The 57196-nt window shown below is 40.2% G+C and overlaps 2 protein-coding genes and 1 pseudogene across 2 annotated transcripts; all 3 read left to right on the forward strand.

Annotated features, from left to right (window-relative positions):
- The first annotated feature begins 4643 nt into the window (after positions 1 to 4643).
- Positions 4644 to 5591, forward strand: LOC119050132 (olfactory receptor 52B2-like; annotated as a pseudogene).
- Positions 5592 to 19643: 14052 nt separating this feature from the next.
- LOC119050138 (olfactory receptor 52B6) lies at positions 19644 to 20648 on the forward strand. The gene has a single exon (XM_037146298.2). It carries the CDS (start codon positions 19668 to 19670, stop codon positions 20646 to 20648), a length of 981 nt encoding a protein of 326 aa, XP_037002193.2. The 5' UTR covers positions 19644 to 19667.
- An 8480-nt stretch (positions 20649 to 29128) lies between these two features.
- On the forward strand, positions 29129 to 47018 carry TRIM6 (tripartite motif containing 6). The gene is made up of 9 exons (XM_037146300.2): positions 29129 to 29175; positions 29549 to 29691; positions 39613 to 40095; positions 40590 to 40685; positions 41367 to 41597; positions 44091 to 44113; positions 45464 to 45564; positions 45848 to 45874; positions 46070 to 47018. The coding sequence occupies exons 3-9, from the start codon at positions 39664 to 39666 to the stop codon at positions 46630 to 46632; spliced, it is 1473 nt and encodes a 490-aa protein (XP_037002195.2). The 5' UTR covers positions 29129 to 29175; positions 29549 to 29691; positions 39613 to 39663; the 3' UTR covers positions 46633 to 47018.
- The last annotated feature ends 10178 nt before the right edge of the window (positions 47019 to 57196 follow it).

Raw genomic sequence — 57196 nt, forward strand, 5'->3', positions numbered from 1 at the left:
ACTCTCTGGATCTTAAGTGAGGCTTTAAATTTTGTTCCCTAAACACTTCTGTGGAACTTACCACTCAGTACACAAACAATCATGGTATTATTACCAATGTAGCAGAAAAGGAATTAAGTATTTTCTTGAATCATTTGTCCCTGTCTGCCATTTAGCTGGAGACAGAACCAGGGGCCAAGTCCCAGAGGTCACTCCTCTGGGACTTTCCAGGAGCAATAAGTGTTCCTGGGCTCCTTCTGTACAGTGGGGAGTATGCCTTCTGTGATTGAGGGAATGATTGCAGGTGAGTGACTTACGTTGCACATACAGCAAGTGCAACATTTCCAGGGAACTCAGACACCAGACAAGTAGCAGTTACTGAGCCACACAGACTGTAAAAGGGCCTTTCTGAGTCTGAGGACTGACCTCAGGAGGTAAAAGAGGTCAAGAGGTAAAATGTACTGTTTTGAATACTTTTCTCCATGCTTCTCATTCTCTGGACCTACATTTTACCGCTGTTCTCCCAGGAGTAATTCTTTCTCTAGTTCTGGGCTCAGCTTTCTTGTGGTCTTCCCCAGGAATAATTTCCACTCCTCTGCCTTGCTTTCTGAGCCTTCCTTGGTGATATTTTACAGCTGTGATAACTTTATTTCTACTTTTCATTCACTGAAACACATATGAGGAGAATGCCAGCAGCCGGGGGCCCATGGATGAAACAGGCTTTAAACAGGGTCTATTTCAAGAGACCCTCTAACCTTTTAACTCAAGATAGAACCCCAGATCTGAAATGTGCCTGGGTGGGTGGTCTGAGGAAAGGAAGTTTTTTGATAGGTTAGGGAAGTTAGGGATGCTATGGGTGCTTCTCAAATCTCATCTTTATGATTGGCTAAATCCTGACTTTGACTTCCTAGTTACCCATGAAGTCTGGGCTCACACATAAAACATTTTCTATTTGAAAAGCTGGAGACACCATTATCAGAGATGTTATTTTTTTCCAGCAAGTTAATGTTTGTAAGTGAAGAAATTGCCCTAGTTTTTAACATTAGGTAATATTAGGAAGATATCTTAATATAAAGTAAAGACAAGTATATATTGCTCCATACACATCTCTGCTCTTTAGTAAATGTAACTCCCTTTTCTTTGTGATGCTAACAGTCAATATCAGAGTTCACAAAGGACCAGAGTTAATTCAACAGAAAATTATAGTACTGTGGATTAGAGGAAATACTGGGTAAATTTCCTTAAGGTTTGAATATACGAATTTCTATATTTTTAAGACTATAAGATGCACCAGACCATAAGAGGCACCTAGGTTTTAGAGGAGGAAAATTTAAAAAAAAAATTGAAGCAAAAAATGTAAAATATTTAATAAACTGTGACCCTGCTCCACTGCCACCTCCCCCTCCCCCACAGCAAGCCAGGTAAGCTACACTTGGACTATAAGGTGCACCCCCATTTTCCTTCCAAATTTTGGGGGTGCATCTTATAGTCTGAAAAATTATATATGATACATATTATATTTAATAATCTGGGTAAACTTCAGTATAGAATCTCTGCTGAATTTCAGAAAAAGCACTCATCAAATGCTGTAACTGTAGCTCCACTCATTCTCAAGTACTACGGTCCCTAATTGTAGTGGTAGTACTTTATAATTCATTAAAACCTTCCACCACTGAAGCTTCAAAAACATCTGTACTCAATGGATAAACATTTATTAAATAGGCAAATAGAAAACACCCTATATTGACACCTTTGTTCATATAGATCACAACCCTAGGTGCGGGGTTTTTATTTAATAGGCTTTGAACTCCTTTTCCTCTTTGTGCACATGTTGATGTCTCTGTTCACATGGAAGGTGATCAGTAGATGCTTAGGTAATCAATAGATCAATAGTTGATTAGGCAATCATGAAAAATAAGATGGGAAAATTGCTAAAATTGGAGAGAGACCCACGAAAACTCATGTGCCTGAGTTTTCACAGACATGAAATATCGGTAGCAAGTTGCAGTGAGGTTTGCATGAGATCTGAATGAAAGTACCTTATAAATGATAAGATATTGGAAGTATTATTTATTATTACTTAAATTACTATTGTTGACTTTTTGCTCAAAAAGACATCTCTGAAAAACTTTCTATTTATGACCTATATAAATATTTAAGTTTAGCAAACTCAAGGCATTAGTTTTTTGACTATATTAAATGCTTAAAGATAAAAGAATACCAACAAAAAAGAAAATAAGAAAAAAGAACAATTAAAAAATAGTTGATTAGATAAATGTGTGTGCTAGATAACAAACCTGTTGTTTATTTCAACGAGAATAAAACTTTGTTTTTATTTTTACATTCTTTTTTAAAATATATTTTATTAATTATGCCATTACAGTTGTCCTATTCCCCCCTCCACCCTACACACCCCTCCCCCACCATTCCCCCCTTTTGTTTATGTCCATGTGTCACAAGTTCTTTAGATTCTATATTTCCCATACTATTCTTACCCTCCCCCTATCTATTTTCTACCTACCGTCTATGCTACTTATTCCCCGTACCTTCTACCCCCTTCTCCTCCTCCCACTCCCCTGCTGCTAACCCTCCATGTGATCTTCATTTCTATGTTTCCACTCCTGATCTAGCTGTCCTCTTAGTTTGCTTTTGCTTTAGGTGTGGTTGTTAATAACTGTGAGTTTGTTGTTCTTCCAATGTTCATATTTTTTATCTTCTTTTTCTTAGATAAGTCCCTTTAACATTTCATATAATAAGGGCTTGGTGATGATGAACTTCTTGAATTTGACCTTATCTGGGAAGCACTTTATCTGCCCTTCCATTCTAAATGAAAGTTTTGCTGGATAGATCAATCTTGATTGTAGGTCTTTGGATTTCACCACTTGAAATACTTCTTTCCAGCCCCTTCTTGCCTGTAAGGTCTCTTTTGAGAAATCAGCTGACAATCTGATGGGAACTCCTTTGTAGGTGACTGTCCCCTTATCTCTTGCTGCTTCTAGGATTCTCTCCTTCATTTTTATCTTGGCTAATGTAATGATGATGTGCCTTGGTATGTTCCTTCTTGGGTCCAACTTTTTTTGGAACTCTCTGAGTTTCCTGGATTTCCTGGAAGTCTATTGCCTTTGCCAGATTGGGGAAGTTCTCCTTTATTATTTGTTCAAATAAGTTTTCTACTCATGGTTGTTCCTCTTCCCCTTCTGGTACCCCTATAATTTGGATGTTGAAGCGTTTAAAGATGTCCTGGAGGTTCCTAAGGCTCTCCTCATTTTTTTGAATTCTTGTTTCTTCATCCTTTTCTGTTTGGTCATTTTTTTCTTCCTTCTGGCCTATTCCCTCGATTTGAGTCCCAGTTTCCTTTCCATCACTATTGGTTTCCTGTGCATTTCCCTTCATTTCAATTAGTTTAGCCTTCATTTGTTCCTCTAATTTGTGACTAAAATCAACCAGTTCTGTGAGCATCCTGATCACCAGTGCTTTGAACTGTGCATCTGAAAGTTTGGCTATCTCTTGGTCACTTAGAATAATTAGTTCTGGGGCTTTGAGCTGTGCTTGAGTCATAATGTTTTGGTCTGTTCACACCTGTTACGTATGAGGAGCAGAGCCTTAGGTGTTCACCAGGGTGGGGTGACCTAGTTGCTGGTTTGTGATACTGTATGTGGGGGCGGGGTTAGAGAGGGGCAATGGCATTTGTTCCACTCTCTCTCAGATTTCTGTCCCCTCTGCTGCTTCCCACAACCACATTGGGCACTTCTAGTGTTGGTTCCAGGTGTATGGGCTTGTGTACCCTCCAGGACACTGTGGGTCTCCAACAAACTCTCCCGGCACCTCAACCCCAAAAGTCTTTCCAATTGGTGCTTTCAGGCTCTAATTCCCCTCGCTGGGGCCCTAGCCTGAGCAGTCTGTCTCACTGTTCGCTCCTTCACTTGGTTTATCTGCACTGGAATGTGTGACTGAGGTCAGCCAGCCACACTGCACCCTCACTGGGTCCGTCTGTTGCTGCCCCGCACTTGGTATTTGCCAACCACCACTTGCGCTCCTGGGTCGGTCCACCAATCTTTTCTGCCTGACTTCGCTCTGCCACTGACTCTGCCCCTCTTACCAGTCTGGCTGAATGGCTCGTTGTTGTCGGACTTCCATACAGTTCAATTTTCTGTGTTTTGGCTGCATTTTTGTTACTAAAACTTAGTTGTTTTTAAACTCAGTTGTGCGAGGAGGCACAGTGTTTTCACCTACGCCTCCATCTTAGCCAGAAGTCTATTTTTACATTCTTTATAAATAGGCTTAAAATGCTTAATCAGAGAATAAAATTAATTATGATAGATTTTAAAAATTTGTGGACCATCATGTTAAGTTATATCAATTGTGTAAGAAAATAGTGCCCGCTGCAGGGTTTTCCCTGGGAGTATCTTTTAAGATTTCTTTGATCCCACTTAGAATCTTTGAAATCCTTCTCTGCAAAACCGATTGCTGCACACATTTAGGACCATAATTAAAACCTCTGAGTAGGTGGAAATTCATTAACTGAGATTTTTTTATAGCAGATGTGAGCCTACTGACAGTTAGTAAGTATACATATGCTAGTTGATTATGACAGACTCACTCTCTAACTCTCTTTCTCCTTATAGGTTAGTGATGAAAATTTAACTTCACACCATAATTCAGGCATGTCAGCTGACAACTATTCCACTGTCAATTATGGTATGTTTGTCCTCATTGGCATCCCTGGCCTGAGAGACTTACCAATGTTGATCTCCATCCCCTTCTGCCTGATGTACCTGGTGGCCATGGTGGGAAATGTTATCCTGATCTGTGTGGTGAGAGTGGAGCACGGTCTTCATGAACCCATGTACTCCTTCCTCTCCTTGCTGGCATTTTGGGATCTCATTGTATCCTCATCCACAGTACCCAAAGCCCTGAGCATCTTCTGGTTTGATGACATGGACATCTCCTTTGGTGGTTGTGTAACCCAGCTCTTCTTTATGTGTTTCACCTTTGTAGTAGAGTCAGGCATTCTTTTGACCATGGCTTTTGATTGCTATGTGGCTATCTGCTACCCATTGACATAAACCACCATTCTTAACCATGATGCCATTGGAAAAATTGGGGGTGCTGTAGTGATCAGGAGTTTTGCAGCTGTTTTCCCCATTGTCTTTCTTGTGAAACACCTACCCTTCTGCCGGACAAACATTGCCCACACATTCTGTGAACACATAGGACTGGCAAAGCAGGCTTGTGCTGATATCACCATCAATATTTGGTATGGAACCTCTGTGCCATTACTCAGTGTTATGCTAAATATGGTGACAATAGTCATCTCCTATGGGCTCATTCTGTGGGCAGTCTTCAAGCTGCCTTCTTATGATTCTCAGATGAAAGCACTCAGCACCTGTGGTTCCCGTGTCTGTGTCATCCTCATGTTCTACCTTCCAGGGGTTTTCACTGTCATCATTCAGCGCTTTGGCCGAAAAATTCCCAAGCATGTCCACATCCTGCTGGCCAATCTCTTTGTTCTTGTTCCCCCCAGGATGAACCCAATTATCTACGGAGTAAAGACCAAACAGATTCGTGAATGAGTGGCTCTTTTGTTTTCTACAAAAGGGAAGTATTGCTGAGGTTGACTGGATCACACTGTGGTTATTTATAGGCAAGAAGGAAAAGTTCTATTAGAAAAGAAGAGACAGTTGCCAATTAAGGTAGGCTGTATCTGCTATGAAATCAGTCTTTTTTTGTTAAATAGGGATGATCTAAATTGTAAGAGTCCCGTATTTCAGAGGTACTGTAAGTAGGTTCTTGAAAATCGGTATTTATGAAATGTTATTTTTGTATGTCCATAGGGTTCTATTGTATTTAATAGTATAACATCTCTATTTCTATCAAACAAAAAAAATTATGAAATATAAGTACTTCTTCATCTACTACATAAATTTTAGATCTCTAAGTGCCCTCCCCAGCTATGATGAATACAAATTAGAAAGAGTGAACACAAACACTGCATACAAATAGGAGAAACATAAGAGTCTCCTCCCACCCCAACTTCTAGCTCATTTTATTCACAAAAGACCTTAACAATATTGTAACACAAATGGGAATACCAAATGATACTAGATAATACCATTTACACAAATGAAATGATATTTACTGCTGTAAGTACATGATTTGGGGGGATTTAAAAAAAAAGAACAAGATAATTAAGTGTTTGGAGATGAAACTTGCCTTGGATGCTGCGCGTTCTATGCAACCTTCCTAATTTGCATTTGAGCAGCCCTCTTTTTAAACTTCTTAGTGTCTATGTCCCAGGGTTGTTGTATGATGATCCAATTAGAATAAATGCTAAAACACTTTAGACACTATAGAATTTTGCACAAATGTGTTGTGCCACAGTGGTAAATGTTATTATGTTCCCTGGTGTGAGCCTTTACCCTTTTTATGGTCAAAGGTTAAAAATACAACAAAGGAAAAGCCCTGTCCTTTGTCTACAGCAAAGTCCCTTCTTTCTTCCTTTTCCCACAAGAATTCATCTACCTAGAGTGAAGCCGCCTCCCACAGCTTTTCCCTATCTTATGGCACCACCCACCTTAAACAGATGAATTAGGCCGAAATTCTGGCTTCTGCACTGCCCGCATCCAGGTAGTGTGGGCCAGCCCTGTCCTTCCATCCTTCAGAATTCCCTACGGGAATTTCAAAGGAAATTTTACCTAGGTCCATAACTATAGAACTTTTTTCTTCCAACTTGTCTGTTCAGATTTCTGGCATATTATGGGATGTAGAGAAAATATTTTTGTGTTTATTCTGAGTTGGGCTTTCTGAATAAATTTTGTCAAAATCTTGGGATCCTGGGCTGAGATCAAGTCTTGGGAAATTAATTAATAACTATAGTTAGTGAGATAATTATAGATAGGGTACTCCAAAGAGATTAACCTTACTCCAGAAGTCTGGAGATGTGGCTGGGTTTTAGAGATAAAGACAATGATCTTATCTTTTTCTCAAAGAGCATTATTTCCCATCAGTCTCCAAAGAAACTTTCTCAGAAGAAGGGAAGATAGAAAGAGGAGATATAGTCTCTCTGGATTTTATAGGCAGAGAAAATGTATTTTTCTTCGTTTTTTTACTTTATACATAGGACATTTGTATAGCCCTAGGGCTAACGATTGGGTGTGGAGGCCCACACAATAATTATTTGCTTTTTATGTGAATAATAATAAACTGTCCCTGATCCAGAACACTTGTGTGTGTTCAGGACAAAATTGATAGTACTAATATTTAAGAACCAACATGTGATCTGTACAAACTTCTAGTATAAATGATCTTCTCAACCCTTAAGTCCTGGATGGTTGCAGTCCCTATGTCTACCCTTGTCTTTCCTTCCTATTCTATTACTTGTAGCCACATAAATCTACATACCTAAAGGAACCTATCTAAATCACAATAAAATTACATGTCCCACCCCCATCGCAACAATACTACCAAATTTAGAACGTAAAGGTTCATTGGGGAAAACATGACCAATGGACATAAATTTGGAGGTCGGAATTAAAAAACACAATATTGGCTGAAGCTCAGGCTTTAAGCTAAGAAGTGAGGGTAGGGCCACACCAGGGCCTGTGAGTGGTTCAAAAGGACTGTAGTCAATGGTGTACTGGTGAATGCACAGTACCAGACATTCAGGAGTTTGATTTGTAGACGAGCTAATTCACAAAGTGTAGACACTTCAACTATGGCAAATTTTAAGTGACCTCCTGGCCAAATTTCAAAAAATTTAAGACCTGGCTTTCATGAGCCTGTATGGACAGTCTTCAGCACACTATTGATTGTAGCTCTTTTTTTTTAAGATTTTTATTTATTTATCTTTAAAGGGGAAGGGAAGGAAAGAGGGAGAGAAACATCAATGTATGGTTGCCTCTAGTGAGTCCCCTGCTGGGAACTGGCCTGCAACCCAGGCATGTGCCCTGACTGGTAATCGAACCACAGTCCTTTGGTTCACAGGTCTGCACTCAATCCACTGAGCTACAACAGCCAGAGTTGATTGTAGCTCTTATTAGGCCTGACATATTGGGATTAGAATGAGCCCGCAAATTGCAGCTTTGATTTAACTCAGAAAAGATGTGAGAGGGTGAGGTCACTGTGCTAGAGAAATCCTACCTCAGAGAAAGGTAAGAAAATGAATTGATAAGAACAAATACTTTGGAATTAGGCATATTTACTTACTATATGCTAATCATATGCAATTTGTATGACAATGAGCATAGTTTTAACTTCCTTATTTAGATAAAATTCAAATCACATAAAATTTGCCATTTCAACCATTTTACAACGTGCACTTTAGTGGCTTTTAGTATGTTTACAAGGTTGTACAATTATTACCACTATCTAATTCTACAACATTTTTTTAGAAATAGAAATAATTCATATTTACTTTTATTCAATTTTTTATTTTTTATTTTTATTGTTGACACTATCATAGATGTCCCCCATTTCCTCCTCTCTGATCCCCTCCACCCAACCCCCATAACCACCACCCTTGACTTCACCACACTGTTGTCTGTGTCCATGGGCTATGTATACATGCATATATGTTATTTGGCTGATCTCTTCCACACCAAAAACAAATCCCACACTCACTAAGCAGTCAATACTTATTTCTCCTTCCCCCAATCACCTAGAAAATGCTAATTAACTTTTTGTCACTATGGATTTTCCTATTCTGAACTTTTGACAAAAATGAAATCATACAATAAGTCAGCTTTTTGTGAATGGCTTTTTCACTTAGCACCATGTTTTCAAGGTTCATTCATGCTATATCATGTATCAGAACTTTATTCCTGTTTTAAGGCTGGAAATATATCATTGTTTAGACTTAACGCATTGCTTTGTTCATTCATCAGTTGATACATGTTGACATGTGCTGTTCTCCCCTTTTTGGCTATTATAAATAATGTTACTATAAACATTTCTTTGGATTTGAATACCTGTTTTAAATTCTCTTTTGTGTACACCTAGCAGTAGAATTGATAGGTCATTTCATGAACCTATAATAAACCTCTTAAGGTATCATCAAACTGTTTCCCACAAAGGCTGCACCATTTTACATTCTCACTAGTAACATAGCAAGATCACAATCTGTCCACATCCTCACCAGTAAATGTAATTTTCTTTATTTAAAAGCCAATTATAGCAAGCTCAGTGGGTGTGAAATAGAACAATACAAAGGATTGAAAAAAAATTCTTTACTCTAATTTCTATTCAAGTTCAAGCTAAGTTTCAGATTCCAGAGGGAAAGTAGCTTGTGTGTGGGCTCAGAAGGAAAAGTGAACATAGTTTATCTGAAAAACCAAAAGAAGTACAGAGTGTTTTTTGCATAAACAGCATGCAAAGGAAAGAGCGAGAGGGATGGGGAAAGGAGGGTCAGTGGATACCAAGCAGTAAGTGGTCAGCACCAATCATACCATAAAAGGTTTTGAAGATTTTAGGATATTTGGGTTTTATTCCAAGCAAAATGTAACTGTTCAATGATTTTTAAGTAGAGGATTGACATGATCAAGTTGTAGTTTAACAAGCAAAATGAGTAACTGTTCAATGATTTTTAAGTAGAGGATTGACATGATCAAGTTGTAGTTTAATAATAGCACTCTAGTTTTTGTGTGAAAAAATAGATAGGAAAGAGAAAAATGAAAGTAGAAAATCCCCTCAATAAAACGGGTGAAAAAAAAATCAGGAGAGACCAAAAGTGGTGATCATATTTTAATGTAAAACATGAATAAATTTAAGGATATGCAGAAGACATAATAGATAGTAAATTAAGTTTGAAATAATTATAAACAAATAAATACATAAAGCAAACAGGTTTTGACATGAGAAACTAGTTGACTTTCACACCATTTAGTAAGATAGGGAATTCAAGAGCATGTGTTGATCATAAAGTAAGGAAGAGAAAAAGATCATATTTGTTTTCTTTCATGTTGATTTTGAAGTTTCAGAGGCATAGTCAAGAGAAGTTACCAAATAGAGACTTAACTATGTAGGACAGAAAAAGGATTGGGAGTAGATCTTTATACTTTGGAGTTTTTAGCATACTAATTATTATTGAATTTATGAGCTGACTGTTGCTATACATTTTTAACTTCACACAAGCTTATGAATTGAGTACTAGATTTTTTTTTGTTTGTTCATTTTAAGAGAAAATTGAAACAGGATAAAAGGACCAAAGGAAGAGTAAACATTTTGTGCATTTATGTTTTTGATGGTAGAAAGTGAGGATAATTTCATCTGATGCTTATCATTTTCTTGGAACTTGAAAAATCCTACCTCTTTTCCTCTAATTCCACCACTGATTTTCTCCTACAGAAATGAAGTCTTAAAATATATAGGCATTGGATTTATTATTGAAGGGTTTTCTGCTACTGATTTACATAAATTCTATTGTCGTGGTTTTTTATTTTATTTCTTTTCTTAAATATATTTTATTGATTATGCCATTACAGTTGTCCCATTTCCCCCCCTTCATTCCCCTCCACCCTGCACACCCCTCCCCCACCCCCTTTATTTCATGTCCATGTGTCACAAGTTCTTTAGCTTCTACATTTCCCATACTATTCTTGCCCCTCTCCCTTAATTTTATTTCTCAATTACAGTCAGCATTCAATATTATTTTATTTAAGTCTCAGGTGTACACCCTAGTGATTAGACAATTACATAATTTATAGTGATGCCCCCTACTATTCTAATAATCATGTGACATCATGCATAGTTATTACAACATTACTGACTGTACTCCCTAGGCTTACTTTACATCTGTATGACTATTTCATAACTACCAATTTTTACTTCTTAATCTTTCATTTTTTTAAACCCAGCACTCCAAACCCCCTTCCCATCTGGCAACCATCAATTTATTCTCTGTATCTGAATCTGATCTGTTCTCTTTGTTCATTTATTTGTTCCTTAAATATTCTTTTAAACATTTTCTTTTGTTCTTTAAATTCCACATAAAGTGAAATCATATGGCATTTGTTTTTCTTTAACAAATAAATTATATTAAATCAATATAATTACTTGACTTTCCATAATCTCTTCATGACCTCCTTTTGAGGTCTCAGCATTTCTTTAGGAAAATATTGAAGAATAACTTTGTTGCTGATCTGCTTTGTATTTGAACCATAAATGGTGGGATTGAGTGCAAGAGTGATTGACCCATAGGGGTCAGCAAAGATGATGTGAAAGATGCAAGAGATATTGCGGCCGAAGCAATGAGTAAGAACCAAGAACATGGCTGGTATGTCAAATATGAGAATGACGCTGACATGAAACCCACAGGCACTGAGGCCTTACTGGCTGGCATCTCTGGATGGAAGGTGGAAAACAGCATGAAGAATGAGAGTGTAGGAAATACCAGTAAGGATCAGGTCTGAGACAATAGTCATTACAGGCACAGCAAAGCCATTGCAGATATTGGTGAACATATTAGTACAAGAGAGCTGGGACACACCTATGCACTCACGGTACATGTGAGGGATGATAATTATCCTGCAGAAGGGCAAATGCTTCACCACGAAAACAATAGACAAAATGACACTAAAACTCTATCCAGCAATGCCCATCATGACCTTGACAATTGTTCTAGGTGTCGAACAATCCTGTGTTAATGATTGAGTGTTTATTCCTCTTGAGGAATAAAAACTCTGTCTTCATGTGTTTCTTTCAGAGTGGAAAAAGGCAAGATTTTACATAGTCAACTATTAATACAGTCTCAATAAAAAATTGATATTTCGAGTCTGTCATTATTTACTTTTTTTATAGTTTGCAAATAAACCCTTCTATTGTGTTCCACTTGAATAAAAAAATACCATATTTTTAGGAATATAAGACATATCAGACCATAAGATGTACCTAGGTTTTAGAGGAGGAAAATAAGAAAAAAAATTTTGGAGCAAAAAATGTGGTAAAATATTTAATAACCTGTGACCCTGCTCCACCACTCGTAGCAAGCCAAGTAAGCTACATTCGGACTATAAGATAGATGCACCCCCATTTTCTCCCAAATTGGGGTGGGGGTGCATCTTATATACATATACCATACCAAAAATATGGTATATGTATATTTCCTTGGCTTAGTGACTCTTCCTCCATCTTCAAAGCTAATAACAATAAGCTTAGTCTCCCTCATATCTTGTTCTGACCTCTATATGTTTTAGAAAATGTGACTTCCTATCTCTGACTCTAAACTTTTCTCTCTCCCTCCTCTGCCTTTAAAAATCATTGTGATTAAACTGAAATTCAGTATAATCCCTCTATTTTAAAGTCAGCTGATTATCAAGCATAAATTTTCTTTGACATATAACGACATGCACAGTTTCCAGGGATTAGAGGTTTTACATACCTTTGAGGAGCCATTCGTTATTCTGCCTAGCACAAGGTCTTTTTACACTGCCTGGTCTTTCTCATTCTGCCTCTGCAACACCCTTCCACCCTTACCTTACTAGATAATACTCACCGGCAACTAATTCTGAGGTTGGCGATTGGTTAGAAAGCCAGTAAGGGGCTTGAAGAGGATGGCTGCAGGATGAGAACAGAGGCATAGGAGGGAATACAGCACAGTTGGGGAGAACATATGAAAAGAAAGAAGGGAAGGGTACCCAGATAAGAAAGTGAGGAATGGGGAGACACAAATTTAATTTCAGCCAGAAAAGATAGACACACCTAAATAACATAACCTTTTTATCTCTTGGTTTTCTCAGGGGAGGGGGAGATTGAAAAGTGAGGGACCTAAAACCTAGTAGAACTCCAGTACTCCAGGCTCCAGTCAATAATGTTACTATTTTAATAAATGATTACATTAACATTTCCTTGATCTAGAAATGGAATCACATATTCATGGGACACAATTCAGGGTTTTAGACAGAGGAGAGAACCAGGATGTGCTGGGATTCTCAGAGCATGGATTGTGTAAACAATTTATAGAAACTCAAAATATAACTTTTAAAAGAATAAATGAATTAAGTAGGTAGTCTCCAGGTTCTGACTTGGAAGAATAGTGTGATCATGGTCCTTTAAATTTTGGGTCCCAGGAGACGTTTATGTGACTATTTGGAGAAAAGACAGTTGATTGGTTAGAGACACTGGCGAGTTCCATGTGATATGGCTGTTGGAGCGACGTGAGTATCAGGCCTTCAATGCCCTCCAATTGTGATGCATTCAGTTCCCCAGCCCCAGCTCCTCCATCAAGTGAGGTTTTTGTCTGGATTATTCTATTCTATTTCACTGAATGGGACTTTCTAGTCTTTTCTTGTAATGTATTGAGATACTTCTTGAACAGAAGAAACTCAGTGACTTCTGAAAAAGATGAGTTAAATTAAACCTTTACATAAGCCACTCCCCTTTGGTCGTATCGTGCTTAGCATATGATTGGAAATGTATCATTAATATCCAGCTGCTTATGGCAGAAACCTAAATTATTCTTGATACCACTTTTTCCTCACTTCCCATATTCTCTTTTCATTTTATTGATTCTGTTTATGTATTCCCCCCACAAAAAGTACCATAAACCTTAGTGTTTTACATCAGCCTTTCATTTGTGAATTGTCTTTCTAACCATGTAACAAATACATGGTGCAAAACAAGCTTTATATCTGCAGAAAGAGCTGAACGTACATTGTAATTTTGTGGTGTTAACTACTCTTTCCATTTTATTGAATCAGATATAAATATCAAGTCCAGAATACCTCAAAAAATAGACAAGGGCCCTGACTCCTGCCTGGACAGGCTTTTACTGCCTTTTTGGGAACAGTACATCGAGGATGGTCCTCATTTACTAAGCACAGGTTCACTATAGGTGATTACTTTTTACAGATAACAAAGGAGAGGAAGTTGGTAATTACTACAAAGAAAAAATACATTTGCAAATGCAAAGGAAAAAGTGGTTGAACTGGTTACACTCGTCCTTGGGAGGTTTAGCATAGATTTTAGGAAGTTACTTTAAAGATATGCAGTAAACATTTTCTGCCTCAATTCAGGGTGAGGGATTTCTAGCAAAAGCAAGCCTCATAGCAGCTTAGGTACAATGCAGGCCTGATTCCCCATGGGAGAGTCTATTTGTGGGCTTGGGTCCTATGTGCTGACTGGCTCCCCACTGGATTTTCCGAGTCAGGAGCTGGGCTACATTCCCCATACCACATGGAATGGTTCCCTATAGAATGACATACAAATATAATAGATTTTAGGGGCAGTGAAAGGGTGAAGAGAAAGCACTGAGGTAAAAAGGAAATAGGGGTTTGAAAACAGATACTAGATTGGTAATGAATGAAAAAAGCCTGAAGAGAAAATGCTGTAGGAAGGAAAATGGGAAATAAGAAGAAAGAGTAGGATTGAATGTGTGGAGGAGAGCTACTCTTGGAATAGAAAATGCAAAAGAAAATTTAAAGAAAACTTTCAGGCTAAGAGCCTCTGAGTTGGTGCTGACCACCTCCCTTAGAAGCTTGGAATATCAAACAGTAGATCTCTTCTATCTGGCTCCATGCCAAAGCATATCCCTAAGTGCCTTGCGGTCTCAGGTTGAACAGAGGCATATTGGCCCAAGTGGTGGAGGGGGAATTTGCAGCTGAGGACAGTAAAAAAAAAGAGGGAGGGAAATCTCTGCTCCCAAAGGAGAGGAGGGAATAAACACTATATAAAGTAAGACCTGAGATTCAATTTTATATATTAAGGAAGTTACACCGTGTATGAAATACTTAACAGAAACTGTGAGCCTGAGAAGGTGGCATGGATGAGGTAAGTCTGGGTCAGATATTTTCAGGATGGAGCAGAGGTTATAAATTTGGAGGAATACGTGGGAAATGAGCAAGAGATAAATAGACAGCTCTACAGCAGTCTTCGAAGAGGGGTGGAATGCCAAAGAGTAAAAATTATGTGGAGTGGCTGGTGTGAACTGTTTTCCTGGCAAGTAGGATGAGAGAAGGGCAGTTTGGAGGGTCACTTCCCAGAGGAGGAGGAAGAGATCGGTAAGTAGGGGTCCATGGCCCCTAAGGAGGATACAAAAATTATAAATGACACAAAGCTTCTATCCTCATACCCTGAGTAACAATAGAAAAAAAGTTATTCTACTGTATCTGGGGGACAGCCTAGGAAGGACAAAGTTTCTGGATGGTGCATCAGGTGAAGGATTCAAAAACAGGTAGGAAAATTAGTTCACTGGAATAGAAGAAATAGTTTTTTTTCTAGTAATTTTTCTAAAGACGACAGAAGCATGAACCAGTGGGCAAGGAAACTGGGCATATAAGGAGTGGAAGATCTGAACATGGGGGCTGCCAGAGAGACAAAGAGCTCTTGGGGGTGTTCACTAGTTTGGAAATACAGCAACATCAATGGGTGCCTGACTGGAGTAAAAACAGAAGTCCCATGTGGTAAATGATAGGGAGAAACTGTAGTCAAAGACTGCCTGGGAGGGTGATTACTTCGGAGACGGAAATTGGAGATGATAGGTGTATGCAGGCACTGGAGTGACTGACAAAGGTGGGAAGGTGCAGTGGAGGGTGAGCATGATGAGCGATGTTGTGGGAAGAGTGAGCTCAAGTGGCACAGGTGAGAGGACAATGCGGGGACAGATGATCTATGATTATAAACCTGTAATTTTCACCATATGAGTGTGAGTCCTTGACCGTGCTAACTTACATGGCTGTGTGGCTGAGAACTTAATCTGTCATTTTTAAAAAACATTCACTACAGGTCAGCTCTATCCCAGACAACAAGTGCTGACCCTTAGGGAGCTCATAATATATTGGGGCTGAAAATATTTCAGTGTGATAAATCCTACAGAAAGAAATAAATAACTGTAGAGGAATACAGGCATAACCCAGCTTTGGGAACTGAGGAAAGCCTTTCTGAGTGAGAAATATAAACTGGCTAGGTTAAAGGGAAGGACGGAGATAAAGGAAGTGGACTGTATACAAGACCACAGAGGAAGAAGAGCAAATTTAGAGACACAGTTTGTCCAGTATTGGTAGAGCAAGCAGATAACATGTGTATGTGAATCTACTAGGCAATGGGAAATTATTCTGTATTGTCTAGTAAGTAGCATCCTCAAAAATTAGCTCTTGAAAATATAATTTATATGGGGAAGGGCAAAAGTAGGTTTACAATTGTGAGTAGGTTAAACACAGTTTATTATTGTATTATTATTTACTGATTATTATAACCCTATTTTCTACCCACCCCATATATGGAGACGGGTTTAGAGATTAGGACTGCAGATCAGGAAATCAGTTGGGAGGTCTTTGGATCAGTGAATCTGAAGCTTGAAAAGCAATTTACTGTAGATGGCAAATAAAGATTTGGGAGGCATTAGTACAGGTGGGCTAAATGAAGCCAAGGCAGGTTACCAGATTGGCCAGGCAGAGTGAAGAGTAGGGAGAGCCTGGAGACAGACCAATGGGAAGCACCACAGGAAGCCATTCAGCAGGGACAGAGGAGTCCTTGATGCAGGGACGAGGCCTGGAAAGGAAGGTCGGAGACAAGGGAAGATTTAGAGCGGAGTAGAAAATCAAAGCCAAAACAAAAGTTTCACGAGAGGTGTGATTCTGAGGGAAGGAAGAGAGTCCGGAAGTAGTAACACAGGCTAACAGAATAGAATATTTTTTATTATAGCTGTTAATTTTGTGTTTGTTTTCAAGGTTAAAAATATTTGAATGTTCATAAATAATAAAGATAAAGATTCAGGAAATTAGAAAACATTGAAGATAAAGAAGAGGGGGATAATTGATGGGACAGAGTCCCTGAGGAGGTAGAAAAGAAAAAGGACTCAGAGAATAGGTGGGGAAATTATTTTTGAAGATATAGGCACATACAAATGCATATGCATGTGTACATGTGCATGTGTTTATGTGTGTATTGCATTTGCATGTGTGTGTGCCCAGCTTGTTTTAAAAATAATTTAAAGAAGGAAATCTTACGTTTTGTGACAGTGTGGATGGACCTGGAGAACATTTTGCTAAGTAAAAAAAGCCTGTCAGAGAAAGACAAATACCATATAATTTCACTCATGTGGAATCCAATGAATAAAATGAAAACAAGCAAAATAGAGACAGGTTCATAGATAGAGAACAGGCTGGCAACTGGGGGGATGTGGGGGAGGCTGGGCCATTAGAGGAATTGAGCAAAAAAAGAAAAAGCAAGAGAAAAGTCATGAACATGGATAACAGTGTAGCAATTGCTGGGAGAGAGTGGGTGGCGGGAGGTGAAGGAGGGTATAAAGGTGTTGGAAGGAGGCTTGAGTTGGGGTGGTAAACACACAATACAGTGTACGGATGATGTATCTTACGATGGTGCACCTGAAAACTCTGTCATTTTGTTAACCAGTTTAAATTTTGGGCAATTGTTAAAAGTAGAATAAATAAGTGAAATAATTTAAGGCCACAAAAATGGTAACTATGTGACATGATGGATGTGTTAATTAACTTGAGTGTGGTCATCATTCTGCAAGGTACTCATATATTAAATTATCATATTATACACCTTGTAGAGACACAATTTTTATATATCAATTTTGCCTCAATAAGGCCAGATATTTTTAATTAAATTTAAAAACTAACTACAAAGCTATTCTGAGAAAGTTGATGTGTTAACAATCAATGGGTCTTCCACTTTGTGTGCATGGTATATGTCTCCATTTATTCACACTTAAAAAAAAATCTCCTAGCAATATTTATAATTCTCAGTGTAGAGGCTTGGCAAATTTGAGTTTAATTTATTTTTAAGTATGTTATGTTTTTAACATACATCTTATGTGCTTGTACCTTTGTATTACAATTGGAACTTTTAAACTGACTGTGTAGCTGTTTGCTGCTAGGAAAGAAAAATACAATTGATTCATATTGTCTTTGTACTATCTAAATAAACAACGACATAAATAACTTCAGGGAGCTTCCTTGTTTCCAGGTAAAGTAAAATGTAGCTATAACAAAGAAAACACTGAAAGGCATAATGACATTAGTAGTAATAACACTACTTTTTCTGAGAGTGGAGGCAATGAGGGAAAGATGGGTTCAGAGATAAGATAAATCTACAAGAGTGGAATAATAATACTTGCAGTTGTCTCCTGATAGTCTATTCTTGCTCCTCCCTTTCAACAGAATTTTTCTTCTACATAACTGAGACTTCTAGACTATCAGGAGACAACTCAGTTATGTAGAAGAAAAATTCTGTTGAAAGGGAAGAGCAAGAATTTGGTCAGTGATAAAGCTGTATACTTATTTTGAGAATAATTTAATAGGACTGAGGAAGAGTCGACAGGCCTAAAGGGTAGTCAAGGCTGTATGGCTGCATCACCACCTTCGCGTCCTAAGAGGGCTGAGGAAAACACTGGCTAGATTTAGTTGAAGCTTGAATGTTTTCAAGGAGAATGATGCAGAAACCAACTGGGGCTGAGGCATTATTGGTCATGGCAGAAGAGATGGATGTGTAGATCAGAATGGGGAAAAAAGAAAAAGACTTCTCACACCATCAGCTCACAAACCTTAGCATGAATCAGAACCACCTCATGGCCTTGCTAAAACAGATTGTTGCCTCCAGCCCCATAGCTCCTGATTCATTAGGAGAGTGGTAGGGTCCAAGAAATTTGTAAGTTCCCCGATGATGCTGGTCTGGGCTCCACACCTTCCTTCTGGGTGGTAGCCCACACTTCAGGATCACAGAGGTGACTCCGTTTAATTAATAAGGTTTCCACAGACAAAATTAAATTTGACACACTAAGACCACCACTATGCTCACTTCAAAGACCAGAAAATTATTACTCAGAAGACAGTGACTTGTCCAAAATCACACAATCTGACAGCAGATCTCTGACCTGGGGTTTTTCACACTTTGTGCAGTGTTATTTCTAAATGATGCAGCTGCCTTCGCTGCCTCTGTGCTTGTCAGAACGTCTGTGACGGGGGGAAAGATACGCAGGGTCTGCATTGCCCACTGGCCCCAATCCTCCTCTTCCACAGCCTGCTAATCAGAGGAGATTGTTTTTGGATTCGGACAGCAGCCCTTCTGTGCACAGACTGGGGCTTTTGCAGTTTATTACAATGTACATACCTATAGAGATTATAATTTTATTTATATGTATTTTTAAACTTTATTTACTTGTCTTTAGAAAGGAAGGGAAGGAGAGAGGGAGAGAAATATCAATGTATGGTTGCTTCTCATGTGTCCCCTGCTGGGAACTGGCCCCTGCTGGGAACTGGCCTGCAACCCAGGCATGTGCCCTGACTGGGAATCAAACCGCAGTCTTTTGGTTTTGCAGACCCGTGCTCAATCCACTAAGCTACACCAGCCAGGGCCATACCTATAGAGATTATACAGACTGTTTTTTATTTTCTAGCTATTCCTGCTCTTCTCAGAACCTGTGACACTGAGTCTGGCAATGTTTCTGAGCCTTGTGCTGCCAGGAAGTCTTCTAGCTGTATGGAGACCCTCCAAATAAGGACACAGAGCCTGTCTGCGGTAGGGCCTGTAACTGTGCACTTTATGCAGAGCTTGTGTGACTGTCTATAGGGAAGATGCCTGTGTGCAGAGTCCATAATAGTTGGAGAATCTGTGTGTGTGTGCGCGTGCAGACCTTGGAGTTGTTTGCAAGCTTTCATATTCACTCTCCTAATGTTTACTAAGTCTGAAGCTATTTCTCTCCTGTGTCACAGGAGAGGATCCTGCAGAAAATCATGACTCCCTTACCTGCCAGCAGCTCTGCTGTCATGAACAGCTCTGACACTCGCATGGAAGGCTGCCTCCTCACTGGCATCCCTGGGCTGCAGCACCTACACATCTGGCTCTCCATCCCCTTCTGCACCATGTATGTAGCTGCTCTGGCAGGCAATGGCATTTTAATTTGTGTCATTCTTTCCCAGCCAAGCCTGCATGAGCCCATGTACATATTCCTGTCCATGTTGGCCAATACTGATGTCTTGCTCTCCACTGCCACAATGCCCAAAACACTAGCCAACTTCTGGCTAGGTTCTAGACACATTTCCTTTGATGGCTGCCTCACCCAGATGTTCTTTATCCACTACCTCTTTGTGGCTGACTCCGCAGTCCTACTGGCCATGGCCTTTGACCGCTATGTGGCCATCTGCTATCCTCTGCAATATGCCACCATCCTCACAAGCACAGTCATCAGGAAGATTGCTGCTGCCATCGTGACCCGCAGCTTCATCATCATATTTCCATGCATCTTTCTCCTCAAGCGCCTGCACTATTGCCGGCTCAACGTCATTGGGCACACATTTTGTGAGCACATAGGCATCGCTCGTCTGTCCTGCTCTGATATCTCCATCAATATCTGGTATGGGTTGGCAGTTGCTCTACTCTCCATTGGCCTGGACATCATCCTTATCACTGTTTCCTACACTCACATACTCCAAGCTGTCTTCCACCTCTCTTCTCGAGATGCCAGGTTCAAAGCCCTGAGCACTTGTGGCTCTCACATCTCTGTTATCCTACTCTTCTATATTCCTGCCCTTTTTTCTGCCTTTGCCTATAGGTTTGGCGGGAGACACATACCACGCTATGTCCACATCATTATGGCTAATCTCTATGTGGTCATCCCACCGATGCTCAATCCCATTATTTATGGAGTGAGGACCAAACCAATTTTGGAAGGGGCTAAACAGATGTTTTCAAACCTTGTCAAGGAATCTAACTAGAGGCTTTCAACTTGAGCTCAATGTAATCCCTTTTTATAGCTATTCATTGTTCTATATTCTCCCAATTGTCTCTATATCTTCCAGTTATCTTGTGTCACTCCCACCCATGTCCTAACTTATTTAAATAAATGTTATACTCAAATTGGTGCTCATTGGATTGCAGAGGGGTTAGGAGAGGATGGGTGAAAAAGGTGAAAGAGATTAAGGAGTACAAATTTCCAGTTATTAAAATCATCACAAGAATGCAAAGTACAGCATAAGGAATACAGTCAATAACATAATAATTCTGTGTGGTGTCAGATGGGTACTAGATTTATTGGGGGATCACTTGTAAGGTACATAAATGTCTAATCACTATGTTGTACATGTGATACTAATATAATATGTCCACTCTAACTGAAAAATAAATTAAAAATCAACCCATCATGGAGTGATTTAGCTCAGGCAGTGTCACTGAGACTAGACAGCTCCCTACGACTACACTGGAGGGAGGCATTTTAAATCTCCTAGTGCCGACTGTAATTGGCTGTTTTCATCTTCATGATTATTTACTGAAATAAAATAATGTCCACTTCTATATAGCTCTTACCAACTCACAATATAGATTAGTGGACATTTTTTATACTCTTTGTTCACTAACAGTAATGTAATAATAGTCTAAAAAATCTACAATCAACAAAGATTACAATCTTTGTAATCTCACTCTAGAGGTGGTTTCTCATATATATTACATTCTTACAATAAAAATACGTCTGTAGTATCATGTGGAATTTAGCAATATGCATCAAATGCCTCAACAATGTTCACTCCCTTTGACCTACTAATTTCTTTTCCTGGAATATGGCTCTAGAAAATAGTCAGAAATGAGCACAAAGATTTATGCAAAAGTCATTAACACCAGAATTATTTACAATAGCAAAAAACAAAAAGGGAAATAGGTTTAATAACCTGCATGAATAATAATAATTAAATAAATAATGCTATATAATATATACTTACTATCAAACATTGGTCAGTCATTAGAAGTAATGTTTATAAACAGTTTTTATTGATTTTCAGAAAAGTCTCTGGTAGAATATAGAATATAAAGGAGTGAATACAAATAAAATAAAATAAATGTTCTATTAAAATCCACATTTGACTTACTTTTTTAAATCTGTAGAATACCCGCCTCACTTTTTTCACCTATTATTCAAATGCTTTCTTTTTTTTTTTTTAAGATTTTATTTATTTATCTTTAGAGGGGAAGGGAAGGAGAGAGGGAGAGAAACATCAATGTATGGTTGCCTTTCATGCCTCCCCTACTGGGAAATGGCCTGCAGGGAACCAGCCTGCAACCCCGTATGTGCCCTGATTGGGAATCGAACTGCGATTGTCTGGTTTGCAGGCCCGCGCTCAGTCCACTGAGCTACACCAGGAAGGGCCCTCAAATGCCTTCTGACCCCTCATCATTTCAAGAAAAACTAACTCACGAAATGTGATAACTTCCCTGGTATCTGCCATCCAGATAAGACTTTTCTCAGTATTCACTTGCATTTTCTCCTTAATGAGTTACCTAATTCCTTACATATAATTTTGACATTTAAATTTGCCAGTTGAACATCACTATGTGTACCCCAAAGAACTCTCATGTCTAAAAATTCATAATCTCATAAAATGATACTTATTTTTATTACTAGCTACACATGTCCATAGTCACATGTGTGTATACACCCAAGTTCAGAGATGCTAACACACAGCAACATATGTCACTGGGCACATCAGTTTATTAAAATGTAAATAATTGTATAGGGATAGAGAACTCTCTTCCATCTAATTATGCTTTGTATATAAAAATTATATTCTTCATTAAAATGAGAAGTCAAAATACCTACTTATATCTAACAGATGTTGATTTGTGTATTCTTTAATGATTTTAAAAGAAATATAAACTTCTCTACGTAATTTGGTAGCTTGTTCACTAATTAATTATTCACACCAGAGATTATGTTAGCCTAATGTACTCTGTGATTGAGAAGAGCTACTCAGCTGGAAGTTTAGTCCAAAATCAACTCATCCTTGAGAACCTAGTTCACATCTCAACTCTGTCCACTGCCATACCCTGCCTGCAATGAAAGATCCATTGTGTTGGGTACTGAGCATACCGGCTCTTGTTTTATCAGAGATCTTTTTATGTTTATTCCTTTAAGCCTTGTCTAGACAGCATTCCTTAAATGAAGGGGTAATTTTCAAACACTTATTCTCTCTATTGTCCCAAAGCATAAGAACCTGCTCACAGCAGATATGCATATCCAATATTTTCAAACGATGTTACAAGTCACTAATTTTTCCCACTATAAAAGGGGTCTTAAAATGCTAGAAAAGATAATCACAACTTTGATGAAAAAGAAGACAGGCATAATTAGAGTATGCTTAATTATTAACAAGAGAAATACAATTAAGACTACACTAATATAAAAATTCTCACCTGCCTAACTAGCAAACATTAGAAGGATTAACATTGTGTTGGCAGTGTTGTGAGAAAACAGACTCTTTCACAGACTGCTCATGAATATGCAATATAATTTGTGAGATTTATCATTTAATTTAGTGTTGTGGACCACTCTGCCTGGTTCTAGGAATTGTAACTCTCTACCCTCTGTGGCTAAGGATGAGTGAGCGACAACCCCTGGAATGTGAGCACAGGAGACAAGGCTTGTCCCTGGTAGCAAATGCTGTCTCAGTTTCTTCCCTGCCCCCAAAGCATGGTCGATGTCCATGGCCGGTACAACCCCTCAGAGGAGAGGCAACCTAGGCCAGACGTGATCATGTGGGAGGACATCATGGAAGGACTTGGGGGGGGCTGCAACAAAGAGAAATGGACTCTTGCTCCGCGGCTTTGAGATAGCCTGAGTCCCCAGGTCTTCGAGAAGAAGCACTTCCTGGCTCTTAAGAATCCCCTTAAGCCTGAATACCTGATGGGGAGGGGTGCAGCTCCTTGCCTTGCTAGAGCTTGTCCTGGGGGAAAATCTGGCATCACAAAGACTTCCTGATAAACCTGTGAAATCTGCTCTGCTAAGAGTGCTTTCATTCATATGATAAGGGTTTGAGCAGGAAACCCTAAAACTCTGTTCCTGACAGACTCTGACTCAGACTGAACCCTTGGCTTTCTTTGAAATGTTATCTACTGTTTGATCCTTGCTGCCCTGTATTCCTGTGTATTACAACCCAATAAAATCTCTTGGAGGAAGGGGCTCAATGCCTTTTTCCCCTGAGAAACTGGCCACTGCTCAAGGCCTTTTTCCTCTAGGAAAGTGGCCACCTCTCCTCCCCAAGCAGATCATGTCTCAGTCATGTTTGCTCTCATCTGTGGCACATGGGGGACTTGCAAGGAAAGTCGCCCCCACAATCTAAAAATCACATTTTAGGAAATTACCTTTCAAATATATTGTCACAGTACAAAACAACATCTACGTAGGACTAGTCATTATGGCAAAATTTTTGTAACTAAAATGTTTAAACTTCGTTTAATCCACACCCTTATGCTTTACCAGGAGTGCAACTGTTCCCAAGTTACCCAAAGGCTTTAGAGTCAAATTCCCTTGCGTGGAAGTTGCAGTCACCATATTCAGTGCATACTAGTTATTTGTGGGGGAGCTGTACTTAACCTCTTAAAGCTTAATTTCCTTCTCTGTAAAACAAAAGGCAGTAACACCTATTTTACTGTTGTTTTAATTGTTATTAGCTAAATATAACAAACAATAAATGGTATATTAATGAACATTTCATTGCTTTCATTTTTTTTACTATTACAAAATAGCTGAAATATACTTACTGTGGGGTATATTTGTGTACACCTCTAGGAGAACTGTATTTTATAGGTTAAATGCCTAAAAGTGAAACATTTAGATCATAGATTATGCATATTAACTTTTGCTAATTTATTAGTTTGTTTTTTATTTCAAGATAAAACTTTTCCTCTATATCTTATTATATTTTTAATTATGTAATTAACACATCCTATTAGTAAATAATTTAAGAGAATGGACAGCAAGTTTTCTCTGATGTTATTTCTACAAATATTAACATGTTCTTGTCCAGAATTTAAGGGAGCATCTGCCCCATTTTCTTGTGTGTGTAATAAAAACCACCTCCATGAGGAAACAATGCAAAAAAGACTTGCCTTGTAGATCGAGGACTGAGAATCCGAGAGGGAGACTGAATAAGGAAGGTGTGATCAGGAAGGTGTAACGCAGTTTACACAGGGGTTTGAGAATTTCTTCCCACTGAGTCACTACTGCTCTCCTAGGTCTCCATCCAAGCCCATCCCTAATATTATCTATGTTCTTATCCACCCACTCTCGTTACCCTGAGACTGCCCAAACGAACCACGGCTTTAGCATTTCAATTTGACAAATTTTAAAGGAATTGAAATAGAAAAAACAGTGACAAAAAGAAAAGCTCAGTCTCTTCCCCACCCAGCTTGCATTTTTTCAAGCCTCACAGCCCTCAGTTTCCTTATTGTTTTAACCTTTAACCCTAGAACAAACATGCAAAGACCTCAGCTGAAAATTTTTTATGAGCTTCCAGGTGTCACTGCCTATTGATGATTTATTTATTTATTTATTTACTCTCTTTCTTTCTGCTAGTCATATTGAGAATTTTTTTAAAAACTCCTTTTTTGGCTTATGATCATATGAACTACTACATGGTATGTAGGTACATACAGGGACTCCGTAAAAATATGGGACCCCAGAACAGATTGGGCACTTAAGGTTTGAGCCAAGAAGAGGTAGGGGGAGGTTGTGGTTTGGCACTTGAAAGGAGAGGAAGGCAGTTCACACGAATAGAAGCTGGAAAAGCACATGTTTACTAAATCAACGTTTCTGAGCATCTTTAACAATGAGAGGACTTTGATGAAAGGAGCCTTCCTGGGCTCCTCTCTGTCTATCGCACCTAGTTCACATTAAGCTGCAGTGATCTATATGATAGCTTCCTTCCTGCAGCAGGTCCCCTATCACTCTTTTAGGCAGTTAGCGGGGAGGTCAAAGGTTTTTCCTGAGTCTTTTGTGTTTTAAAAATAACCAGTTTAAAATAATCCATAACCCACAGAGGCATATTTTAGTGGGGCAAACTTCTTCCCCTCACTCCCTTAAAAATCACACACATTTCTCTTCTCTCATTCTTCATCTCTTAATTCACATACCTATTCTTCTTAATGTCTTTCATTAAGATGTGAAAGTAAAAAACCTGGAGGCACACCTAGACCCGCTTATTCCTAATTCCCACATATGCATTGTTCCCAAAATGCAGGGAGAAAAAACCTTTTTTTTTAAAACAAATTTCCTTCCCTTTTATCTATACTTAATAGCATCTAGTTAAGCACCTTTTCCTCCACACTAAAGCAATAGCTAGACATTTACTCTCCCTGAATTTGGGCATTTTTGTTGCCTGCAGTCTTTTTGACCCTGCTCACTGCTGCTGGTGATTTTTTCTTACATAATTTAGTCATTCAGAACATGTCATCCCCCACCTGCCCCTACTGTCACAGGTGGGCACAGGTAACCAGGTTCTTGGTGATCAGGACATAGATTTGAACTGAACACCCAGAGTTTATAGCAGAGAACATGGACGCAGGCCAACTCCAGGAAGCAGGAACTGCTGAGGAAGCAGACCTCATGGGCTGGAGGGACTCTATTCTTAGGGTGGATCCTTCCTGGCTAGTTTTGGCAGGCTTTTACTATGACAGGTAGTTGTAAAGCTACTGCACATGTGGTCTCCCATGGTTTTCCCAGATTGGCCGCCAGGGAAGGGGGTCCCACAACGTTACCTAGTTGACCCCCCTTCTCCTGGGTTCCCCCTATACTAGGTTCACCTTTCCCTTCACCAGAGAATTATAGCTCTCCATGTTAGAGATTGGTGAAAAGGAAAGGAATTATTTATTCCAGTTATACAGGCTTAAGAGTAATGACTTAATGTCTTCATCAAAATCCCAAAGTCCCTTAAAACACCCACAAACACACACAGTCCTTCTTCCCCCCTTTTGCCTAGCCCAAGAGAAGAAATCTCAGGAAAAGAAATGGAAAGCCGCATGATGATTCTTCTCTTGGCTGGGGTGAGGGGTCCCCCACCCTGGCCAAAGCCACGTGGTTCTCTCTGCTAAAGCTACATGGTGATTCTCTCTCACATGGCTGCGAGAGTCCCCATTCTGGCCAGAAGCGCATGGTTCTCTCCCCAATGGCTGCCACGTCTGTGTTTAAATCCCGAGCCAATCTTCCTCTGCAGTCCCATTTCTGACCCCTCCCACAATCAGCTACACCGGCCAGGACTCCCATATCCTCCCAGCTTTATTGGGCTGCCATAGTGAGTCTGGGCAGGTGTGGCCCCATGGCTTAGAGCCAATTGTCTCCAAGGTCTCACACAGGCGCTGTAAGGAGGGCTGGGGAGTTGCCTCCCATTACATCTTGAGTGGAAGTCACTTTCTTCTCCCTGGCTCAAAGTATGGCCACAGCTATTTAACATATCTATGAAACTAGTTAAAGGGTGTAGACATGTTAAATGACCATTCTAGAGGTTATCTGTGAAACTGTTGTCATGCAAAACAACTCAGTGGCCCTGCTCCATGTATCCCACCTTCCCAGCTCAGACTTGTGGGGGTGAGGACATCCCATATTTTTAAAAATATTTCCTGGACACCCTGAGTTCTGGACACCATTGCAAGTTCTCCTTTTGGGCCCCCCCTGGCTGCACCCTCCTACACTACCATCACTCACACAGATGCACACACCAATTAAACTCTTTAGTGGCTTGCCACCAACGTCAAGACAATTAAATGGGAAAAGAAAATGGTCCTGAGACAATAGGACGGCTACATGCAGAAGAATAAAATTGGACCTCTATCTCGTGCAATAAAAATTAACACAAAATAGATCATAGACTTAAGTATAAGAGCTAAATTATAAAACTTATAGAAAAAAATATAGGAGCAAGTCTTCATGACCTTGATTAGGCAAAAAACATTCATACATATAACACCAAAAGTACAAGTAACCAAAAAAATTGAATATCATCAAAACTAAAAACTTGTTCTTCTAGGAATGCATTCAAGAAAATGAAAAGATAACTCCTAGAAGGGAAGAAGATATTTACAAACCATATAACTGATAAGGAACTTGTGCCTAGAATATAAAAAGAACTTTCAGTAACAAAAACACAAATAATCCAATTAAAAATTGGCAAAGGAGCTGATCAGTCTTTTCTCCAAAGATATGCAAATATTAGTAAAGCTTATTAAAAAAATGCTCACACCTTTAGTTGTTAGGAAAATGCTAAGATGTCAATGAGATACCACTCACATCTATTAAGATGACGACAATAGAAAAGACATTCATTAATAAATATTGGCACGGTTGTGGAGAAAATTAAGAACCCTCTAACTTTGCTGGTACGAACATAAAATGGTGCAGTCGCTTTGGAAAAGTCTGGAAGATCTTCAAAGCGGTAAAGACAGCAATTTTATTCTTAGGTATATACCCAAAAGAAATAAGACACCTATGTTTACCCCCCAAAAAAACCACAACTTGTGCAAGAAAATCCATAGCCACATTATTTATAATAATCCCAAAAGTAGAAAAAAATCAAATATCTAAAAATTAATGAATAATAGATATGCAAATGTGGGAAATACATACACTGTAATATTATTCAGCCATCAAAAGAATAAAGCACTCATACATGATACAAAATGAATGAACCTTGAAAATGTCATGCTAACAGAAAGAAATCAACTAGCCTGACCTTCTGGTTTGACTTGTCTGGATGCCCTCCTCTTGCTCCGTTCCCCTCCCCCAACCCACTTCTCCGACCAGGTTGGGGTTCTTATCTCAGTGTCCCTGCGGCGGGAAGTTTGGCCTACCTTTCTTTTCAGAGCCACTGTACCTTTGAAACCCTGTAGTCACAGTCCCTAGGCTTTATAAGCTTTGCCTGTGTTCATCATGATCTAAAACCAAACATTTAGTCTCTCAGTTATAGAGGTTGAATTAAATATTGAAATATAACTTTAAAATATGTCATTTTTAATTGATAATTTTCTTTCATTTTGCAAAACATGACATCACAAAGCCATCATTTTGCAAAACACGCCATCGTAATGCCTGATTCCCTCCTATAACTTTAGATATTCTTACTCACTTAGATATTTTAATTAATATATTCATATGGAGTATAGGTGTATTACCCATGTTATTGAACACTGACATGATGTCGGAAAGCCAAAGTAAAGTGAAGACATTTGAGAAATGTCACTTCTGACCTTCAGGCATTCTCCAAGGCCTCAGAATTTGCAGTCCAGTAGGAGAACACCTTCGGGCCTGTCGGGACCCTGACGACCACACCCCTGAGTTCAGGACCCAAGGCAACACTGGGCAAATCCACCCTATCAGCGACATCTCCTCCTCCCCTTTGAGGCCCCGCCTCTTTGAGTCTTTCGCTGTGGTCGGGGTGGTAGTAGCTGCAAATCTTCTGGTCTCATCCAGGCTGGAGTCTCCAGGTCAGTAATGAAGTCCATTTTCAGGCCAACACCAGTATCCCCACTAGTCCTGAGTGCTTGACCTGCCTTCCAGGTTTAGTTGAGGGGGGTCAAGGGTGGAGGAAGAATGAAGGAGACCACTGCAGGTTTGAGTTGACTCTAACTTGGGAAGGGAGCCCAGATAAGGTGCCTTTGGAGCTAGGAGTAGACTGTAAAGAGTAATGATAGTTAAACCCTGATTCTGGAAGCTAAAGAATGTGGGCAGGCAGCTCTTGGAAGGTCTAGTGGGGAATGAGAGCAAACGGGGCTTAGCGTGGATTCAGAGGTCAGCAGCCCCTCCCCCACCTCCCGCCGTTCTGCTCCAGGAAGTGAGCACCGTTTATCCTCCACCCAGGCAGCCCGGACCTCCCCTCGGAGGATTTGGGAGCTGAGCCACCAGCTCCAGCCAGATCTGCCGGCCGGAGGCGGAGCAGACCTGCTTCTCTCCGACGGGGGCGGGGCCACGCGTTGCGTGTGCTCCAGAAAAACACCGCAAAAGTGAGTGCCTTCTGTTTCTTGCAGAATGTATTTAAAACTCCTTGGCTTGCCCTGTAGTGCCTGATCACCTGGTGCTGCTCGCATCTGGAGCTCCCTGGTTTTTCATTCTCTCCATGTGCTCTTCACAGGGAGATGTCTGCCAGTCCCTGTGACTGGGCTGCTTAATGTGACTTGTGGCACAGGAGACAGCTGTGAAAGAAGTGAGGTCCCTTCCCCCAGGGAGCTCATGGTAGAGATAACTTTATCTCTTTTTTATACATACGGCAGATGAGCTTAGGGACATTTAACCAGTCATTCAATCAAGGCAGAAATGTGTGGGTTCAGACCGTGAGTGATGGGTGCTGGCTGCCGTCTGTGTTTCATTTCTAGCTCAGTTACTCAGACGCGGCTGTGTGACCCCCACGTGTTCTTGAGCTTCATTTTTTTCCAGTCTATAAGGTGGACAGTTATACTTCTATCCTAGAGTGTTGGTAAGGAGTGAGGCAAAGACTTAAATGCGTAGGAGACCGCCTGCCAAATAGATAATGCTATTGCTGTTACTCAAATTATTAAGTTGTTAGGGACAAACTCAATGCCTTCCTTTTAAAAATGCACACGTTTTGAAATAGCACAGAGAATAAAATAGGGTAAAATGCACGATGATCAAGGAAAATATGACTACTGACATCTAAACAGGTTAAAATACAGCATTACAAGTGGAATTTCACAGATGCAGGGGAAAAGTCATATATTATAATTTATCCTTAAAAAAATCTCAGGTAATGGATTATCTAATAGTCAGGGAGAAGAAACCTGTTTAGGACAATATTGTAAGAATTTGCAGAGTTAATAAAAATGTTTTTGAAATGAATGGGGTAGTGATTTCTTTTGAGGTGAGTTTAAAATATTTGGAGCTGATTATGTGCCCATTCAAATACTTGTGGAGCGCCACTTGTTAGATAATCTAACCCTACATGGAGATGAAATTATTGTTATCCTGTAAACACAAGAAACCCAATTTATTTTATAAGTGCAGTTGCCACCTGTTTGGATGTTTACTTCACTTTCACTAGAGCTCCTAGGTGAGGGGCAGCTCTGTCCTTGTTATTCCCAATTTATATTCTGAGCCCCAGTCCCTGCTTCCATCCTGGTCCAACCTTTAATAGCTCCTGCCCAGTCACTGACTTTATTATGAAAGCCATTTTGATACTGAATTTTAATCTGTTCTAATAGATCTCAATATCAGTCCATTCTCTGCCCTGCCCCAGCCCCACCCTTTTCTGGCTATTTTGCACCCTAAATCCCATCTACTGGGGAAGGAGGCTGCCTTACCTGAGGCACTGCTTCTGAAGCTTTAAAGTGCATGTGAATCACTGAAGATGTTCAAGTGCAGAGACTGAACTGGTTCTGGTAAATGCCTAGAGATCCTGTACAGATAGCTCTACTAGATGCCAGTGCTTCTGGTTAGCAGACCACTTGACTTTAATTCAGGCTTTTCTGATTTAACTGTTCCCACTTGGTCAGGAATTGGCCTCTTTCATTTGCTAATTTGACCATTAGCAAAAGGATCTCAGGCTGTGGGTTCTGCGCTCCTCACTGAGCCAGACGCATCTGTCCATTCACGCTGCTTTTGGGACCTGACCTCAGTCCAAGACTCGGCCTTCCATGTCTCCAGTGGGCTGCACTCATCCACAGCTGGTGGTCAAGGGCCTGGTATGAGGAACAGGGTTACTCAAACGGTGTTAACTGCATTCGCTAACTGTCGCCCACCTCCACCATTTCTTTTCTCCACCCTCAATTTTATTATACCCTTTGACAAGAGACCACAGCTCTTACATCATCTTTTTTCTTCAAGAATCCTGTCTTGACTATCCAAAGTGGTGCATTAGCTAGTAAAGAAATAAAGAAATATAATAGGGCCACATATATAATTTTAAACTTTCTAGGGGCCTCATTAAATAGTAAGAGGAAATAGGTAAAATTGATTTTATTATATTTAACTGAATGTACCAGAATATTATTAGGACTGTATCAGTATAAAACCCTTAATGAGGTATTTTAGATTATTTTCTCTTACTAAACCTTTGAATCCAGTGCCTATTCTATATTTGTATCTCATTTCCAGCTAGCCACATTTCAAATGCTCCATAGCCACATGTAACTACCATCATGTTGGACAACACAGTTCTAATTGTTGTTTAGAAGCTCAGGAAGCCAAGCTTTCAATTTTTCTCATTGCATTTCTTCTTTTATTTTTGTCAGCTCTAATGAGTTATGATTTACATCTACTAAGTTATCAGCTTTAAGTTTTGAGTTCCAGGAGTTTTGACATATATATAGTTGTGTGACCACCAACATTATGATGCATAAAGGGCATTTCCATCATCCCCCATGTTTCCTTGTGTCTCTGCACAGTTAGTTCATCCCCTTCTCATATACCTGGGCCCTGGAATCCACTAATCTACTTTCAAATGGTATAGTTTTGTCTTAACTACAATTTTTGTAAATGGAATTATACAGTAACTTTGCTGTCTAGTTTCTTTCACTTTGGATGATGCTTTTGAGATGTATCAGTAGTTCCATATTATTGTTTTGTAATATGCCATTGTTTGGATATACCACAATTTGTTTATTTACCAGTTAACAGTTTTATGGATTATTTCAAGTTTTTGGTGATTCCTGCATTGTATTTATGAAACAAACTCACCCCTAAAAGATTCGTGTATACCAGGTACACTTTTGCTTGAAATAAATGTATGTGTATATATTTTTGTCGGGGACTTGTAGTGGACCTTCACTTAAAATAGTATGGTATCACCAAAAATTTCTTAAGAGTGGTTTTATATTCCCAGCAAAATTGAGGGGACAAGTAAAGAGATATTCCATATACCCTCTGCCCTCACACATGCATGTTACCATCCCCCACCAGAGTACTACATTTGTTACAATTAATGCCCCTGCACTGATCCAGCATAATCATCCATAGTCTGGTTTACATGTTCTGTACCTTCTGTGGGTTTGGACAAGTGCATAATGACATTTATCTGTCATCGTAGTCTCAAACAGAGTAGTTTCGGTGCCCGACAAATCCTTGGTGCTCTACCTGTTCATGTCCTCACCCCAACCCCTGGCAACCACTGATCATTTCCTTGTCTCCATCATTTTGCCTTTTCCAGAATATCATATAGTTGGAACTTTGCAGTATGTAGTATTTTTAGATTGATTTTTTTTCACGTAGTAATATGAATTTAAGTTTACTCCATGCTTCTTCATGGTTTCATGGCTTATTTATTTTTAGAGCTGAATAATATTGTGTCTGGATATACCACAGTGTACTTATCTATTCATCTATGAGGGGCATCACGGTTGCTTCCAAGTTTTGACAGTTATGAGTAAAGCTGCTATATACATCTGTGTTCAGGTTTTTGTGTAGCCATAAGTTTCATCTCCTTCAGGGATGAATACCGAGGAGCGTGGTGACTGGATCACATGGTAAGAAGTTTTACAAGAAACTACAAAGCTCTCTTTCAAAGTGGCTGCATGATTTTGCAGTTGCACCAGCAGTGAATGAGCCCCCCCCCCCCCATGGCTCCACGTGCTCGCCAGCATTTGGAGCTGTGTGCATTCCTGGGTTTGGTCATTCCAGCAGGTGTGTAATGTCTCTCGTTGCTGTTTTAATGTGCATTTCCCTGATGACATGATGACATGTGAGGTGGAACATCTTTTCATGTGCTTATTTGTCATCTGTATATCTTTTGTGAGGTGCCCTTTAAGGTCTTTGGCTCATTTTTTAATTTAGTTTGTTTTCTTATTGTCAGGTTTAAATAGTTCCATGTATATTAGGATGACAGTCCTTCATCCGATGCACCTTTTGCAAATATATTCTCTTGGTCTGTAGCATATCTTCTTATTCTTTTGACATTATCTTTTGCAGAGTGGAAGTCTTTAATTTTAGTGAAGTCCAAATTCTTGTTATTTATTTCATGGATTGTGTCTTTGGTGTTATTATTTTATATCTAAGAAGGTATCACCATACCAAAGGTCATCTAGACTTTTTTCTGTGCTAACTTCCAGGAGTTTTAGTTTTGTTTTATACATTTAGGTCAATGATCTATCCATTTTGAGTTAATTTTGGTAAAGAGAATAAGGGTATATTTAAATGAATTTTTTTTCATATGGATGTCCAGTTGTTCCAGCCCTATTTGTTTAAGAAACTATCCTTGGTCTCATGTATCACCTTTGATCCTTTGCCAAGACTAGTGGACTGTATGGGGATATATTTCTGAACTTGTTTTATTTCATTTATCTATTTGTCTGTTCTTCTGCCAGTGCCACATTGCCTTAACTACTGTATCTTTACAGAAAGTCTTGACTTTGGATAGCATCAGTCCTCCAATTTTTTTCTTTTTTAAAAAATATATGTTGACTATTTTGGGTCTTTAGCCTAATCATATAAACTTTAGAATCAGTTTACTGATATCTGTTAAATACCTTGTGGGATTTTCAGTGGGATTGCATTAAACCTGTAGACCAAGTTGTAGTTGCTATATTGACATACATATGAAATAGCTCTCCACTTATGTAGTTCTTTGAGTTTGTTCATCAGAGTTTTGTCCTTTCTTTATATAGAGCCTATACATGTTTTGTAGATTTATACCCAAGTATTTCCTCTTGGGGGTACTAATGTAATGTGTTACATTTTTCATTTTAAATTGCACTGTTCATTGCTGGTATAGAGGAAAGCGATTGACTGCGATCTTACTGAAATCACTTATTGGTTCGAGGAGGGGTTTTTTTGTTGTTAATTGTTTCAGATGATTATGTCATTTGTGAACAAAAAGGTTTTTTTTCTTCCCAGTTTATATACCTTTATTTCTCTTTCGTATCCCACCCCATTAGCTAGCACATTTAGTATGATGTTGAAAAGGAGGGTGAGAGGTGGCATACTTGCTTTATACTCTATCTTAGTGGGAAAGCTTCATGTTCTCATCATTAAACACAGTGCTAGTTGTATGGTTTTTGTAGATGATATGCTTTATCAAGTTGAAAAAATTCCTTTTTAACTGAGATTTTATTATAAATGGGCATTGGAATTGTCAAATACTTTTTCTGCATCAACTGATATGATTATGTGATTTTTCTTTTTTAACATTAATTTATTTTTAAAATTTGAATCAGCCTTGCATGCCTGGGATAGATCCCTCTTGGTCATTGTGTATAATTCTTTTTATACATTGTTGGATTTGATTGGCACATATTTTGTTGAGGAATTTTGCATCTATGTTAATGAGAGATGCTGGTCTGTAGCCTTCTCGCAAATGTGCTTATTTCCATTTGCATTTCTCTGATAACATAAGATGCAGAGAATCTTTCCTGCTTATTTCCCATCTGTATACCTTCTTTGTTGGTGTCTGTTAAGGTCTGTGGCTCATTCTGTAACTAGAACTTTTTATTCTCTTATTGTTGAGTCTAATTTATATTCAAGATACTGGTATTAGGACTGCGCTGGCCTCAGAATATATAAGTTAAGCACTTCTACTTACCTTCCAAAAGAGATTGTAGAAAATTGGTGTTAATGTTAAATCTTTTCATAAAATTCACAGGTTAACCCATCTGGAACTGTTACTTTGTATATTGGAAGGTTAGTAATTATTGATTCAATTTCTTTAATAGAAATAGGCTTATAAAATTGTCTATTCTTTTTTTTAAAGATTTTATTTATTTGCCCTGGCTGGTGTAGCTCAGTGGATTGAGTGTGGGCTGTGAACCAAAGGGATACAGTTCAATTCCCAGTCAGGGCATATGCCTGGGTTGTGGGCCAGGTCCCCACTGTGAGCCATGTGAGAGGCAACCACACATTGATGTTTCTCTCCCTCTCTTTCTGCTTCCCTTCCACTCTCTCAAAAAAAAAAAAAAAAGAAGAAGAAGAAGAAGAAAAATATTTTTAAAAATTTTATTTTTTTCTCTTTTAAAAGAGAGAGGGAAAGGGAAGTGAAGGAGAAAGAGAGGGAGAGAAATATCAATGTGTGGTTGCCTCTTGCATGCCCCCTACTGGAGACCTGTCCCACAATCCAGGCATGTGTCCTGACTAGGAATAGAAAACCTGAAACCCTTTGGTTCACAGGCCAGTGCTCAGTCCACTGAGCCACACCAGCCAGGGTACAGCATTGTCTATTCTTACATGAGTTTTGGAAAATTATGTCTTTCAGGGAACTAGTCCTTTTTATTTAGGCTATCAAATTTGTGGACATAGAATTTTTTATATTAGTCCTTTATTATGCTTTTAGTGTCCATAGAATTTGTAGTGGTAAGTGATGTCTCTCCTTTCATTTCTATTATTAGCAATTTGTGTCCTCTCTTTTTTCTTATTTAGCCTGGCTGAAGATTTGTGTATTTTATTGACCTTTTCAAACAGTTATTTTTAACATTAAAATTTTATAAAATAGCAGTTTTGTTTCTTTTGTAACGCCCCAGTGCCAACATCAAGTTTATCTATGAACTCAGCAGGAAGTTATGATTTTAATCCCATTATAAAGTTAATTGTTCATCTGTTGGATTCATCTGCTAAGCTCTGGGAGATGCCCCCATAATCCCAATTCTGTAAAGGTGAAAAACCCTCATATTATGGTGTTCTAAGCGAGGCTATGTAGGTACGTAAGGAAATATTAAATCAACTAAGTGTCCATTGTCCATACATGTGACTAATTTGGTTAAACATTAGTATCTTAGATGATAGATAAATGCTGTGTGATACCAGTTAGTTGCTTGGTTTCCTTAATTTGTTAACAGTTTTATTCTGGAACCTTTATAGAAAAGAGGAATAGGGAGGAAAAGTAAGAACAATGGCTCTGTAGCCTGAGCACCTGCATTCAAATCCTGGATCTACCACTTGGACTAGCTTCCTAGCCTCTCTGTGCCTTAGTTTATGCAACTGTGAAATGGGATTAAAGGGAAACTTGGTGTTATAAGGAATTCTTGAGTTCTATTATGTATAATAATTAGATTATTGCCTGACACATAACAGACTTTTAATACTAACTCTTGGCATTGCTGTTAGTAAACTGGACAAAGCTAGTGAACAGGTCCAGGACCTGCAAGAGCACCAGCAGACACTAGGTGGAAGCACGAGGTTTTTGTTTTCAACTTGGCCTCCAGGCAGTGCCCTGTACTCACCCTGCACACCTGTGCATGCTGTGTTTCACAGAATGTTTTTCTTATTCTTGGACAGTTTCTTCAGCCCTTCCTTTTGTAACGGTGTGTTATTCTTGCAGGTAGTTTGAGGATGTTTATCCCCCATTTGGTACAAATGACAGGACCTTGTTATCTCAAATTATACCCACACGTACCATATTGTATATAAATGTATATCTGCATTTGTGAGGGGGCTAGACCAAGAAAAATTATGAAATTACACTTGCTCTCAGCCCTCCTGTGTCCTCTCCTGCACACGAGGGTCACAGTTGGGACCAGGGCACTAACAGTGTGCCTTCAACTATGTGGTGTGTTTGTGAGCGGGCTCTTCTTAAACAGCCCAAACAAGGCTTCAGTTAGGCAAGCAGAACAAATGGCTTCCAATGAAAGTGATTCATTGCCGGAATGGTAAAAAGAAAGAGAGAACTAAAAAAATTCTCAATGTCTTGCAAGGCAACAGTAATATAATGTAACTATTGAAAACTTCCAAGAATGAGACTAAAGATGCTTTTTAATAAGGACATTTATCTTAACGTCCTCAATACAGACAAAAAATAAAGTTAGAATAAACTCTAGCACCTTGAGTTGTCTACTTAGGCAAGCTTCTAGATTTCTTGTTCCAAAGCTAGACACTGTTATATTCAGGATTCGGACCTGAAAGAATTATTGTGGGGTTATAGTATATAATGCCTATAAAGAATTCAGCCATTGCCTAGCACATAAAAAGTAATCAGAAAATGGCATCTATGATTATTTTCTGCCTTTCTTCCACTCTTCCTTAACACAAACATTTTCATGCATACATACTTGTCTGAATTAATCATGATTGTTTTTGTCTAATGTCTTCGAAAGCAGATCTGCCCCCTGTGGAAGTCTAAATGGTATACCTCCTTGTAGAGTGCTCTGTATTTCATTCATTGTTATTTTCCCAGGCCAGCTGTAGTACCAGGCTCGACTCTTAGGTTTTCTCCCTTGGCATGCCTGTGTAAACGCTGTGATTGGGGAGAATTCTGAACCAGAAGACACAAGCTAGCCTACCCCTCATTTTTTCTTTCCTCATTCATTTTTTGTTAATATATTATTCAAAAACCATAAAATTCACCCTTAAAAGATGTGCAAGCAATTTGATTTGGGGGGGTATAATCACCAAGCTGTTCAACCAGCACCACTATGTAATTCCAGAATATTTCATCACCCCTAGAAGAAATCCCAAACCCATTAACAGTCTCTTCCCATTTAATATAAATGAAGTAATATAATATGTGGCGTTTGTGTTTGGCTTCGTTCATTTAGCATGTTATCAAGGTCCATTGATGTTGTGGCATGGATCAGTGCTTTATTCCTCCCTTCCCTCCATGTTTACACTTTTCTCCTGCTTTTCCAAAATGCTGTAAGACCTTTGTTCCAGCCACTCCACCTGTATGTATACCTTCTCCTCAAGTCTTTTTTCTGTGGACTGTTCTATCACTGGCATGTGTGTTCCTTCACCTTTCTACCTGTCCCCTCTTCCCCCCACATGTGGCCCCCTAGTGGTCCTATCAAAGTTTATGACAGGCCCTGGTGAAATTTCCTTCTCCAAATGAGAACTTTCCTATTTTCACACTCCTAAAACACCAGGTCTGTGCCTGTCTTATACCACCTTTACCATTTAACTTTCTGCTTAAAATTAGGAGGTTGAGGACAGAGCTTTGAACTAGGAATATGGATGTGTTAAGCTATGCCAACTCTACAACTTACAAGATGTGTGATTTTTATAACATCATTTAATTTCTCTATTTCATTATCAAAGGGCCAAACATATTCTTACTTATTCCAAGTTTTCCCATGAGGGATAAAGAAAGCAGGGGAATGTGATTTCTAAATCGCAACTGGTTATGAAAGTGTTAGTTGTAAAAATACTACCTCATGTTATTATGGTCATTGTTTCTTTGGGGTCCTAGGATAGGGATGAGAGGGCTCTGTGTAGAACACAGGCCTCACAGTAAATGATACCCTTTGGTCTTGGAGATTAGATACTGAGAGCCATGCCCCAGCGATGGCAAAGAGAAGTATAAAGGCTCATGAGAAAGGCCTAATCTGTGGAGGAATGAAGAAGTTGCATTCTTCAACTTCTTATTCCTTAAAAGATGAGGACTTGTAGGGCAGACAGTGTGGTAGGTGGGAGGATACAGTAGCAAACAAAAACGAGGTCTCTGATCCCATGGAGTCTGTATTCTGGTGAGAGTTCACACTATTAAAGTTATATATTAGGTGGTAATAAGAAAAATCCAGCAGGTAAGTGTATTGAGAGTGATTGTGTGGGCAGCTGAGCCTTAGCTAGGCTCAACAGAGCAGGCCCCTGGGACAAGGGAGCATGTAAGGAGAGAGCTGACTGAAGCCAGGTATCTAGGGGAAGCAGGAACAGCAAGTGCAAAAGTCCTGAGACAGCAGCGTGTTTTGGTGCTTTAACATTGAAGGGGTGTTTGGTGGACTGAGAAGAGGTTAGGCAGGTGGTGTCTCACCCAAGGCCACTCCTTTCCAGGTCTTCCATTTGTCCATCCAGTAGGAGCAAAAGGAAATTACAATCTTTGCTCTGGTGAGGTTGCACATTCATGTCCAATATGAGCTGCGGTAAAGAATGTATTTGAAGTGGAATGAGAAGCCCTTGTTACCCCAAGTGTCTGACCTCTTACTCCAGGATAGTCAGCATCCCCCTTTTTTCTCTCTCTCATTTTCTTACTCTGATCCTATTCTGTTTGCATATCTACCCAGGATTCTGTAAGTACCGTTGAAGCCAGGCCTGGGCGGGTAGGAGCCAGAAGAATGGCTGCACTGACTTCAACAGTACTGGTGGACATACGAGATGAGGTGACCTGCCCCATCTGCCTGGAGCTCCTGACGGAACCCTTGAGCATAGACTGTGGCCACAGCTTCTGTCAAGCCTGCATCACAGAGAATAGCAAAGAATCGCTGATTGGCCAAGAAGGAGAAAGCATCTGTCCTATGTGTCAGGCCAGCTACCAACTCAGGAACCTGCGGCCTAATCGGCACCTGGCCAACATAGCAGAGAGGCTCAGAGAGGCGGCACTGGGTGCAGGGAGGCAGCTGAAGGTGATTCTTTGTGCACATCATGGCGAGAAACTCCAGCTCTTCTGTAAGGAGGATGGGAAGCTAATTTGCTGGCTTTGTGAGCGGTCTCAGGAGCATCGAGGTCACCACACGTTCCTCATGGAGGAGGTTGCCCAGGAGTACCAGGTGGGAGCCCACATGGAAGGAAAGTAGGGAGGAACAGAGTTCTGGGCAGGAAACTTAATTCATGCTCTGGTTTAATTTCTTTGTAGTCCTCCCATTTAGCTAGAGCAGTAAATCTAGAGAACTCCCTCTGGCCAAGAGGAGAGACTTTCCATCTCCCTTGCTGTGCAGGATCAGCTCTGCATGGCCTTTTAACTAAAGGATGCTGCTGGGGGCAAAGAAGAGGCTTGTGGATTAACTAAGGGGAGGATGTTATGTCAGCAACAGAATAAAAGACTGAAGTGGTCAGGTTCTTGCCCTGGGAGGAAAAAGAATCATCCTATTTCCACTGGTATCTGTTCCTGTATATAAAAGATAGTTTGACTTTCTTTGTTTTTTTTATTCTAGAGCAAGACAGGCTTCTTAGGAGATTAGCATACTCTATCCCATTCATTCCTTGTCTAGTCACTGAGACAATTTGACACTGAACCTTGCTTGACTGGGTGTGTCTGTTCCAGGAGAAGTTCCAGGAGTCTCTGAAGAGGCTGAGGCAAGAGCAGCAGGAAGCTGAGAAACTAAAAGCTGTTATCATAGCAAGGAGGACATCCTGGAAAGTAAGAGAGACTGTTCCTGAAGGTGTCTTGGGAAGCAGGGCAGGGAATGGGAGCCAAGGGCAAAGAAACCTGGTCCTGTCTGTTCCCAGCTTGGCTAGAAGAGCTGCCCTTTGCCTATTCCTTCACTGCAACCTTTCCAAAGAAGGTTGTTGTTCTCGGTGCCAGGCAGGGGAGAGAAAAGGGATATTGAGAAAATAAACATATCAAAAGGGAATTTAGCATTTTTTGTTTGGTTGGTTGTTTTTTGTTTGTTTGTTTTTTAATGACAATCATATAGGAAAGGAAACATGGACATTAGCATACAGTTTCAAGCTCTGAAACTTGGAAAGGCAGGTTAGACTCAGGCCAGTCATCACTACCGTCACACTCAGAATTGGACAGGGAGGCTGCTTTAGAGGCATGGGGGGCCCCAGAGGATGCCGGAAATCGAAACCTCAACCAGGAATCACAGTGTGTATCCAGGAAGCCTCAGTAAGGCTGCCCAAGGCTAATGTTCTGGGAAGAGTGGAGGGTGGGATTGAAGAACCAGGTTTTGCAGGACTTTCTTCCCCTTAATGCCTCCTCCACCAGTGAGACCCAGCCAGGAAAACAGTGCTGAGCCTGACTCCACACGGCTTAGAGGGGAGACCCTCAACTCCACAGACTAGCAGCCTGTTTTTTTTCTCTTCCATGAACTTGAAGAACCAGCTGGAACCTGAAAGACACCGGATCCAGACAGAGTTTAATCAGTTGAGAAGCATCCTGGACAAAGAGGAGCAGCGGCAACTGAAAAAGCTGGAAGAGGAAGAGAGGAAGGGGCTCAGTATTATAGAAGAGGCTGAGGATGAGCTAGTTCACCAGAGCCAGGCACTGAAGGAGCTCATCTCAGACCTGGAACGTCGGTGTCAGGGGTCCACAATGGAGCTGCTGCAGGTAAGACTCACTAAGAAGCCCCCAACCCAAGAGTCAGGGCACAGAGAAACTAACTTTCCTGCCCTCGTGACATGGGACTCACATCCTCATGGGGGCATGGAGAAAATTCCTTCCACCCTGGAGTGCCTTATTCAGCTGTCCAGAGGTTATGAATAAAGCATAGGTAATTAGAAGTACAACTGCTAAAAGAGTGTCTCGCTTTTATTTATTATGTATAAAAGGTGGTCCAAACGTCATTTAATATTGCAGAGAAAATGTGTGTCCAGTGATATTCTATGGCAGCATTAATTAGTCTTGGAATTACTGATATTTTGGGCCAGAAAAGTTGCTGTGAGAGGCTGTCCCATACGTTGTAGGATGTAGCAGCGTCCCTGGCCTCTCCGTACTAGACACCAGTAGCACCCACCCGCAGCTGTGACAACAAACCCTCCAGACATTGCCAAATGTCTCCTGGGGGAACATCTTCCACCTCCTCCCTGTTAAGAATCACTGGCCATTGGGTACCTGTTGTCTCTGAAACTCTTTTGTGATTTGTCATATATTTTCACCCAGCTTAGTTACCGGTGAACACATAGCAAACTCAAGTTTACTCAGAGATTCTTGTCTAATCACCAGCCCTTCTTTTCTTTCACTCTCTTCTCTAGGGCAGAATCATTTAACACGTCATAATCAGAGTTTGAACTGGTCTTTTAGGATACAAAGAAGACTGGGCACTGGTGTGTGTGTATGTAGGTCAGCACAGAGAAAGATGTCAACTCTAGAGAGATTGGATGGTTGCAGTTGAACTTAGGTTAAAATCTGAAGAGCTGGTTTTTATATAGAGTGAATAGTGTGACTAAAGTTGAGGTAGGAAGCACCTTGTGACATTCTGGAACCTTCAGGCTCTTCCTTATTTTCTGTTTGTCATTTAATTTCCTCTTTCTCTCCTTTTGCTGGTATAATAATCATCTCTATACTTACTCTTGGGCCCTAATATTAGAGTCAGTGGGTAGTTACTTTCTACCTATTGGCGCTTTTCTTCATTATTTGCTTGTGTTTTCACATCTTTATTTCATTCTTTTTGCCCTTTTATTTCCATCTTTGATGTTGGATTACCCTAAAGTTTTCCCCCTTCCCACCCAGTTCTAGCCCCCTTCCCAGACTCCTCAAGCTATAAACATTGCTCCATAAGTTCAGAGGGATCATCAATTTATGTTGCTAGTCCAGGCATCTGTGTAGACACTCACACCCATTAATATGACTGCCCAGAGGACATTTTAATTTGAGTGTTATGTCATAGTCAGTTTTTCTAGAGCTTGCCCATCATAGACACATTCTTCCTTCTCTTTTCCATGGCTGTGCGATACTGTTGCTCATTAAGATTTGGTAGCCAGATATAAGCCTGCAGCTTTCAAGTTTCAAAATGTAAACCATCAGAAATAACCCATAGAAGAAATAGCCATGCAGTGGCCCTTGATTGGATCATTTGAGTTCCTCCATATAACTAAGCCTTAAAATCCTAGATATTTTGTGTAAGTTGACATATTTACCGCCTCTACTCTATCACTTTCCATATTTGGGGCAACTTGAATAGTGTTTCTGTTAAATGCAATCAAAAGTAGTTTCAATAGTTACTCCTGTGTTACACAAATCAAACCATCAGTCACTGAAGTGTACCAAGCAGCAGTTAGGGAGACCAAATAGGCTATGAGATAATTCTGTTCAAAGGAGGCAGATAGTGGCCATGATAACCTTGAAAAGCTGGTGGCTAAAACAAGTTAAGGATGAGAAATGGACTGGTTTGGCCCAAGATGGGACATCAGGGTGAATGAATATAAGGCGGTTTTTAGGGCAGTACTTACCTTTGGTGATGTGTGGATGCTGGTGTCCTTGAGGAAGGTGGGAGATAATGGAGGAGACCTCATGGTTGCAGGAAAAGTAAGTTTTCCTTCACAAATCTTGAGTTGGTGGTGCCTGTGGATATGAGAAGTAGAGTTTGGAATCAACATGTATGTGTATGTGTGTGTGTGTGTGTGTGTGTTGAAATCAAGAAAAATAGATATCAGCAAAGGGGACATAGTGGGTTACAGGAGGTGAGGTTTATGAAACAACCACATTTAAGACCCCTGTGTCATCAGCAACCAAAATGAAGTGTATGAGGACAGAAATTATGACTTAATCATGGGACCAGGCACCATGTCTGGCAAATGCAGGTGATGTACGTATATTACATTACACACAAACAGACACAGAGTTGTAAAAATAAAGGTACTAATGAGTGATTCGTACCAGTTCTCACATCCCTACATGGGATCTCAGGGACAGTGTGCTCTTGAGTTATGATCTCTACCTCGTGGCCTCCACATTGGGGCCATCAGTGTTCCCCTTGTATCATGGCGCGGTGGGCATGGGGTAAGGAACCTGGATGAGGCTTTACTAGAGGACAGGGCCTGTGACGCATTGACTTAACCCTTCATTATTTGCTTGTGTTAACCCTGTCTCTTTCTTCCCTAGGATGTGAGTGATGTCACAGAAAGGTAGGTGCAGGAGAACACAAGGTGGTTCCTTTGGGGTGACAGATTCCTGCAGCCACCCACAGAGTTTACCTTGTGGTCATTGGGAAAAGGAAAAAAAATCACAAGGCAGGGAAGATTAGGACTGTGGGTTTTAAGTTACTCATCATGAGAATTTGGGAGTATTCCAAGATAAAGGGAGTGATGACCTGGTTTCTGTGGTAGGAGAATTAGGGTAACGGGAGGTCACAAACTGTAGTGCCCATAAGAATAAAAGGTTGCAGTATCATTGATTGTCCTAGTACCCTGTGTTGGAACTTTTTTCCCCACAAACATCCGTATCTGTTTCCAGCCCTGACTCTAGTAGTTTATGGCTACCTCAAAATGCACAGGGCTTGTCATTGCCCATGTATTTTATCAGAGGGAATTTTCCTATCTGCATTGTTTCCCAGGGTCCACAATTTAGGTCTTGGGATATCAGCCTGGAATTTCCTTTTCTCTCTTGGCTTTGGAACAGTCCATGTCTTGCTACCTCATTCTCCTTACACTTCCATTTTTCTCAATTCCAATGACAACATAGACCTGAATTATTTGAGAAGAGTGGCTGTGGCCTGACATCAAAACATATTCTCTTTATCCCATACTCTAGAGTCTCATTCTTGAAGGTGACTTCAAAAGTTGTCCACATCCTAGGCAGCTTAGAGTTCCTCACAGACTGGTGAAATACGGAGTCTTGTCTCTTCTGAAGTCTGTACTCTCAGCCTGGAGATGGGGCTCTCTTCTTTCTCCAACTGGCATATTCCTAAATTTAAGTGAATCCTAAGAGACAGTGAATTCTTAAGATGCTGTTCTGAAGGCTTTTCTTTTTAAGTCCCTGGGAACATCTAAGGCTTAAAGTCAAAAAGTTTTCAGAAAGCAGCCCTTTACTTGATGCTCTCAAAGCCCCAGTAGCAGGTTTCCTGGTGTTCTGCCTGTCAAGACACATTTCTGGCCCCTTGTGATATGATAGACCCTCTCAGTAGTCACTGACAATTTAAATATTTTAGTGGGTTTTTTCTTTTCTTTTTTTTTTAAGCAAAGGATTTTGCAGCCATTATTTTATTGAATTTTATACAGCCCCTGAGATAAGCAGAAAGAGAAGGAAAAATTATTACATCTTATATAAAAACAAAGAAAAGGAGGCTTTAAGGGGCCAATTCTTATCAAAGTTTACACAGATAGTGAGCAGCTAGTTTCTTGTTCATTTCTTCTGCCTGCAGTATCAGGGCTCTTGTGGAATGATGCTCGTTAGGGGGCTGGGGGATGAAGGGCAGCAGTGCTGCAGGAACCCATACGGGTCAGCCGTGTAGGAGATTCACAGAGTCTGTTCTCTAGGAGTGAGTACTGGACTCTGAAGAAGCCAGAAGATCTCCCCACCAAGCTGAAGAGTGTGTTTCGAGCCCCAAATCTGAAAAAGATGCTACGAGTGGTCAGAGGTGAGGAAATTGAGGAGAGAGTATTTGAATGTGGGATTATTGTAGTAGTAAGAAGCAAGCAGAGGAGAGGATATAGTTGGTGTTTGGGAATAGCGGCAAAGAGGGGATCATATAGGTGAGACATAATGTGCAAAGGAGATGCAGTTCATGTTTGCTGGGAATAAAATGGCCAGCTCCCATCCTCACAGAATTCCTTGCCATACCCCTCAGTCAGGTGGGGGGAAAGAGACATCAGACCTGAGGCTGTTGGTTCTATACATGATTGACTTTTTTGTCATTACAGAGCTAACAGATGTCCAAAGCTACTGGGGTAAGTAGAACCAAGGCCTCTTTGAGCTGCCATGTCCTGGTGCTCCCCAGATATTCCCCACACACATTCTCAGGTGTAAGCTGGTGACCCTTCTGCCCATCCCCCACCCCAGAGTTCCAGTTCCTACCACCTGCTTCCATGTGATAAGACCCATGCACTCATCCTCATTGGCTGATGTTGTACCTTTTCCCACAGTGGACGTGACTCTGAATCCACACACAGCTAATTTAAATCTTGTCCTGTCTAAAAACCGGAGACAGGTGAGATTTGTGGGCGCCAAGCTGTCTGAGTCTCACGTGGAAGAGCACCATGACTGTAGTGTTTTGGGCTCTCAACTCTTCTCCTCAGGAAAACATTACTGGGAGGTAGATGTGACCAAGAAGACTGACTGGATCCTGGGGGTGTGCAGCCATTCAGCAGGACCTCCATTCTCTTTCAACCCGTTTGTGAAGAAGTGGAATGTCTACTCCGGATACCAACCTCAGAATGGATACTGGGTAATCGGGTTACATCATAAACATGAATATAGAGCCTATGAGGACTCTTCCAGTTCCCTGCTCCTCTCCATGACAGTGCCCCCTCGCCGCGTTGGCATTTTCTTAGACTATGAGGCTGGCACTGTCTCCTTTTTTAATGTAACAAACCACGGCTTTCCCATCTACACCTTCACTAAATATTACTTTCCTACCACTCTTTGTCCATATTTTAATCCTTGCAACTGTGTTGTCCCAATGACCCTGCGCCGCCCAAGCTCTTGAATGCTCTGCTGTCCCACCCACACCTGAGCAGTGCCTTTTAAGGCTCACCCACACCTCACATCTCCTTTCTGACCTTCTCTGCTCTGCATTCTTTCTGCTTTTTCTTTGAACATCAGTCAGTTCTAGAATACACCTGCTTGTGACAATGAACATCTTTCAGTAAGTAATTACAGATCTTGAGATGGGTGGGGATAACTTTCAACCTTTTACTATTAATCATGGTATGGAATTTGGATAGAGGTTTTTTTCTCCTTTTTTGGTCATGTAGGGGATCAAACTTAGGAAGTTGTCTTAATTTGCTGAAAGTTTTTATACTGAATGGAAGATTGATTTCAATAGCTATTGTCTCTTAACAGTTGAGATAATTGTGTGTTGTTTTTATTCTGTTACTGGATTACATTGACTTGTTTCAATTTTTAAATATAATACAAATTTCTGAAATAAGCCACTATAACTTTTTTTGTGCAATACTGGATTTGTTTTTGCTAATACATGATTTAGGTTTTGTTTGTATCTTTATGAAAGAAATCTGCAATTTTTATATTCTTGTAATACCACAGGTTTTATAAAATGTAATAAATGAGGTAGTGAATTGCTGTATTTTTGTGTAAGTGTATATATAAGATTGAGTGCTAAAACCTATTAGAATGTTAATTTTGGTGGCTTTAAAATAAAAATAAGAGATTCTAGCTTCAATTTTCACTACAACCTTCATGAATCTTAAAAATTTAAGGGTAGTAATTGAAAGCTTAAAATCTTCCAAATGCATGGAAGTATAGAAAGGAGGAAATGGAAAAATGACTCATCTGATACAAATTATCTTAGGAAGAGAGTGATTTCTTTCGGCATCTCCACATCCCTTTTCCTTTATGTTCAACATGAACAGCTAGTTAGTGAGCAACTATGACTTCTGTAGAAAGGTGTTGCATGCTTTTAGATCCCACTATAAAAGAAGTTCTGAGGCAAATGTAAAGGTGCAAACAAATACCAGGGAGTTGACTAGAGATAATGTTCAGTATGGTAGCCAAGGGCCACCAGCAATTCAAACATGGCTAGTCTGAATTGAGATAGGCTATAAGTATAAAGTGCAAACCGATTTTGAAGATATGATTCAAAAAGTAATATGAGATTATTAATAGTTTTTATCTTGTAGATTACAACCGTAATCTTCTGGATTTGTTGGTTTCACTAAAACATGTATTAACTTCACTCGTTACACTTTACCTGTTTGATGTAGGTACTAGAAAATTTAAAATTACATGTGTCTCACATTACTTTTCTGTTGGACAGCTTATCCTATAATGCAATTTCTCCCCCTAAGGGGGCTCTAGTATGAGGCAAATATGCTTGTCTTTACATGAACCCTCCATCTCTCTGAGGCATTTTGTAGAGGAAGGTAATGGCAGAGAGAAGAAAATCTGAACATATCTAGACATAGACAATTTAGAAAATCATAGGAAGGGATCATGGCCTGAGAACAGATTCTGCATAGTCTGGTCCCTGTCCTTAGCCCTCAGTGTGTTGGGCATTCGAGTTCCATTATGGTTTGAGGAAACACTAGTTCATCCTCAGGGCTCAGCTCTAGTGTCTGTGGTGAGGTGAAGTGCAGGTCCCAGTAAAAGCCCAGTTCATTTGCTCTAGGGTAGGGTTTCATTTGAGAGCTCAAATTTGTGGGAGGGAGACCAGAGGCCAAATGCACACTCATTCTGATTTGGACTTCAGTTGGAAGAAATAGGACAGAGCAGACAAACCAGTACCCGTGAGGCTGTTGGAGCTGGGGGATAAGAGGTGATGTAGAAAGAATCTCTGTAATTGGATCCTTCCCATTTATTTTGCCTTGTAGTAAGTTCTAGGCTAAAGGAGTTAGCCCAGCTGTCCTCTTCCTATGGAAGTTTCTAGGAAATTGACCTTAGATAATAGAGAAATCAAAAAGCCTGCCAGGATGCTGTAGGTGAGTTGTAGGGAGATCTATTAGGATATGTGGGATGAGTCTGCAGTCCTGGCTTTCCCTTGGGAGCATCTAGGCTGAGGCCCACTGGCCTTGACATTTAGCCTAACAGTAGGCTAAACTGCTATGCAAAATAAATAAAAAAATACAGTGGATCAAATACTAAAGAAGTTTATTTACTGTTCATGTTGAAAATACAATATGATTGGAACTAGTGGGTAAGTGGCACTATTCCACATGGGATTCGTGGGCCCAGCTTTCGTCTATCTGTGGTTCTGCCATCCCCTAGGACAATGTTGGGTCAGCATCAAGACAGCAGAAGGGTAAAGACAACTGGGGAGACAATGTGTTTGTGAAATCCTTAGATCACATATGGAATTCATAATTTCTGCTCACTTTCTGTTGCTGAGAACAGCTGTGTGGCCCTACCTAACTACAAGAAAGATTGTAAAAATGTTTAGCCACATGCAATCATGTACAGTCAAATTTCAAGGGAACATGCAGATTTTGGTAGATATTAGTGGCCTGGAGCCTTAAACTCCACTTCCTCACAGAATACTCAGGATCTTTGATTTTTTTTTTTTCTGTGATGTTCAGTGCATCCTGTAGCCTAAAGTTCATTAGGAAAGCACCAGAAGGGTAATGTGATTCCCGGGGTCTTAGGCAAGAGGTATAGTTATCCTAACATTTCTCAACAATCCTGTTATTTCTAGTGCTGCCATTTCTTTTCTATTTGATTATAATTTAAAGGATCATTTCTGGAGTAAAGACCTTTTACAGCATCTTTATTGTGATGTCATTGACATATATAAATTGAACATGTTTTAAGTATAAAACTATAAATTTTGACTTGTGAAACATAGTCATCATTAATCAAATCAAGATGTCTACCCTCAGGACTTCTGCCAAGATGACCTCCATCTTGGAAGGTGGAAACACTGCCTTCTCGCACAACCAAGTTTAAAGACAAAAAAGTTTTAGTAAAACAAATACGCAGCCATAACACAATATTAAACTACTGAAGTCTGACAACAAGGAACCCCTCAGCTAGACCAGTAAGAGGGGCGGAGACAGTGGTGGTGGAGCGGGGTTGCGGGGGAAGACTCAGCCAGACCAACCCAGGCATGCAGTTGGTGAATCCCCAGGTGTGGGGTTGTGAAGGTCAGATCCAGTTGAGGGTGCAGGGTGGCAGGCTGACCGCCGTCACAGATTCGAGCACAGATAAGCCAGCAAAGGAGCGAGCAGTGTGACAGACTGCAAAGGCCCCAGTAGTAGTAAGCAGCAGAGGGGACCTCCATTGCACCACTCTGACCCCACCCCCACATACAGTGTCACAACCCAGCGACCTGGGTGGCCCCATCCTGGTGAACATCTAAGGCTCCGCTCCTACTTAATGGGTGTGAACAGACCAAACATGGCTCAAGAAGATCTCAAAGTCCCAGAGCCCATAATTCTAAGCATTGAAGAAATAGGCAAACTTTCAGATGCACAGTTCAAAACACTGGTGATCAAGATGCTCACAGAACTGGTTGATTTTAGTCACAAATTAGAGGAACAAATAAAGGCTAAACTAATTGAAATGAAGGGAAATGCACAGAAAACCAATAATGATGGAAAGGAAACTGGGACTCAAATCAAGGGAGTGGACCAGAAGGAAAAAAATGACCAAACAAAAGAATGAAGAAACAAGAATTCAAAAAAATGAGGAGAGCCTTAGGAACCTCCAGGACATCTTTAAACATTCCAACATCCAAATTATTGGGGTACCAGAAGGGCAAGAGGAACAGCCACAAGTGGAAAGCTTATTTGAACAAATAATAAAGGAGAATTTCCCCAATCTGGCAAAGGCAATAGACTCCAGGAAAAGGCGTAGATTCCAGGAAATCTACGAAGCTCAGAGAGTTCCAAAGAGGTTGGACCCAAGAAGGAACACACCAAGGCACATCATCATTACATTAGCCAAGATTCAAATGAAGGAGAGAATCCTAGAAGCAGCAAGAGATAAGGGAACAGTCACCTACAAAGGAGATCCCATCAGACTGTCAGCTGATTTCTCAAAAGAGACCTTACAGGCAAGAAGAGCCTGGAAAGAAGTATTCCAAGTCATGAAAGGCAAGGACCTACATCCAAGATTGCTCTATCCAGCAAAGCTTTCATTTAGAATGGAAGGACAGATAAAGTGCTTCTCAGATAAGGTCAAATCCAAGGAGTTCATCATCACCAAGCCCTTATTATATGGAATGTTAAAGGGACTTATCTAAGAAAAAGAAGATAAAAAAGATGAACAATGAAAGGACAGCAAACTCACAGTTATTAACACCCACACCTAAAACAATAGCAAACTAAGAAGACAGCTAGATCAGGAGCAGAACCATAGAAATGAAGATCACATGGAGGGTTAGCAACAGGGGAGTGGAAGAAGGAGAAGGAGGGAGAAGGTACAGAAAATAAGAAGCATAGATGGTAGGTAGAAAATAGGGGGGAGGGCAAGAATAGTATGGGAAATGTAGAAGCTAAAGAACTTGAGACAGGTGGTCATAAACTAAAGGGGGGGATGGTGGGGGAGGGGGTATGCAGGGTGGAGGGGAATGAAGGGGGGAAATAAAACAACTGTAATGGCATAATAAATTTTTTTAAAAAAAGATATCTGCCCTCTTCAAATGTTCTTCTGGCCCCTTTGTAATCTCTTCTGCCCCTGCACACCTCACCCCCCTCCCCTAGCAACCACTGATCTGCCTTTTTTCATGATAGTTTACATTTTTTAGAGTTTCACATAAGTAAATCATTTGGTATTATTGTCCAGTATCTTTCATTCTCCAGATTGTTGCTTATCTCAAGAGCCCATTCCATTTTTATTGCCAAGTGGTATTTCATTGTATCAATGGATCATTATATTAATACAATCACTGAATGTAACAACTTACCCATTTACCTGTTGATGCAAATTTGGGTGTTTTGAAGCTTTTGACGACTACAGATATAACCGTTAATGAACATTTCTTGAAAAAGTCTTCAAGTAAACATATGCTTTCATTTCTTGGCTGATTTCATAGCAGTAAAAGAGTTGGGCTACATGAAAGATACATGGGTAAGGTTTTTGAAGCCAGCAAACTATTTTCTGAAGTGCTAGTGCCATTTTACCTATGAGTTTAGTTGCTCTACATTCTTGTTATGACTTGGCTCAGTCTGTCTTTAATTTTAAACATTTGAGTAGTGAGGCAATTCACTGTTGACTTAATATGCATTTCTTTCTTTGGGATAGTGAGCATCTGTGTGTGTGCATGACCTCTGCATATCATCTTTGGTGAATAAATGGTCTCTTCAAATTTTTGCTCATTTTTTTAAAAATTGGACTTCTTATTTTCTTGTTATTGAGTTTTGAATGTTTTTATACATTCTGTTTTAAAAATATGTTTATTGATTTGAGAGAGACAGAAAAAGAAATATTAGTGTGAGAGAGAAATGTTGATTGGTTGCCTCCCATACACACCATCCAGTACATGTCCCTCATTACAAAAATGATTTGCAAATATCTCTTCCCAGAATATGGCTTGCCTTTTCATTCTCTTAATAGCCTTTCAAAGAGCAAAAGTTTTTAATTTTGGCAATGTCCAATTTAGCAATTTCATATTCTGTGGATTATGATTTTGATGTTTTATCTAAGAAATCTTTTCTAACCAAGAGTCACAAAGAGTTATTACCAAGTATTCTTCTAGAAGTTTTATAATTTTAAGCTTTAGATTAATAACATAAAGATGTACAGTAAGTCCCCAGATATTTGGAAACAAACCACAATTTTAAATTATTTAATGGTTTTTTAAAAGGGGAAAATAAAGTATCTTGAATGAAAACAAAAACATCAAAATTGTGAGATAAAGTTAAACTAATAGAAAGTAATATATAGCTCTAGTGCTATATTAGAAAAGACCTCAAATCAATGACCTTACCTTCCACCATATAAAAAAAAAACAGGAGATGAAAAAACAGGTGAAATACAAAGTAAGCAGAGAAAGAAAATAACAAAAAGCAGATAGCAAAATAGGAAACCAAAATATTTGAGGAAATCAAACCAAAATCAGATTCTTTAACAGGATCAATTAAATGAATAAAACTCTAGCCAGATGAATGAAATTGCAAACCCAAACAAGAATACATGCATTCTTAGGCATCTCTTAGACAGAGCCTCCTGGCCCCAGAGATGGTGCCCTGTGCTGACAAGACTTTGAAACCTATGGGTTGAATCCAATTTTTAAAAGCCAGAGAAGGTATCTGAATTCAAAACAAAAAATCCAGAGAGTACCAAGTACCAGGAGTCAGTTCTAGGGCTTTCCCTTCCCATCGTCTTTGAAAGTATATGTGGCAATCACACCATGTTTTGTTTCTGGGGCCTTAGGACTTGCTGAGTTATATTTACAGATGCGGAGTCCACAGTAGAAGGTTTGGGTGGGCTCAGGACAATCTCTGCATAAGGAGCTTTAATCTGCAGGATTTTTTGTGGACAATGAGCAGGCAAGAGTACCCAGAGCCATCACCGGATGGTAACCAGAAGTTTCTCGGCCTTGGGAACCTGAGATCCTCATTAGGATAAAAGTAGAATCTACTCATTTGTACGAGATTATAGAGATCTTCCATTTGCCTGAGGATGATCAATGCTGGGCAATCTCTTGACCCTGACATCAGCTTCACACCTGTTTTTCCTTTTTCTTTTTAAAAATCTCAGCACCCTCAACACTTCCTCCTCCACAGTGCCTCTCTCAAGCTGCAGGCACCTTCCCAATACAGATGATTCGCATCTACTCTCCCTAGAGTGGGAAGTAGAGAGTTGTTTTTCTCCTCAGAGGAGCTTGGGTGGCTGAGATCAGATAAGGACTGAAACTTTGAAAGGAACAGAATCAGTCAAGGGGAGCTGGTGAGGGAGGGTCTGTGGAGAAGCTAGGGCTTTTGGGAGAAGTTCTTGCACTCTGTAATCCAGAGAGCCCTATAGGAAGAGCTCTGTTTATAATAAAGCTCTATGGTTCCAGCTTTTCCTTCTTTTCTTTTTCCCTTCTATAAATACCCCTGCATCTCGGCGTGTAAGCCATGTGTGCACATGGCTGGCCATGTCTACATGCACTGGTTTTTCTGAGTAAATACTTTTTGGTGATGAAACACCTAGTCAATATTATTTCTCAGTTGACAGACCCTACAGGTACAGTCCTATATCCTAAACATTTTACATTTTCTTAAGAATAATGGAGACATTATAACAAAGCTCATATTACCTTCAACTCATGGGAAGGGTGAGGGGCACTTCATAGTTGATAAGTAAATGTTAATTATCTTCATGCCAAACATGCAATTATGTCAACTGGTCATCTTTAACAAACTCATGTAATTTTAGAATATTTATATTTAATGTGGGATATAAGTGCAATTTTGTTGTTGAATGTGTTCTGAGAAAGCTAAAGTAAACAGTTGATGCTTTGCTGGTGGCATTTATGGCGCTCAGGTGTTCACACAGGTCAGGCCTCAGACTTTCCTCTGCACTCAGTAAATGCACCACTTGGCACCACTATGTGCAAAACATGCAAAAGGCCCACCCGCCCCCACCTACTGACAGCTGGAGCTTCATCCAGGAAGCCTGAGCTCTGAAAGTCTACACAGTGTTGTGCTATCCACCCTATCAGCATCCCCTTCCCTTCTGAGTCATTCAGTCTCAAACTACCACTGGCTGGTGTCACAGGTGTGGACAACTGCAGCCCTGTGTGGTCTTTTATAAACCTGGGCCAAAGGTGTCAGTTTTGAGAGAGCATCCCAGCTTTCTTGTTTCCAGATTGCTGTTTTACCTCGTACAGGGAGACTTGGTTTTTGAAAGAATATGAAAGTGTATAAAATATACTAAAATAAATTTCAGTGGAAGGAGTGTGATCTTTTTACACAAATAAACAAGGCAAAGGGTAGTACTAACTAACAAAACTAAATGGAAAGTAGTTCATTACAGATAATTAAAATATTAAAAAATATTGCACGATTCTATGGTCATAAGCTTTAGAATGTAAAGTAGTTCTGTGAAAAAAATGTAAAATGTAATATTTGAAAAACAACTGTTACCGAACAAGAGGTCCGAGGGAGGGGCAATACAATATTCGGCCCACCTAGGGATGCCGAAAACTGCTATACAACAGGGGCCCCTCCCAAAGACAAAATACTAAAATGTACTGGGCTCTTCTGTCTGCCGCCAATTGGAAAGACATGTCTCAATGCCAGAGATTTGTGAAAAGGAAACAAACTGTTTATTTAATGCTATTCAGGCCTAATGCCTCCACTAAAATATTAACGTCCTTTAGGTTGTGCACCTACACCCACACAGCACTCCCTTCTCTCACTGTCCCAACTCTGTGTACCATAAATCAGGAAAGGAACACACGTCCCTTTTTCAGGCCGCTGGCACCATCAGCTGTGTCACCGTGTAGGATCTCGAGTTAATCCAAAGCATTGTGGTACCCTCTCATGGTCCACTGGCAAGAGTTCTTTGTACCCAGTTCCAGTCAAAGTCTCTCCTGCTTTCCAGGCCACTCGGCCAAAGGGAGCACCCCAAAGCCGCGTGGGCCTCTTCTACCAAAGCTGCAGGAGTCTGCACTTCAGCAAAAGCATGTGGCTTTCTTCTTCACCTGGCTGCAGGGATCTCCATTCTGGCAAAGCTGCGTGGTTTTCCCTTTCACCTGGGAAAGAGGGGGTCCACACCCTGCCAAAACCACATGGCTCCCTCTTTACCTGGCCAAGAGGGGACCCTTACTCTGCTGAAATCACGTAGCTCTCCTTGTCATCTGGCTGCAGGGGTCTGCACTCTGGCCAAAACTGCATGGTTCTCTCTCCTCTTCACCTCGGCCAGAGAGGATCTTAACAGCAGAGACCATGTGGCTTGCTCCCCTCACCCCAGCAAGAGGGGATCTTAACAGCTCAGACCATGTGGCTCACTCCCGTCACCTCAGCAAGAGGGGATCTTAACAGCTCAGACCATGTGGCTCGCTCCCCCAATGGCTGTCGCGTCTTGGTTTAAATCTCTGCACCCATCCTCCTTTGCGGCCCCATTTTTGACTCCTCCTACAATCAGTTACACCTGCCAGGACTCTCATACCCTCCCAGCTTTACTGGGCTGCCATCATTAGTCTGGGCAGGTATCACCCCATGTTCTGGAGCCAATCAATTCCAAGCTCTCACGCAGGGGCTGTAACTTGGGGGACCTGCCCCCAGGTACACCCTGGGTAGAAGCCACTCCCTTCTTCCTGGCTCAGAGCATGGTCACAGCTATTTAACATATCTATGAAACCAGTTAAAGGTTATAGATATGTTAAATGGCCATTCTAGAGGTTAGCTGCAAAACTATTGCTATGCAAAACAGCTCTCAATGGCCCTGCTCTATTGGTCTCTTTCCCCTGTGTATGTGTGGGGGGGGGGTGGTGGTGAGGACATCTTATATGTCTCTCTAATATTCCTATACACTTTGAATTTTGGACACCATTCCAAATCTTTTTTTGGGGCCCCCCCTGGCTGCACCTGTATCACAACCAGAAAACTTTATAATAAAATAAAAATTAAAAGATATACAAAATTATTTATGAAAGATAATGGCAATGAATTCCATTGGGCCTTATGTGTACTGATACTTGTGGAGACCCAGAGTTTCTGAGGTCTTTCTGCAAGGAGTGGCTCAGAGAGAAGAGAGCCCTGCTAAGCCCAGCTCTGGGAGAGTGTGGTGCTAAAGGGAATACTGGGAGTGAAACCAGAAGTATCTGGGAAAGTAACCGTGCAGAAATTTCATTCCTTTAATATGACCTTTTCTTCTTCCTTTTGATTCAAATTGGCATCACGCAGCACCCTGACTCACCCACATCACTCTCCCAGGCATGTCCACTCCCCTAATCATTAAGCCCTCAGGACAATGAGATTCTGATCAGCATTAAATAATCTTAGGAACAAAGCCTCAATTCTACTGACTACAGTTTTTGTCCAAACAGACCTCAGTTGCTTTTCAGCTTCACATCCAGAGAAGCAGAACCACCCCTCCGACCACACCCTCATTAAGCCAGACATAATGACTCCACAGTTGACATTAAGACCTGATACTAAAATCAAGAACTCTGTCCCTTGGCCCTGACCAATCAGTAGAGCCCATAACCCCAAAGCCCTCAGTTGCCAGGATTGATGATTTCCTCCTATACAACCCACACCCTAGAAGCCATCAGCGAGCCAACTATCAGAGCAATAGCTCACCTGTGACTCTGGGTTTGGTGTCATTTCCTTAAAAATAAACCTTTACTCTCTTTGCTGCAAACTGCTGTTTGCAATAGATTGATTAATTGGGTTTTGATACCTGCAAGGAGACAAACCCCTTTACTTAATAAAAAAAAGCTACCACTTTACTCTTGCTCTGGTATCTATGCAGTGGTTGTTATCATCTGCCAGATAATTTCAGTCCTCCTTCTGCATGCATAAACGAGACTCTGTGATGGGACCCTTGTGCACCTCTTGTGGTATCTTTTCTGTTTACCTGGAGCTCCGAGTACAATCCCATGGAACCATTTGCAAATTGCTGAGCACACCAAACTTGCTTATCCTTCCATCCAGGCCATTTCT

This window comes from Artibeus jamaicensis, unplaced genomic scaffold (assembly GCF_021234435.1).
Source record: "Artibeus jamaicensis isolate MK-2021 breed Jamaican fruit bat unplaced genomic scaffold, CSHL_Jam_final contig_69, whole genome shotgun sequence".
NCBI lineage: Eukaryota > Metazoa > Chordata > Mammalia > Chiroptera > Phyllostomidae > Artibeus > Artibeus jamaicensis.

What these genes read in the sequence shown, in the direction of transcription:
- TRIM6 (XM_037146300.2), top strand. Translation starts at nt 39,664, where the DNA reads ATGGCTGCACTGACTTCAACAGTACTGGTGGACATACGAGATGAGGTG. An exon ending in AGGTTGCCCAGGAGTACCAG is followed by an intron (nt 40,096 to 40,589) that starts GTGGGAGCCCAC and finishes TGTCTGTTCCAG; the next exon opens with GAGAAGTTCCAGGAGTCTCT. An exon ending in AGATGTCCAAAGCTACTGGG is followed by an intron (nt 45,875 to 46,069) that starts GTAAGTAGAACC and finishes CTTTTCCCACAG; the next exon opens with TGGACGTGACTCTGAATCCA.
- LOC119050138 (XM_037146298.2), top strand. Translation starts at nt 19,668, where the DNA reads ATGACTCCCTTACCTGCCAGCAGCTCTGCTGTCATGAACAGCTCTGAC.